Source organism: Capricornis sumatraensis, chromosome X, assembly GCF_032405125.1.
Source record: "Capricornis sumatraensis isolate serow.1 chromosome X, serow.2, whole genome shotgun sequence".
Classification (NCBI taxonomy): Eukaryota; Metazoa; Chordata; class Mammalia; order Artiodactyla; family Bovidae; genus Capricornis; species Capricornis sumatraensis.
In genome coordinates this window covers 140534738-140604264 of record NC_091092.1, presented here as the reverse complement: position 1 = coordinate 140604264, position 69527 = coordinate 140534738, and positions in this window count along the sequence as shown.

Genomic DNA, 69527 nt, shown 5'->3' with positions numbered 1-69527 from the left:
AAGATGAGCCAGTGCAGGGCAAAGAGGTTCCTCTGGAATGGACTGAGACATCTGGGGGACTCTTGGAATGGTGGTACGACCATGGAGTTCCTCTCGCCTTTCCTGTTGAGAGTGCCTTCTCTTGAGATGCGACAGGAACGCCGGGAATTCTTTTCAGTTGAAAGCAGGGAAAGGATCCCTCATCTCGAGCTACGAGGGGGAAACGGGGCTCCTCTGGATGGGGGCGGGACCATCGTGCTTCCTCTCGAGTGGAGACGGGTATGGCGGTGAACTTCTTGAGTTGCAGCCAGGGTGTGAAAGACTCTTTCGAAGTTCCAGAGGTTAGGTGTCATTAGTCTCCAGACGCCTCATCGGAAATAGGCCTCATCTCACCTGGAAGGGAGAACTTCCTGGATTTTCTCGAGTTGCGGCAGGTGTTCTCGAGTTACGACGGGGACCTCAGGGACCCGCCCTGGTGGCCTCAGGAGAGGCCAGTCCCCATGCGAGTTGCTAGGGGGCCTCTCGGGATTCCTCTCCCGTCGATACCAGGGCCAAAAACCTTGTGTGGAGTCAGGGCCGGAACCGAGGATTCCTCTCAGGGGCTGACATGGATCTTTGGGTACTTCTGGACTCTCCCCAGGGGAGTCAGGCCTCGTCTCGAGTGGGGGCATGCACGTGCGCTTTCCTTCCAGGCTGTAGCAGCAATGTCACGCTTCCCGTCGCGTGCATTAAAGGATCTGTGGTTTTCCCTCGAGGCTTTCCCTCGAGGCTTTCCCACAGGACTGTCCCACGTGCCACCGTGGTGTGAGTCGATCCTCGGCGTGAAAGATGAGCCAGTGCAGGGCAAAGAGGTTCCTCTGGAATGGACTGAGACATCTGGGGGACTCTTGGAATGGTGGTACGACCATGGAGTTCCTCTCGCCTTTCCTGTTGAGAGTGCCTTCTCTTGAGATGCGACAGGAACGCCGGGAATTCTTTTCAGTTGAAAGCAGGGAAAGGATCCCTCATCTCGAGCTACGAGGGGGAAACGGGGCTCCTCTGGATGGGGGCGGGACCATCGTGCTTCCTCTCGAGTGGAGACGGGTAAGGCGGTGAACTTCTAGAGTTGCAGCACGGGTGTGAAAGACCCTTTCGAAGTTCCAGAGCTTAGGTGTCATTAGTCTCCAGACGACTCATCGGAAATAGGCCTCATCTCGCCTGGAAGGGAGAACTTCCTGGATTTTCTCGAGTTGCGGCAGGTGTTCTCGAGTTACGACGGGGACCTCAGGGACCCGCCCTGGTGGCCTCAGGAGAGGCCAGTCCCCATGCGAGTTGCTAGGGGGCCTCTCGGGATTCCTCTCCCGTCGATACCGGGGCCAAAACCTTGTGTGGAGTCAGGGCCGGAACCGAGGATTCCTCTCAGGGGCTGACATGGATCTTTGGGTACTTCTGGAGTCTCCCCAGGGGAGTCAGGCCTCGTCTCGAGTGGGGGCATGCACGTGCGCTTTCCTTCCAGGCTGTAGCAGCAATGTCATGCTTCCCGTCGCGTGGATCAAAGGATCTGTGGTTTTCCCTCGAGGCTTTCCCTCGAGGCTTTCCCACAGGGCTGTCCCACGTGCCACCGTGGTGTGAGTCGATCCTCGGCGTGAAAGATGAGCCAGTGCAGGGCAAAGATGTTCCTCTGGAATGGACTGAGACATCTGGGGGACTCTTGGCATGGTGGTACGACCATGGAGTTCCTCTCGCCTTTCCTGTTGAGAGTGCCTCCACTTGAGATGCGACGGGAACGCCGGGAATTCTTTCCCGTTGAAAGCAGGGAAAGGATCTCTCATCCTGAGCTACGAGGGGGAAACGGGGCTCCTCTGGATGTGGGCGGGACCATCGTGCTTCCTCTCGAGTGGAGACGGGTACGGCGGTGAACTTCTTAAGTTGCAGGCAGGGTGTGAAAGACTCTTCCGACGTTCCAGAGGTTAGGTGTCATTAGTCTCCAGACGCCTCATCAGAAATAGGCCTCATCTCACCTGTAAGGGAGAACTTCCTGGATTTTCTCGAGTTGCGGCAGGTGTTCTCGAGTTACGATGGGGACCTCAGGAACCCGCCCTGGTGGCCTCAGGAGAGGCCAGTCCCCATGCGAGTTGCTAGGGGGCCTCTCGGGATTCCTCTCCCGTCGATACCGGGGCCAAAAACCTTGTGTGGAGTCAGGGTCGGAACCGAGGATTCCTCTCAGGGGCTGACATGGATCTTTGAGTACTTCTGGAGTCTCCCCAGGGGAGTCAGGCCTCGTCTCGAGTGGGGGCATGCACGTGCGCTTTCCTTCCAGGCTGTAGCAGCAATGTCACGCTTCCCGTCGCGTGGATCAAAGGATCTGTGGTTTTCCCTCGAGGGTTTCCCTCGAGGCTTTCCCACAGGGCTGTCCCACGTGCCACCGTGGTGTGAGTCGATCCTCGGCGTGAAAGATGAGCCAGTGCAGGGCAAAGAGGTTCCTCTGGAATGGACTGAGACATCTGGGGGACTCTTGGCATGGTGGTACGACCATGGAGTTCCTCTCGCCTTTCCTGTTGAGAGTGCCTCCTCTTGAGATGCGACAGGAACGCCGGGAATTCTTTCCCGTTGAAAGCAGGGAAAGGATCCCTCATTTCGAGCTACGAGGGGGAAACGGGGCTCCTCTGGATGGGGGCGGGACCATCTTGCTTCCTCTCGAGTGGAGACGGGTAAGGCGGTGAACTTCTAGAGTTGCAGCAAGGGTGTGAAAGACCCTTTCGAAGTTCCAGAGCTTAGGTGTCATTAGACTCCAGACGACTCATCGGAAATAGGCCTCATCTCGCCTGGAAGGGAGAACTTCCTGGATTTTCTCGAGTTGCGGCAGGTGTTCTCGAGTTACGACGGGGACCTCAGGGACCCGCCCTGGTGGCCTCAGGAGAGGCCAGTCCCCATGCGAGTTGCTAGGGGGCCTCTCGGGATTCGTCTCCCGTCGATACCGGGGCCAAAAACCTTGTGTGGAGTCAGGGCCGGAACCGAGGATTCCTCTCAGGGGCTGACATGGATCTTTGGGTAGTTCTGGATTCTCCCCAGGGAAGTCAGGCCTCGTCTCGAGTGGGGGCATGCACGTGCGCTTTCCTTCCAGGCTGGAGCAGCAATGTCATGCTTCCCGTCGCGTCGATCAAAGGATCTGTGGTTTTCCCTCGAGGCTTTCCCACAGGGCTGTCCCACGTGCCACCGTGGTGTGAGTCGATCCTCGGCGTGAAAGATGAGCCAGTGCAGGGCAAAGAGGTTCCTCTGGAATGGACTGAGACATATGGGGGACTCTTGGCATGGTGGTACGACCATGGAGTTCCTCTCGCCTTTCCTGTTGAGAGTGCCTCCTCTTGAGATGCGACCGGAACGCCGGGAATTCTTTCCCGTTGAAAGCAGGGAAAGGATCCCTCATCTCGAGCTACGAGGGGGAAACTGGGCTCCTCTGGATGTGGGCGGGACCATCGTGCTTCCTCTCGAGTGGAGACGGGTATGGCGGTGAACTTCTTGACTTGCAGCAAGGGTGTGAAAGACCCTTTCGAAGTTCCAGAGGTTAGGTGTCATTAGTCTCCAGACGCCTCATCGGAAATGGGCCTCATCTCGCCTGGAAGGGAGAACTTCCTGGATTTTCTCGAGTTGCGGCAGGTGTTCTCGAGTTACGACGGGGACCTCAGGGACCCGCCCTGGTGGCCTCAGGAGAGGCCAGTCCCCATGCGAGTTGCTAGGGGGCCTCTCGGGATTCCTCTCCCGTCGATACCGGGGCCAAAAACCTTGTGTGGAGTCAGGGCCGGAACCGAGGATTCCTCTCAGGGGCTGACATGGATCTTTGGGTACTTCTGGAGTCTCCCCAGGGGAGTCAGGCCTCGTCTCGAGTGGGGGCATCACGTGCGCTTTCCTTCCAGGCTGGAGCAGCAATGTCACGCTTCCCGTCGCGTGGATCAAAGGATCTGTGGTTTTCCCTCGAGGCTTTCCCTCGAGGCTTTCCCACTGGGCTGTCCCACGTGCCACCGTGGTGTGAGTCGATCCTCGGCGTGAAAGATGAGCCAGTGCAGGGCAAAGAGGTTCCTCTGGAATGGACTGAGACATCTGGGGGACTCTTGGCATGGTGGTACGACCATGGAGTTCCTCTCGCCTTTCCTGTTGAGAGTGCCTCCTCTTGAGATGCGACGGGAACGCCGGGAATTCTTTCCCGTTGAAAGCAGGGAAAGGATCCCTCATCTCGAGCTACGAGGGGGAAACGGGGCTCCTCTGGATGTGGGCGGGACCATCGTGCTTCCTCTCGAGTGGAGAAGGGTATGGCGGTGAACTTCTTGAGTTGCAGCAAGGGTTTGAAAGACCCTTTCGAAGTTCCAGAGGTTAGGTGTCATTAGTCTCCAGACGCCTCATCGGAAATAGGCCTCATCTCGCCTGGAAGGTAGAACTTCCTGGATTTTCTCGAGTTGCGGCAGGTGTTCTCGAGTTACGACGGGGACCTCAGGGACCCGCCCTGGTGGCCTCAGGAGAGGCCAGTCCCCATGCGAGTTGCTAGGGGACCTCTCGGGATTCCTCTCCCGTCGATACCGGGGCCAAAAACCTTGTGTGGAGTCAGGGCCGGAACCGAGGATTCCTCTCAGGGGCTGACATGGATCTTTGGGTACTTCTGGAGTCTCCCCAGGGGAGTCAGGCCTCGTCTCGAGTGGGGGCATCACGTGCGCTTTCCTTCCAGGCTGGAGCAGCAATGTCACGCTTCCCGTCGCGTGGATCAAAGGATCTGTGGTTTTCCCTCGAGGCTTTCCCTCGAGGCTTTCCCACTGGGCTGTCCCACGTGCCACCGTGGTGTGAGTCGATCCTCGGCGTGAAAGATGAGCCAGTGCAGGGCAAAGAGGTTCCTCTGGAATGGACTGAGACATCTGGGGGACTCTTGGCATGGTGGTACGACCATGGAGTTCCTCTCGCCTTTCCTGTTGAGAGTGCCTCCTCTTGAGATGCGACGGGAACGCCGGGAATTCTTTCCCGTTGAAAGCAGGGAAAGGATCCCTCATCTCGAGCTACGAGGGGGAAACGGGGCTCCTCTGGATGTGGGCGGGACCATCGTGCTTCCTCTCGAGTGGAGAAGGGTATGGCGGTGAACTTCTTGAGTTGCAGCAAGGGTTTGAAAGACCCTTTCGAAGTTCCAGAGGTTAGGTGTCATTAGTCTCCAGACGCCTCATCGGAAATAGGCCTCATCTCGCCTGGAAGGGAGAACTTCCTGGATTTTCTCGAGTTGCGGCAGGTGTTCTCGAGTTACGACGGGGACCTCAGGGACCCGCCCTGGTGGCCTCAGGAGAGGCCAGTCCCCATGCGAGTTGCTAGGGTGCCTCTCGGGATTCCTCTCCCGTCGATACCGGGGACAAAAACCTTGTGTGGAGTCAGGGCCGGAACCGAGGATTCCTCTCAGGGGCTGACATGGATCTTTGGGAACTTCTGGAGTCTCCCCAGGGGAGTCAGGCCTCGTCTCGAGTGGGGGCATGCACGTGCGCTTTCCTTCCAGGCTGTAGCAGCAATGTCACGCTTCCCGTCACGTGGATCAAAGGATCTGTGGTTTTCCCTCGAGGCTTTCCCTCGAGGCTTTCCCTCGAGGCTTTCCCACAGGGCTGTCCCACGTGCCACCGTGGTGTGAGTCGATCCTCGGCGTGAAAGATGAGCCAGTTCAGGGCAAAGAGGTTCCTCTGGAATGGACTGAGACATCTGGGGGACTCTTGGAATGGTGGTACGACCATGGAGTTCCTCTCGCCTTTCCTGTTGAGAGTGCCTCCTCTTGAGATGCCACGGGAACGCCGGGAATTCTTTCCCGTTGAAAGCAGGGAAACGATCCCTCATCTCGAGCTACGAGGGGGAAACGGGGCTCCTCTGGATGTGGGCGGGCCATCGTGCTTCATCTCGAGTGGAGATGGGTACGGCGGTGAACTTCTTGAGTTGCAGCCAGGGTGTGAAAGACTCTTTCGAAGTTCCAGAGGTTAGGTGTCATTAGTCTCCAGACGCCTCATCGGAAATAGGCCTCATCTCACCTGGAAGGGAGAACTGCCTGGATTTTCTCGAGTTGCGGCAGGTGTTCTCGAGTTACGACGGGGACCTCAGGGACCCGCCCTGGTGGCCTCAGGAGAGGCCAGTCCCCATGGGAGTTGCTAGGGGGCCTCTCGGGATTCCTCTCCCGTCGACACCGGGGCCAAAAACCTTGTGTGGAGTCAGGGCCGGAACCGAGGATTCCTCTCAGGGGCTGACATGGATCTTTGGGTACTTCTGGAGTCTCCCCAGGGGAGTCAGGCCTCGTCTCGAGTGGGGGCATGCACGTGCGCTTTCCTTCCAGGCTGTAGCAGCAATGTCACGCTTCCCGTCGCGTGGATCAAAGGATCTGTGGTTTTCCCTCGAGGGTTTCCCTCGAGGCTTTCCCACAGGGCTCTCCCACGTGCCACCGTGGTGTGAGTCGATCCTCGGCGTGAAAGATGAGCCAGTGCAGGGCAAAGAGGTTCCTCTGGAATGGACTGAGACATCTGGGGGACTCTTGGAATGGTGGTACGACCATGGAGTTCCTCTCGCCTTTCCTGTTGAGAGTGCCTTCTCTTGAGATGCGACAGGAACGCCGGGAATTCTTTCCCGTTGAAAGCAGGGAAAGGATCCCTCATCTCGAGCTACGAGGGGGAAACGGGGCTCCTCTGGATGGGGGCGGGACCATCGTGCTTCCTCTCAAGTGGAGACGGGTAAGGCGGTGAACTTCTAGAGTTGCAGCAAGGGTGTGAAAGACCCTTTCGAAGTTCCAGAGCTTAGGTGTCATTAGTCTCCAGACGACTCATCGGAAATAGGCCTCATCTCGCCTGGAAGGGAGAACTTCCTGGATTTTCTCGAGTTGCGGCAGGTGTTCTCGAGTTACGACGGGGACCTCAGGGACCCGCCCTGGTGGCCTCAGGAGAGGCCAGTCCCCATGCGAGTTGCTAGGGGGCCTCTCGGGATTCCTCTCCCGTCGATACCGGGGCCAAAAACCTTGTGTGGAGTCAGGGCCGGAACCGAGGATTCCTCTCAGGGGCTGACATGGATCTTTGGGTACTTCTGGAGTCTCCCCAGGGGAGTCAGGCCTCGTCTCGAGTGGGGGCATCACGTGCGCTTTCCTTCCAGGCTGGAGCAGCAATGTCACGCTTCCCGTCGCGTGGATCAAAGGATCTGTGGTTTTCCCTCGAGGCTTTCCCTCGAGGCTTTCCCACTGGGCTGTCCCACGTGCCACCGTGGTGTGAGTCGATCCTCGGCGTGAAAGATGAGCCAGTGCAGGGCAAAGAGGTTCCTCTGGAATGGACTGAGACATCTGGGGGACTCTTGGCATGGTGGTACGACCATGGAGTTCCTCTCGCCTTTCCTGTTGAGAGTGCCTCCTCTTGAGATGCGACGGGAACGCCGGGAATTCTTTCCCGTTGAAAGCAGGGAAAGGATCCCTCATCTCGAGCTACGAGGGGGAAACGGGGCTCCTCTGGATGTGGGCGGGACCATCGTGCTTCCTCTCGAGTGGAGAAGGGTATGGCGGTGAACTTCTTGAGTTGCAGCAAGGGTTTGAAAGACCCTTTCGAAGTTCCAGATGTTAGGTGTCATTAGTCTCCAGACGCCTCATCGGAAATAGGCCTCATCTCGCCTGGAAGGGAGAACTTCCTGGATTTTCTCGAGTTGCGGCAGGTGTTCTCGAGTTACGACGGGGACCTCAGGGACCCGCCCTGGTGGCCTCAGGAGAGGCCAGTCCCCATGCGAGTTGCTAGGGTGCCTCTCGGGATTCCTCTCCCGTCGATACCGGGGACAAAAACCTTGTGTGGAGTCAGGGCCGGAACCGAGGATTCCTCTCAGGGGCTGACATGGATCTTTGGGAACTTCTGGAGTCTCCCCAGGGGAGTCAGGCCTCGTCTCGAGTGGGGGCATGCACGTGCGCTTTCCTTCCAGGCTGTAGCAGCAATGTCACGCTTCCCGTCACGTGGATCAAAGGATCTGTGGTTTTCCCTCGAGGCTTTCCCTCGAGGCTTTCCCTCGAGGCTTTCCCACAGGGCTGTCCCACGTGCCACCGTGGTGTGAGTCGATCCTCGGCGTGAAAGATGAGCCAGTGCAGGGCAAAGAGGTTCCTCTGGAATGGACTGAGACATCTGGGGGACTCTTGGAATGGTGGTACGACCATGGAGTTCCTCTCGCCTTTCCTGTTGAGAGTGCCTCCTCTTGAGATGCCACGGGAACGCCGGGAATTCTTTCCCGTTGAAAGCAGGGAAACGATCCCTCATCTCGAGCTACGAGGGGGAAACGGGGCTCCTCTGGATGTGGGCGGGCCATCGTGCTTCATCTCGAGTGGAGATGGGTACGGCGGTGAACTTCTTGAGTTGCAGCCAGGGTGTGAAAGACTCTTTCGAAGTTCCAGAGGTTAGGTGTCATTAGTCTCCAGACGCCTCATCGGAAATAGGCCTCATCTCACCTGGAAGGGAGAACTGCCTGGATTTTCTCGAGTTGCGGCAGGTGTTCTCGAGTTACGACGGGGACCTCAGGGACCCGCCCTGGTGGCCTCAGGAGAGGCCAGTCCCCATGGGAGTTGCTAGGGGGCCTCTCGGGATTCCTCTCCCGTCGATACCGGGGCCAAAAACCTTGTGTGGAGTCAGGGCCGGAACCGAGGATTCCTCTCAGGGGCTGACATGGATCTTTGGGTACTTCTGGACTCTCCCCAGGGGAGTCAGGCCTCGTCTCGAGTGGGGGCATGCACGTGCGCTTTCCTTCCAGGCTGTAGCAGCAATGTCACGCTTCCCGTCGCGTGGATCAAAGGATCTGTGGTTTTCCCTCGAGGGTTTCCCTCGAGGCTTTCCCACAGGGCTCTCCCACGTGCCACCGTGGTGTGAGTCGATCCTCGGCGTGAAAGATGAGCCAGTGCAGGGCAAAGAGGTTCCTCTGGAATGGACTGAGACATCTGGGGGACTCTTGGAATGGTGGTACGACCATGGAGTTCCTCTCGCCTTTCCTGTTGAGAGTGCCTTCTCTTGAGATGCGACAGGAACGCCGGGAATTCTTTCCCGTTGAAAGCAGGGAAAGGATCCCTCATCTCGAGCTACGAGGGGGAAACGGGGCTCCTCTGGATGGGGGCGGGACCATCGTGCTTCCTCTCAAGTGGAGACGGGTAAGGCGGTGAACTTCTAGAGTTGCAGCAAGGGTGTGAAAGACCCTTTCGAAGTTCCAGAGCTTAGGTGTCATTAGTCTCCAGACGACTCATCGGAAATAGGCCTCATCTCGCCTGGAAGGGAGAACTTCCTGGATTTTGTCGAGTTTCGGCAGGTGTTCTCGAGTTACGACGGGGACCTCAGGGACCCGCCCTGGTGGCCTCAGGAGAGGCCAGTCCCCATGCGAGTTGCTAGGGGGCCTCTCGGGATTCCTCTCCCGTCGATACCGGGGCCAAAACCTTGTGTGGAGTCAGGGCCGGAACCGAGGATTCCTCTCAGGGGCTGACATGGATCTTTGGGTACTTCTGGAGTCTCCCCAGGGTAGTCAGGCCTCGTCTCGAGTGGGGGCATGCACGTGCGCTTTCCTTCCAGGCTGTAGCAGCAATGTCACGCTTCCCGTCGCGTGGATCAAAGGATCTGTGGTTTTCCCTCGAGGCTTTCCCTCGAGGCTTTCCCACAGGGCTGTCCCACGTGCCACCGTGGTGTGAGTCGATCCTCGGCGTGAAAGATGAGCCAGTGCAGGGCAAAGAGGTTCCTCTGGAATGGACTGAGACATATGGGGGACTCTTGGCATGGTGGTACGACCATGGAGTTCCTCTCGCCTTTCCTGTTGAGTGTGCCTCCTCTTGAGATGCGACCGGAACGCCGGGAATTCTTTCCCGTTGAAAGCAGGGAAAGGATCCCTCATCTCGAGCTACGAGGGGGAAACTGGGCTCCTCTGGATGTGGGCGGGACCATCGTGCTTCCTCTCGAGTGGAGACGGGTATGGCGGTGAACTTCTTGACTTGCAGCAAGGGTGTGAAAGACCCTTTCGAAGTTCCAGAGGTTAGGTGTCATTAGTCTCCAGACGCCTCATCGGACATGGGCCTCATCTCGCCTGGAAGGGAGAACTTCCTGGATTTTCTCGAGTTGCGGCAGGTGTTCTCGAGTTACGACGGGGACCTCAGGGACCCGCCCTGGTGGCCTCAGGAGAGGCCAGTCCCCATGCGAGTTGCTAGGGGGCCTCTCGGGATTCCTCTCCCGTCGATACCGGGGCCAAAAACCTTGTGTGGAGTCAGGGCCGGAACCGAGGATTCCTCTCAGGGGCTGACATGGATCTTTGGGTACTTCTGGAGTCTCCCCAGGGGAGTCAGGCCTCGTCTCGAGTGGGGGCATGCACGTGCGCTTTCCTTCCAGGCTGGAGCAGCAATGTCACGCTTCCCGTCGCGTGGATCAAAGGATCTGTGGTTTTCCCTCGAGGCTTTCCCTCGAGGCTTTCCCACTGGGCTGTCCCACGTGCCACCGTGGTGTGAGTCGATCCTCGGCGTGAAAGATGAGCCAGTGCAGGGCAAAGAGGTTCCTCTGGAATGGACTGAGACATCTGGGGGACTCTTGGCATGGTGGTACGACCATGGAGTTCCTCTCGCCTTTCCTGTTGAGAGTGCCTCCTCTTGAGATGCGACGGGAACGCCGGGAATTCTTTCCCGTTGAAAGCAGGGAAAGGATCCCTCATCTCGAGCTACGAGGGGGAAACGGGGCTCCTCTGGATGTGGGCGGGACCATCGTGCTTCCTCTCGAGTGGAGAAGGGTATGGCGGTGAACTTCTTGAGTTGCAGCAAGGGTTTGAAAGACCCTTTCGAAGTTCCAGAGGTTAGGTGTCATTAGTCTCCAGAGGCCTCATCGGAAATAGGCCTCATCTCGCCTGGAAGGTAGAACTTCCTGGATTTTCTCGAGTTGCGGCAGGTGTTCTCGAGTTACGACGGGGACCTCAGGGACCCGCCCTGGTGGCCTCAGGAGAGGCCAGTCCCCATGCGAGTTGCTAGGGGGCCTCTCGGGATTCCTCTCCCGTCGATACCGGGGCCAAAAACCTTGTGTGGAGTCAGGGCCGGAACCGAGGATTCCTCTCAGGGGCTGACATGGATCTTTGGGTACTTCTGGAGTCTCCCCAGGGGAGTCAGGCCTCGTCTCGAGTGGGGGCATCACGTGCGCTTTCCTTCCAGGCTGGAGCAGCAATGTCACGCTTCCCGTCGCGTGGATCAAAGGATCTGCGGTTTTCCCTCGAGGCTTTCCCTCGAGGCTTTCCCACTGGGCTGTCCCACGTGCCACCGTGGTGTGAGTCGATCCTCGGCGTGAAAGATGAGCCAGTGCAGGGCAAAGAGGTTCCTCTGGAATGGACTGAGACATCTGGGGGACTCTTGGCATGGTGGTACGACCATGGAGTTCCTCTCGCCTTTCCTGTTGAGAGTGCCTCCTCTTGAGATGCGACGGGAACGCCGGGAATTCTTTCCCGTTGAAAGCAGGGAAAGGATCCCTCATCTCGAGCTACGAGGGGGAAACGGGGCTCCTCTGGATGTGGGCGGGACCATCGTGCTTCCTCTCGAGTGGAGAAGGGTATGGCGGTGAACTTCTTGAGTTGCAGCAAGGGTTTGAAAGACCCTTTCGAAGTTCCAGAGGTTAGGTGTCATTAGTCTCCAGACGCCTCATCGGAAATAGGCCTCATCTCGCCTGGAAGGGAGAACTTCCTGGATTTTCTCGAGTTGCGGCAGGTGTTCTCGAGTTACGACGGGGACCTCAGGGACCCGCCCTGGTGGCCTCAGGAGAGGCCAGTCCCCATGCGAGTTGCTAGGGTGCCTCTCGGGATTCCTCTCCCGTCGATACCGGGGACAAAAACCTTGTGTGGAGTCAGGGCCGGAACCGAGGATTCCTCTCAGGGGCTGACATGGATCTTTGGGAACTTCTGGAGTCTCCCCAGGGGAGTCAGGCCTCGTCTCGAGTGGGGGCATGCACGTGCGCTTTCCTTCCAGGCTGTAGCAGCAATGTCACGCTTCCCGTCACGTGGATCAAAGGATCTGTGGTTTTCCCTCGAGGCTTTCCCTCGAGGCTTTCCCTCGAGGCTTTCCCACAGGGCTGTCCCACGTGCCACCGTGTTGTGAGTCGATCCTCGGCATGAAAGATGAGCCAGTGCAGGGCAAAGAGGTTCCTCTGGAATGGACTGAGACATCTGGGGGACTCTTGGAATGGTGGTACGACCATGGAGTTCCTCTCGCCTTTCCTGTTGAGAGTGCCTCCTCTTGAGATGCCACGGGAACGCCGGGAATTCTTTCCCGTTGAAAGCAGGGACACGATCCCTCATCTCGAGCTACGAGGGGGAAACGGGGCTCCTCTGGATGTGGGCGGGCCATCGTGCTTCATCTCGAGTGGAGATGGGTACGGCGGTGAACTTCTTGAGTTGCAGCCAGGGTGTGAAAGACTCTTTCGAAGTTCCAGAGGTTAGGTGTCATTAGTCTCCAGACGCCTCATCGGAAATAGGCCTCATCTCACCTGGAAGGGAGAACTTCCTGGATTTTCTCGAGTTGCGGCAGGTGTTCTCGAGTTACGACGGGGACCTCAGGGACCCGCCCTGGTGGCCTCAGGAGAGGCCAGTCCCCATGCGAGTTGCTAGGGGGCCTCTCGGGATTCCTCTCCCGTCGATACCGGGGCCAAAAACCTTGTGTGGAGTCAGGGCCGGAACCGAGGATTCCTCTCAGGGGCTGACATGGATCTTTGGGTACTTCTGGACTCTCCCCAGGGGAGTCAGGCCTCGTCTCGAGTGGGGGCATGCACGTGCGCTTTCCTTCCAGGCTGTAGCAGCAATGTCACGCTTCCCGTGGCGTGGATCAAAGGATCTGTGGTTTTCCCTCGAGGGTTTCCCTCGAGGCTTTCCCACAGGGCTCTCCCACGTGCCACCGTGGTGTGAGTCGATCCTCGGCGTGAAAGATGAGCCAGTGCAGGGCAAAGAGGTTCCTCTGGAATGGACTGAGACATCTGGGGGACTCTTGGCATGGTGGTACGACCATGGAGTTCCTCTCGCCTTTCCTGTTGAGAGTGCCTCCTCTTGAGATGCGACCGGAACGCCGGGAATTCTTTCCCGTTGAAAGCAGGGAAAGGATCCCTCATCTCGAGCTACGAGGGGGAAACGGGGCTCCTCTGGATGTGGGCGGGACCATCGTGCTTCCTCTCGAGTGGAGACGGGTATGGCGGTGAACTTCTTGACTTGCAGCAAGGGTGTGAAAGACCCTTTCGAAGTTCCAGAGGTTAGGTGTCATTAGTCTCCAGACGCCTCATCGGAAATGGGCCTCATCTCTCCTGGAAGGGAGAACTTCCTGGATTTTCTCGAGTTGCGGCAGGTGTTCTCGAGTTACGACGGGGACCTCAGGGACCGGCCCTGGTGGCCTCAGGAGTGGCCAGTCCCCATGCGAGTTGCTAGGGGGCCTCTCGGGATTCCTCTCCCGTCGATACCGGGGCCAAAAACCTTGTGTGGAGTCAGGGCCGGAACCGAGGATTCCTCTCAGGGGCTGACATGGATCTCTGGGTACTTCTGGAGTCTCCCCAGGGGAGTCAGGCCTCGTCTCGAGTGGGGGCATGCACGTGCGCTTTCCTTCCAGGCTGTAGCAGCAATGTCACGCTTCCCGTCGCGTGGATCAAAGGATCTGTGGTTTTCCCTCGAGGCTTTCCCTCAAGGCTTTCCCTCAGGGCTGTCGCACGTGCCACCGCGGTGTGAGTCGATCCTCGGCGTGAAAGATGAGCCAGTGCAGGGCATAGAGTTTCCTATGGAATGGACTGAGACATCTGGGGGACTCTTGGCATGGTGGTACGACCATGGAGTTCCTCTCGCCTTTCCTGTTGAGAGTGCCTCCACTTGAGATGCGACGGGAACGCCGGGAATTCTTTCCCGTTGAAAGCAGGGAAAGGATCCCTCATCTCGAGCTACGAGGGGGAAACGGGGCTCCTCTGGATGTGGGCGGGACCATCGTGCTTCCTCTCGAGTGGAGACGGGTATGGCGGTGAACTTCTTGAGTTGCAGCAAGGGTGTGAAAGACCCTTTCGAAGTTCCAGAGCTTAGGTGTCATTAGTCTCCAGACGCCTCATCGGAAATAGGCCTCATCTCGCCTGGAAGGGAGAACTTCCTGGATTTTCTCGAGTTGCGGCAGGTGTTCTCGAGTTACGACGGGGACCTCAGGGACCCGCCCTGGTGGCCTCAAGAGAGGCCAGTCCCCATGCGAGTTGCTAGGGAGCCTCTCGAGATTACTCTCCCGTCGATACCTGGGCCAAAAAACTTGTGTGGAGTCAGGGCCTGAACCGAGGTTTCCTCTCAGGGGCTGACATGGATCGTTGGGAACTTCTGGAGTCTCCCCAGGGGAGTCAGGCCTCGTCTCGAGTGGGGGCATGCACGTGCGCTTTCCTTCCAGGCTGTAGCAGCAATGTCACGCTTCCCGTCACGTGGATCAAAGGATCTGTGGTTTTCCCTCGAGGCTTTCCCTCGAGGCTTTCCCTCGAGGCTTTCCCACAGGGCTGTCCCACGTGCCACCGTGGTGTGAGTCGATCCTCGGCGTGAAAGATGAGCCAGTGCAGGGCAAAGAGGTTCCTCTGGAATGGACTGAGACATCTGGGGGACTCTTGGAATGGTGGTACGACCATGGAGTTCCTCTCGCCTTTCCTGTTGAGAGTGCCTCCTCTTGAGATGCCACGGGAACGCCGGGAATTCTTTCCCGTTGAAAGCAGGGAAACGATCCCTCATCTCGAGCTACGAGGGGGAAACGGGGCTCCTCTGGATGTCGGCGGGCCATCGTGCTTCATCTCGAGTGGAGATGGGTACGGCGGTGAACTTCTTGAGTTGCAGCCAGGGTGTGAAAGACTCTTTCGAAGTTCCAGAGGTTAGGTGTCATTAGTCTCCAGACGCCTCATCGGAAATAGGCCTCATCTCACCTGGAAGGGAGAACTGCCTGGATTTTCTCGAGTTGCGGCAGGTGTTCTCGAGTTACGACGGGGACCTCAGGGACCCGCCCTGGTGGCCTCAGGAGAGGCCAGTCCCCATGGGAGTTGCTAGGGGGCCTCTCGGGATTCCTCTCCCGTCGATACCGGGGCCAAAAACCTTGTGTGGAGTCAGGGCCGGAACCGAGGATTCCTCTCAGGGGCTGACATGGATCTTTGGGTACTTCTGGACTCTCCCCAGGGGAGTCAGGCCTCGTCTCGAGTGGGGGCATGCACGTGCGCTTTCCTTCCAGGCTGTAGCAGCAATGTCACGCTTCCCGTCGCGTGGATCAAAGGATCTGTGGTTTTCCCTCGAGGGTTTCCCTCGAGGCTTTCCCACAGGGCTCTCCCACGTGCCACCGTGGTGTGAGTCGATCCTCGGCGTGAAAGATGAGCCAGTGCAGGGCAAAGAGGTTCCTCTGGAATGGACTGAGACATCTGGGGGACTCTTGGAATGGTGGTACGACCATGGAGTTCCTCTCGCCTTTCCTGTTGAGAGTGCCTTCTCTTGAGATGCAACAGGAACGCCGGGAATTCATTCCCGTTGAAAGCAGGGAAAGGATCCCTCATCTCGAGCTACGAGGGGGAAACGGGGCTCCTCTGGATGGGGGCGGGACCATCGTGCTTCCTCTCAAGTGGAGACGGGTAAGGCGGTGAACTTCTAGAGTTGCAGCAAGGGTGTGAAAGACCCTTTCGAAGTTCCAGAGCTTAGGTGTCATTAGTCTCCAGACGACTCATCGGAAATAGGCCTCATCTCGCCTGGAAGGGAGAACTTCCTGGATTTTCTCGAGTTGCGGCAGGTGTTCTCGAGTTACGACGGGGACCTCAGGGACCCGCCCTGGTGGCCTCAGGAGAGGCCAGTCCCCATGCGAGTTGCTAGGGGGCCTCTCGGGATTCCTCTCCCGTCGATACCGGGGCCAAAAACCTTGTGTGGAGTCAGGGCCAGAACCGAGGATTCCTCTCAGGGGCTGACATGGATCTTTGGGTACTTCTGGAGTCTCCCCAGGGGAGTCAGGCCTCGTCTCGAGTGGGGGCATCACGTGCGCTTTCCTTCCAGGCTGGAGCAGCAATGTCACGCTTCCCGTCGCGTGGATCAAAGGATCTGTGGTTTTCCCTCGAGGCTTTCCCTCGAGGCTTTCCCACTGGGCTGTCCCACGTGCCACCGTGGTGTGAGTCGATCCTCGGCGTGAAAGATGAGCCAGTGCAGGGCAAAGAGGTTCCTCTGGAATGGACTGAGACATCTGGGGGACTCTTGGCATGGTGGTACGACCATGGAGTTCCTCTCGCCTTTCCTGTTGAGAGTGCCTCCTCTTGAGATGCGACGGGAACGCCGGGAATTCTTTCCCGTTGAAAGCAGGGAAAGGATCCCTCATCTCGAGCTACGAGGGGGAAACGGGGCTCCTCTGGATGTGGGCGGGACCATCGTGCTTCCTCTCGAGTGGAGAAGGGTATGGCGGTGAACTTCTTGAGTTGCAGCAAGGGTTTGAAAGACCCTTTCGAAGTTCCAGAGGTTAGGTGTCATTAGTCTCCAGACGCCTCATCGGAAATAGGCCTCATCTCGCCTGGAAGGGAGAACTTCCTGGATTTTCTCGAGTTGCGGCAGGTGTTCTCGAGTTACGACGGGGACCTCAGGGACCCGCCCTGGTGGCCTCAGGAGAGGCCAGTCCCCATGCGAGTTGCTAGGGTGCCTCTCGGGATTCCTCTCCCGTCGATACCGGGGACAAAAACCTTGTGTGGAGTCAGGGCCGGAACCGAGGATTCCTCTCAGGGGCTGACATGGATCTTTGGGAACTTCTGGAGTCTCCCCAGGGGAGTCAGGCCTCGTCTCGAGTGGGGGCATGCACGTGCGCTTTCCTTCCAGGCTGTAGCAGCAATGTCACGCTTCCCGTCACGTGGATCAAAGGATCTGTGGTTTTCCCTCGAGGCTTTCCCTCGAGGCTTTCCCTCGAGGCTTTCCCACAGGGCTGTCCCACGTGCCACCGTGGTGTGAGTCGATCCTCGGCGTGAAAGATGAGCCAGTGCAGGGCAAAGAGGTTCCTCTGGAATGGACTGAGACATATGGGGGACTCTTGGCATGGTGGTACGACCATGGAGTTCCTCTCGCCTTTCCTGTTGAGAGTGCCTCCTCTTGAGATGCGACCGGAACGCCGGGAATTCTTTCCCGTTGAAAGCAGGGAAAGGATCCCTCATCTCGAGCTACGAGGGGGAAACTGGGCTCCTCTGGATGTGGGCGGGACCATCGTGCTTCCTCTCGAGTGGAGACGGGTATGGCGGTGAACTTCTTGACTTGCAGCAAGGGTGTGAAAGACCCTTTCGAAGTTCCAGAGGTTTGGTGTCATTAGTCTCCAGACGCCTCATCGGAAATGGGCCTCATCTCGCCTGGAAGGGAGAACTTCCTGGATTTTCTCGAGTTGCGGCAGGTGTTCTCGAGTTACGACGGGGACCTCAGGGACCCGCCCTGGTGGCCTCAGGAGAGGCCAGTCCCCATGCGAGTTGCTAGGGGGCCTCTCGGGATTCCTCTCCCGTCGATACCGGGGCCAAAAACCTTGTGTGGAGTCAGGGCCGGAACCGAGGATTCCTCTCAGGGGCTGACATGGATCTTTGGGTACTTCTGGAGTCTCCCCAGGGGAGTCAGGCCTCGTCTCGAGTGGGGGCATCACGTGCGCTTTCCTTCCAGGCTGGAGCAGCAATGTCACGCTTCCCGTCGCGTGGATCAAAGGATCTGCGGTTTTCCCTCGAGGCTTTCCCTCGAGGCTTTCCCACTGGGCTGTCCCACGTGCCACCGTGGTGTGAGTCGATCCTCGGCGTGAAAGATGAGCCAGTGCAGGGCAAAGAGGTTCCTCTGGAATGGACTGAGACATCTGGGGGACTCTTGGCATGGTGGTACGACCATGGAGTTCCTCTCGCCTTTCCTGTTGAGAGTGCCTCCTCTTGAGATGCGACGGGAACGCCGGGAATTCTTTCCCGTTGAAAGCAGGGAAAGGATCCCTCATCTCGAGCTACGAGGGGGAAACGGGGCTCCTCTGGATGTGGGCGGGACCATCGTGCTTCCTCTCGAGTGGAGAAGGGTATGGCGGTGAACTTCTTGAGTTGCAGCAAGGGTTTGAAAGACCCTTTCGAAGTTCCAGAGGTTAGGTGTCATTAGTCTCCAGACGCCTCATCGGAAATAGGCCTCATCTCGCCTGGAAGGGAGAACTTCCTGGATTTTCTCGAGTTGCGGCAGGTGTTCTCGAGTTACGACGGGGACCTCAGGGACCCGCCCTGGTGGCCTCAGGAGAGGCCAGTCCCCATGCGAGTTGCTAGGGTGCCTCTCGGGATTCCTCTCCCGTCGATACCGGGGACAAAAACCTTGTGTGGAGTCAGGGCCGGAACCGAGGATTCCTCTCAGGGGCTGACATGGATCTTTGGGAACTTCTGGAGTCTCCCCAGGGGAGTCAGGCCTCGTCTCGAGTGGCGGCATGCACGTGCGCTTTCCTTCCAGGCTGTAGCAGCAATGTTACGCTTCCCGTGGCGTGGATCAAAGGATCTGTGGTTTTCCCTCGAGGGTTTCCCTCGAGGCTTTCCCACAGGGCTCTCCCACGTGCCACCGTGGTGTGAGTCGATCCTCGGCGTGAAAGATGAGCCAGTGCAGGGCAAAGAGGTTCCTCTGGAATGGACTGAGACATCTGGGGGACTCTTGGCATGGTGGTACGACCATGGAGTTCCTCTCGCCTTTCCTGTTGAGAGTGCCTCCTCTTGAGATGCGACCGGAACGCCGGGAATTCTTTCCCGTTGAAAGCAGGGAAAGGATCCCTCATCTCGAGCTACGAGGGGGAAACGGGGCTCCTCTGGATGTGGGCGGGACCATCGTGCTTCCTCTCGAGTGGAGACGGGTATGGCGGTGAACTTCTTGACTTGCAGCAAGGGTGTGAAAGACCCTTTCGAAGTTCCAGAGGTTAGGTGTCATTAGTCTCCAGACGCCTCATCGGAAATGGGCCTCATCTCTCCTGGAAGGGAGAACTTCCTGGATTTTCTCGAGTTGCGGCAGGTGTTCTCGAGTTACGACGGGGACCTCAGGGACCGGCCCTGGTGGCCTCAGGAGTGGCCAGTCCCCATGCGAGTTGCTAGGGGGCCTCTCGGGATTCCTCTCCCGTCGATACCGGGGCCAAAAACCTTGTGTGGAGTCAGGGCCGGAACCGAGGATTCCTCTCAGGGGCTGACATGGATCTCTGGGTACTTCTGGAGTCTCCCCAGGGGAGTCAGGCCTCGTCTCGAGTGGGGGCATGCACGTGCGCTTTCCTTCCAGGCTGTAGCAGCAATGTCACGCTTCCCGTCGCGTGGATCAAAGGATCTGTGGTTTTCCCTCGAGGCTTTCCCTCAAGGCTTTCCCTCAGGGCTGTCGCACGTGCCACCGCGGTGTGAGTCGATCCTCGGCGTGAAAGATGAGCCAGTGCAGGGCATAGAGTTTCCTATGGAATGGACTGAGACATCTGGGGGACTCTTGGCATGGTGGTACGACCATGGAGTTCCTCTCGCCTTTCCTGTTGAGAGTGCCTCCACTTGAGATGCGACGGGAACGCCGGGAATTCTTTCCCGTTGAAAGCAGGGAAAGGATCCCTCATCTCGAGCTACGAGGGGGAAACGGGGCTCCTCTGGATGTGGGCGGGACCATCGTGCTTCCTCTCGAGTGGAGACGGGTATGGCGGTGAACTTCTTGAGTTGCAGCAAGGGTGTGAAAGACCCTTTCGAAGTTCCAGAGCTTAGGTGTCATTAGTCTCCAGACGCCTCATCGGAAATAGGCCTCATCTCGCCTGGAAGGGAGAACTTCCTGGATTTTCTCGAGTTGCGGCAGGTGTTCTCGAGTTACGACGGGGACCTCAGGGACCCGCCCTGGTGGCCTCAAGAGAGGCCAGTCCCCATGCGAGTTGCTAGGGAGCCTCTCGAGATTACTCTCCCGTCGATACCTGGGCCAAAAAACTTGTGTGGAGTCAGGGCCTGAACCGAGGTTTCCTCTCAGGGGCTGACATGGATCGTTGGGAACTTCTGGAGTCTCCCCAGGGGAGTCAGGCCTCGTCTCGAGTGGGGGCATGCACGTGCGCTTTCCTTCCAGGCTGTAGCAGCAATGTCACGCTTCCCGTCACGTGGATCAAAGGATCTGTGGTTTTCCCTCGAGGCTTTCCCTCGAGGCTTTCCCTCGAGGCTTTCCCACAGGGCTGTCCCACGTGCCACCGTGGTGTGAGTCGATCCTCGGCGTGAAAGATGAGCCAGTGCAGGGCAAAGAGGTTCCTCTGGAATGGACTGAGACATCTGGGGGACTCTTGGAATGGTGGTACGACCATGGAGTTCCTCTCGCCTTTCCTGTTGAGAGTGCCTCCTCTTGAGATGCCACGGGAACGCCGGGAATTCTTTCCCGTTGAAAGCAGGGAAACGATCCCTCATCTCGAGCTACGAGGGGGAAACGGGGCTCCTCTGGATGTCGGCGGGCCATCGTGCTTCATCTCGAGTGGAGATGGGTACGGCGGTGAACTTCTTGAGTTGCAGCCAGGGTGTGAAAGACTCTTTCGAAGTTCCAGAGGTTAGGTGTCATTAGTCTCCAGACGCCTCATCGGAAATAGGCCTCATCTCACCTGGAAGGGAGAACTGCCTGGATTTTCTCGAGTTGCGGCAGGTGTTCTCGAGTTACGACGGGGACCTCAGGGACCCGCCCTGGTGGCCTCAGGAGAGGCCAGTCCCCATGGGAGTTGCTAGGGGGCCTCTCGGGATTCCTCTCCCGTCGATACCGGGGCCAAAAACCTTGTGTGGAGTCAGGGCCGGAACCGAGGATTCCTCTCAGGGGCTGACATGGATCTTTGGGTACTTCTGGACTCTCCCCAGGGGAGTCAGGCCTCGTCTCGAGTGGGGGCATGCACGTGCGCTTTCCTTCCAGGCTGTAGCAGCAATGTCACGCTTCCCGTCGCGTGGATCAAAGGATCTGTGGTTTTCCCTCGAGGGTTTCCCTCGAGGCTTTCCCACAGGGCTCTCCCACGTGCCACCGTGGTGTGAGTCGATCCTCGGCGTGAAAGATGAGCCAGTGCAGGGCAAAGAGGTTCCTCTGGAATGGACTGAGACATCTGGGGGACTCTTGGAATGGTGGTACGACCATGGAGTTCCTCTCGCCTTTCCTGTTGAGAGTGCCTTCTCTTGAGATGCAACAGGAACGCCGGGAATTCATTCCCGTTGAAAGCAGGGAAAGGATCCCTCATCTCGAGCTACGAGGGGGAAACGGGGCTCCTCTGGATGGGGGCGGGACCATCGTGCTTCCTCTCAAGTGGAGACGGGTAAGGCGGTGAACTTCTAGAGTTGCAGCAAGGGTGTGAAAGACCCTTTCGAAGTTCCAGAGCTTAGGTGTCATTAGTCTCCAGACGACTCATCGGAAATAGGCCTCATCTCGCCTGGAAGGGAGAACTTCCTGGATTTTCTCGAGTTGCGGCAGGTGTTCTCGAGTTACGACGGGGACCTCAGGGACCCGCCCTGGTGGCCTCAGGAGAGGCCAGTCCCCATGCGAGTTGCTAGGGGGCCTCTCGGGATTCCTCTCCCGTCGATACCGGGGCCAAAAACCTTGTGTGGAGTCAGGGCCAGAACCGAGGATTCCTCTCAGGGGCTGACATGGATCTTTGGGTACTTCTGGAGTCTCCCCAGGGGAGTCAGGCCTCGTCTCGAGTGGGGGCATCACGTGCGCTTTCCTTCCAGGCTGGAGCAGCAATGTCACGCTTCCCGTCGCGTGGATCAAAGGATCTGTGGTTTTCCCTCGAGGCTTTCCCTCGAGGCTTTCCCACTGGGCTGTCCCACGTGCCACCGTGGTGTGAGTCGATCCTCGGCGTGAAAGATGAGCCAGTGCAGGGCAAAGAGGTTCCTCTGGAATGGACTGAGACATCTGGGGGACTCTTGGCATGGTGGTACGACCATGGAGTTCCTCTCGCCTTTCCTGTTGAGAGTGCCTCCTCTTGAGATGCGACGGGAACGCCGGGAATTCTTTCCCGTTGAAAGCAGGGAAAGGATCCCTCATCTCGAGCTACGAGGGGGAAACGGGGCTCCTCTGGATGTGGGCGGGACCATCGTGCTTCCTCTCGAGTGGAGAAGGGTATGGCGGTGAACTTCTTGAGTTGCAGCAAGGGTTTGAAAGACCCTTTCGAAGTTCCAGAGGTTAGGTGTCATTAGTCTCCAGACGCCTCATCGGAAATAGGCCTCATCTCGCCTGGAAGGGAGAACTTCCTGGATTTTCTCGAGTTGCGGCAGGTGTTCTCGAGTTACGACGGGGACCTCAGGGACCCGCCCTGGTGGCCTCAGGAGAGGCCAGTCCCCATGCGAGTTGCTAGGGTGCCTCTCGGGATTCCTCTCCCGTCGATACCGGGGACAAAAACCTTGTGTGGAGTCAGGGCCGGAACCGAGGATTCCTCTCAGGGGCTGACATGGATCTTTGGGTACTTCTGGAGTCTCCCCAGGGGAGTCAGGCCTCGTCTCGAGTGGGGGCATCACGTGCGCTTTCCTTCCAGGCTGGAGCAGCAATGTCACGCTTCCCGTCGCGTGGATCAAAGGATCTGTGGTTTTCCCTCGAGGCTTTCCCTCGAGGCTTTCCCACTGGGCTGTCCCACGTGCCACCGTGGTGTGAGTCGATCCTCGGCGTGAAAGATGAGCCAGTGCAGGGCAAAGAGGTTCCTCTGGAATGGACTGAGACATCTGGGGGACTCTTGGCATGGTGGTACGACCATGGAGTTCCTCTCGCCTTTCCTGTTGAGAGTGCCTCCTCTTGAGATGCGACGGGAACGCCGGGAATTCTTTCCCGTTGAAAGCAGGGAAAGGATCCCTCATCTCGAGCTACGAGGGGGAAACGGGGCTCCTCTGGATGTGGGCGGGACCATCGTGCTTCCTCTCGAGTGGAGAAGGGTATGGCGGTGAACTTCTTGAGTTGCAGCAATGGTTTGAAAGACCCTTTCGAAGTTCCAGAGGTTAGGTGTCATTAGTCTCCAGACGCCTCATCGGAAATAGGCCTCATCTCGCCTGGAAGGGAGAACTTCCTGGATTTTCTCGAGTTGCGGCAGGTGTTCTCGAGTTACGACGGGGACCTCAGGGGCCCGCCCTGGTGGTCTCAGGAGAGGCCAGTCCCCATGCGAGTTGCTAGGGGGCCTCTCGGGATTCCTCTCCCGTCGATACCGGGGACAAAAACCTTGTGTGGAGTCAGGGCCGGAACCGAGGATTCCTCTCAGGGGCTGACATGGATCTTTGGGAACTTCTGGAGTCTCCCCAGGGGAGTCAGGCCTCGTCTCGAGTGGGGGCATGCACGTGCGCTTTCCTTCCAGGCTGTAGCAGCAATGTCACGCTTCCCGTCACGAGGATCAAAGGATCTGTGGTTTTCCCTCGAGGCTTTCCCTCGAGGCTTTCCCTCGAGGCTTTCCCACAGGGCTGTCCCACGTGCCACCGTGGTGTGAGTCGATCCTCGGCGTGAAAGATGAGCCAGTGCAGGGCAAAGAGGTTCCTCTGGAATGGACTGAGACATCTGGGGGACTCTTGGCATGGTGGTACGACCATGGAGTTCCTCTCGCCTTTCTTGTTGAGAGTGCCTCCTCTTGAGATGCGACGGGAACGCCGGGAATTCTTTCCCGTTGAAAGCAGGGAAAGGATCCCTCATCTCGAGCTACGAGGGGGAAACGGGGCTCCTCTGGATGGGGGCAGGACCATCGTGCTTCATCTCGAGTGGAGACGGGTAAGGCGGTGAACTTCTAGAGTTGCAGCAAGGGTGTGAAAGACCCTTTCGAAGTTCCAGAGCTTAGGTGTCATTAGTCTCCAGACGACTCATCGGAAATAGGCCTCATCTCGCCTGGAAGGGAGAACTTCCTGGATTTTCTCGAGTTGTGGCAGGTGTTCTCGAGTTACGACGGGGACCTCAGGGACCCGCCCTGGTGGCCTCAGGAGAGGCCAGTCCCCATGCGAGTTGCTAGGGGGCCTCTCGGGATTCCTCTCCCGTCGATACCGGGGCCAAAACCTTGTGTGGAGTCAGGGCCGGAACCGAGGATTCCTCTCAGGGGCTGACATGGATCTTTGGGTACTTCTGGAGTCTCCCCAGGGTAGTCAGGCCTCGTCTCGAGTGGGGGCATGCACGTGCGCTTTCCTTCCAGGCTGGAGCAGCAATGTCACGCTTCCCGTCGCGTCGATCAAAGGATCTGTGGTATTCCCTCGAGGCTTTCCCTCGAGGCTTTCCCACTGGGCTGTCCCACGTGCCACCGTGGTGTGAGTCGATCCTCGGCGTGAAACATGAGCCAGTGCAGGGCAAAGAGGTTCCTCTGGAATGGACTGAGACATCTGGGGGACTCTTGGCATGGTAGTACGACCATGGAGTTCCTCTCGCCTTTCCTGTTGAGAGTGCCTCCTCTTGAGATGCGACCGGAACGCCGGGAATTCTTTCCCGTTGAAAGCAGGGAAAGGATCCCTCATCTCGAGCTACGAGGGGGAAACGGGGCTCCTCTGGATGTGGGCGGGACCATCGTGCTTCCTCTCGAGTGGAGACGGGTATGGCGGTGAACTTCTTGAGTTGCAGCAAGGGTGTGAAAGACCCTTTCGAAGTTCCAGAGGTTAGGTGTCATTAGTCTCCAGACGCCTCATCGGAAATGGGCCTCATCTCGCCTGGAAGGGGGAACTTCCTGGATTTTCTCGAGTTGCGGCAGGTGTTCTCGAGTTACGACCGGGACCTCAGGGACCCGCCCTGGTGGCCTCAGGAGAGGCCAGTCCCCATGCGAGTTGCTAGGGGGCCTCTCGGGATTCCTCTCCCGTCGATACCGGGGCCAAAAACCTTGTGTGGAGTCAGGGCCGGAACCGAGGATTCCTCTCAGGGGCTGACATGGATCTTTGGGAACTTCTGGAGTCTCCCCAGGGGAGTCAGGCCTCGTCTCGAGTGGGGGCATGCACGTGCGCTTTCCTTCCAGGCTGTAGCAGCAATGTCACGCTTCCCGTCGCGTGGATCAAAGGATCTGTGGTTTTCCCTCGAGGCTTTCCCTCGAGGCTTTCCCACTGGGCTGTCCCACGTGCCACCGTGGTGTGAGTCGATCCTCGGCGTGAAAGATGAGCCAGTGCAGGGCAAAGAGGTTCCTCTGGAATGGACTGAGACATCTGGGGGACTCTTGGCATGGTGGTACGACCATGGAGTTCCTCTCGCCTTTCCTGTTGAGAGTGCCTCCTCTTGAGATGCGACGGGAACGCCGGGAATTCTTTCCCGTTGAAAGCAGGGAAAGGATCCCTCATCTCGAGCTACGAGGGGGAAACGGGGCTCCTCTGGATGTGGGCGGGACCATCGTGCTTCCTCTCGAGTGGAGAAGGGTATGGCGGTGAACTTCTTGAGTTGCAGCAAGGGTTTGAAAGACCCTTTCGAAGTTCCAGAGGTTAGGTGTCATTAGTCTCCAGACGCCTCATCGGAAATAGGCCTCATCTCGCCTGGAAGGGAGAACTTCCTGGATTTTCTCGAGTTGCGGCAGGTGTTCTCGAGTTACGACGGGGACCTCAGGGACCCGCCCTGGTGGCCTCAGGAGAGGCCAGTCCCCATGCGAGTTGCTAGGGGGCCTCTCGGGATTCCTCTCCCGTCGATACCGGGGACAAAAACCTTGTGTGGAGTCAGGGCCGGAACCGAGGATTCCTCTCAGGGGCTGACATGGATCTTTGGGAACTTCTGGAGTCTCCCCAGGGGAGTCAGGCCTCGTCTCGAGTGGGGGCATGCACGTGCGCTTTCCTTCCAGGCTGTAGCAGCAATGTCACGCTTCCCGTCACGTGGATCAAAGGATCTGTGGTTTTCCCTCGAGGCTTTCCCTCGAGGCTTTCCCTCGAGGCTTTCCCACAGGGCTGTCCCACGTGCCACCGTGGTGTGAGTCGATCCTCGGCGTGAAAGATGAGCCAGTGCAGGGCAAAGAGGTTCCTCTGGAATGGACTGAGACATCTGGGGGACTCTTGGCATGGTGGTACGACCATGGAGTTCCTCTCGCCTTTCCTGTTGAGAGTGCCTCCTCTTGAGATGCGACCGGAACGCCGGGAATTCTTTCCCGTTGAAAGCAGGGAAAGGATCCCTCATCTCGAGCTACGAGGGGGAAACTGGGCTCCTCTGGATGTGGGCGGGACCATCGTGCTTCCTCTCGAGTGGAGACGGGTATGGCGGTGAACTTCTTGACTTGCAGCAAGGGTGTGAAAGACCCTTTCGAAGTTCCAGAGGTTTGGTGTCATTAGTCTCCAGACGCCTCATCGGAAATGGGCCTCATCTCGCCTGGAAGGGAGAACTTCCTGGATTTTCTCGAGTTGCGGCAGGTGTTCTCGAGTTACGACGGGGACCTCAGGGACCCGCCCTGGTGGCCTCAGGAGAGGCCAGTCCCCATGCGAGTTGCTAGGGGGCCTCTCGGGATTCCTCTCCCGTCGATACCGGGGCCAAAAACCTTGTGTGGAGTCAGGGCCGGAACCGAGGATTCCTCTCAGGGGCTGACATGGATCTTTGGGTACTTCTGGAGTCTCCCCAGGGGAGTCAGGCCTCGTCTCGAGTGGGGGCATCACGTGCGCTTTCCTTCCAGGCTGGAGCAGCAATGTCACGCTTCCCGTCGCGTGGATCAAAGGATCTGCGGTTTTCCCTCGAGGCTTTCCCTCGAGGCTTTCCCACTGGGCTGTCCCACGCGCCACCGTGGTGTGAGTCGATCCTCGGCGTGAAAGATGAGCCAGTGCAGGGCAAAGAGGTTCCTCTGGAATGGACTGAGACATCTGGGGGACTCTTGGCATGGTGGTACGACCATGGAGTTCCTCTCGCCTTTCCTGTTGAGAGTGCCTCCTCTTGAGATGCGACGGGAACGCCGGGAATTCTTTCCCGTTGAAAGCAGGGAAAGGATCCCTCATCTCGAGCTACGAGGGGGAAACGGGGCTCCTCTGGATGTGGGCGGGACCATCGTGCTTCCTCTCGAGTGGAGAAGGGTATGGCGGTGAACTTCTTGAGTTGCAGCAAGGGTTTGAAAGACCCTTTCGAAGTTCCAGAGGTTAGGTGTCATTAGTCTCCAGACGCCTCATCAGAAATAGGCCTCATCTCGCCTGGAAGGGAGAACTTCCTGGATTTTCTCGAGTTGCGGCAGGTGTTCTCGAGTTACGACGGGGACCTCAGGGACCCGCCCTGGTGGCCTCAGGAGAGGCCAGTCCCCATGCGAGTTGCTAGGGTGCCTCTCGGGATTCCTCTCCCGTCGATACCGGGGACAAAAACCTTGTGTGGAGTCAGGGCCGGAACCGAGGATTCCTCTCAGGGGCTGACATGGATCTTTGGGAACTTCTGGAGTCTCCCCAGGGGAGTCAGGCCTCGTCTCGAGTGGGGGCATGCACGTGCGCTTTCCTTCCAGGCTGTAGCAGCAATGTTACGCTTCCCGTGGCGTGGATCAAAGGATCTGTGGTTTTCCCTCGAGGCTTTCCCTCGAGGCTTTCCCACAGGGCTCTCCCACGTGCCACCGTGGTGTGAGTCGATCCTCGGCGTGAAAGATGAGCCAGTGCAGGGCAAAGAGGTTCCTCTGGAATGGACTGAGACATCTGGGGGACTCTTGGCATGGTGGTACGACCATGGAGTTCCTCTCGCCTTTCCTGTTGAGAGTGCCTCCTCTTGAGATGCGACCGGAACGCCGGGAATTCTTTCCCGTTGAAAGCAGGGAAAGGATCCCTCATCTCGAGCTACGAGGGGGAAACGGGGCTCCTCTGGATGTGGGCGGGACCATCGTGCTTCCTCTCGAGTGGAGACGGGTATGGCGGTGAACTTCTTGACTTGCAGCAAGGGTGTGAAAGACCCTTTCGAAGTTCCAGAGGTTAGGTGTCATTAGTCTCCAGACGCCTCATCGGAAATGGGCCTCATCTCTCCTGGAAGGGAGAACTTCCTGGATTTTCTCGAGTTGCGGCAGGTGTTCTCGAGTTACGACGGGGACCTCAGGGACCGGCCCTGGTGGCCTCAGGAGAGGCCAGTCCCCATGCGAGTTGCTAGGGGGCCTCTCGGGATTCCTCTCCCGTCGATACCGGGGCCAAAAACCTTGTGTGGAGTCAGGGCCGGAACCGAGGATTCCTCTCAGGGGCTGACATGGATCTTTGGGTACTTCTGGAGTCTCCCCAGGGGAGTCAGGCCTCGTCTCGAGTGGGGGCATCACGTGCGCTTTCCTTCCAGGCTGGAGCAGCAATGTCACGCTTCCCGTCGCGTGGATCAAAGGATCTGCGGTTTTCCCTCGAGGCTTTCCCTCGAGGCTTTCCCACAGGGCTGTCCCACGTGCCACCGTGGTGTGAGTCGATCCTCGGCGTGAAAGATGAGCCAGTGCAGGGCAAAGAGGTTCCTCTGGAATGGACTGAGACATCTGGGGGACTCTTGGCATGGTGGTACGACCATGGAGTTCCTCTCGCCTTTCCTGTTGAGAGTGCCTCCTCTTGAGATGCGACGGGAACGCCGGGAATTCTTTCCCGTTGAAAGCAGGGAAAGGATCCCTCATCTCGAGCTACGAGGGGGAAACGGGGCTCCTCTGGATGTGGGCGGGACCATCGTGCTTCCTCTCGAGTGGAGAAGGGTATGGCGGTGAACTTCTTGAGTTGCAGCAAGGGTTTGAAAGACCCTTTCGAAGTTCCAGAGGTTAGGTGTCATTAGTCTCCAGACGCCTCATCGGAAATAGGCCTCATCTCGCCTGGAAGGGAGAACTTCCTGGATTTTCTCGAGTTGCGGCAGGTGTTCTCGAGTTACGACGGGGACCTCAGGGACCCGCCCTGGTGGCCTCAGGAGAGGCCAGTCCCCATGCGAGTTGCTAGGGTGCCTCTCGGGATTCCTCTCCCGTCGATACCGGGGACAAAAACCTTGTGTGGAGTCAGGGCCGTAACCGAGGATTCCTCTCAGGGGCTGACATGGATCTTTGGGAACTTCTGGAGTCTCCCCAGGGGAGTCAGGCCTCGTCTCGAGTGGCGGCATGCACGTGCGCTTTCCTTCCAGGCTGTAGCAGCAATGTTACGCTTCCCGTGGCGTGGATCAAAGGATCTGTGGTTTTCCCTCGAGGGTTTCCCTCGAGGCTTTCCCACAGGGCTCTCCCACGTGCCACCGTGGTGTGAGTCGATCCTCGGCGTGAAAGATGAGCCAGTGCAGGGCAAAGAGGTTCCTCTGGAATGGACTGAGACATCTGGGGGACTCTTGGCATGGTGGTACGACCATGGAGTTCCTCTCGCCTTTCCTGTTGAGAGTGCCTCCTCTTGAGATGCGACCGGAACGCCGGGAATTCTTTCCCGTTGAAAGCAGGGAAAGGATCCCTCATCTCGAGCTACGAGGGGGAAACGGGGCTCCTCTGGATGTGGGCGGGACCATCGTGCTTCCTCTCGAGTGGAGACGGGTATGGCGGTGAACTTCTTGACTTGCAGCAAGGGTGTGAAAGACCCTTTCGAAGTTCCAGAGGTTAGGTGTCATTAGTCTCCAGACGCCTCATCGGAAATGGGCCTCATCTCTCCTGGAAGGGAGAACTTCCTGGATTTTCTCGAGTTGCGGCAGGTGTTCTCGAGTTACGACGGGGACCTCAGGGACCGGCCCTGGTGGCCTCAGGAGAGGCCAGTCCCCATGCGAGTTGCTAGGGGGCCTCTCGGGATTCCTCTCCCGTCGATACCGGGGCCAAAAACCTTGTGTGGAGTCAGGGCCGGAACCGAGGATTCCTCTCAGGGGCTGACATGGATCTTTGGGTACTTCTGGAGTCTCCCCAGGGGAGTCAGGCCTCGTCTCGAGTGGGGGCATCACGTGCGCTTTCCTTCCAGGCTGGAGCAGCAATGTCACGCTTCCCGTCGCGTGGATCAAAGGATCTGTGGTTTTCCCTCGAGGCTTTCCCTCGAGGCTTTCCCACTGGGCTGTCCCACGTGCCACCGTGGTGTGAGTCGATCCTCGGCGTGAAAGATGAGCCAGTGCAGGGCAAAGAGGTTCCTCTGGAATGGACTGAGACATCTGGGGGACTCTTGGCATGGTGGTACGACCATGGAGTTCCTCTCGCCTTTCCTGTTGAGAGTGCCTCCTCTTGAGATGCGACGGGAACGCCGGGAATTCTTTCCCGTTGAAAGCAGGGAAAGGATCCCTCATCTCGAGCTACGAGGGGGAAACGGGGCTCCTCTGGATGTGGGCGGGACCATCGTGCTTCCTCTCGAGTGGAGAAGGGTATGGCGGTGAACTTCTTGAGTTGCAGCAATGGTTTGAAAGACCCTTTCGAAGTTCCAGAGGTTAGGTGTCATTAGTCTCCAGACGCCTCATCGGAAATAGGCCTCATCTCGCCTGGAAGGGAGAACTTCCTGGATTTTCTCGAGTTGCGGCAGGTGTTCTCGAGTTACGACGGGGACCTCAGGGGCCCGCCCTGGTGGTCTCAGGAGAGGCCAGTCCCCATGCGAGTTGCTAGGGGGCCTCTCGGGATTCCTCTCCCGTCGATACCGGGGCCAAAAACCTTGTGTGGAGTCAGGGCCGGAACCGAGGATTCCTCTCAGGGGCTGACATGGATCTTTGGGAACTTCTGGAGTCTCCCCAGGGGAGTCAGGCCTCGTCTCGAGTGGGGGCATGCACGTGCGCTTTCCTTCCAGGCTGTAGCAGCAATGTCACGCTTCCCGTCACGAGGATCAAAGGATCTGTGGTTTTCCCTCGAGGCTTTCCCTCGAGGCTTTCCCTCGAGGCTTTCCCACAGGGCTGTCCCACGTGCCACCGTGGTGTGAGTCGATCCTCGGCGTGAAAGATGAGCCAGTGCAGGGCAAAGAGGTTCCTCTGGAATGGACTGAGACATCTGGGGGACTCTTGGCATGGTGGTACGACCATGGAGTTCCTCTCGCCTTTCTTGTTGAGAGTGCCTCCTCTTGAGATGCGACGGGAACGCCGGGAATTCTTTCCCGTTGAAAGCAGGGAAAGGATCCCTCATCTCGAGCTACGAGGGGGAAACGGGGCTCCTCTGGATGGGGGCAGGACCATCGTGCTTCATCTCGAGTGGAGACGGGTAAGGCGGTGAACTTCTAGAGTTGCAGCAAGGGTGTGAAAGACCCTTTCGAAGTTCCAGAGCTTAGGTGTCATTAGTCTCCAGACGACTCATCGGAAATAGGCCTCATCTCGCCTGGAAGGGAGAACTTCCTGGATTTTCTCGAGTTGTGGCAGGTGTTCTCGAGTTACGACGGGGACCTCAGGGACCCGCCCTGGTGGCCTCAGGAGAGGCCAGTCCCCATGCGAGTTGCTAGGGGGCCTCTCGGGATTCCTCTCCCGTCGATACCGGGGCCAAAACCTTGTGTGGAGTCAGGGCCGGAACCGAGGATTCCTCTCAGGGGCTGACATGGATCTTTGGGTACTTCTGGAGTCTCCCCAGGGTAGTCAGGCCTCGTCTCGAGTGGGGGCATGCACGTGCGCTTTCCTTCCAGGCTGGAGCAGCAATGTCACGCTTCCCGTCGCGTCGATCAAAGGATCTGTGGTATTCCCTCGAGGCTTTCCCTCGAGGCTTTCCCACTGGGCTGTCCCACGTGCCACCGTGGTGTGAGTCGATCCTCGGCGTGAAAGATGAGCCAGTGCAGGGCAAAGAGGTTCCTCTGGAATGGACTGAGACATCTGGGGGACTCTTGGCATGGTGGTACGACCATGGAGTTCCTCTCGCCTTTCCTGTTGAGAGTGCCTCCTCTTGAGATGCGACGGGAACGCCGGGAATTCTTTCCCGTTGAAAGCAGGGAAAGGATCCCTCATCTCGAGCTACGAGGGGGAAACGGGGCTCCTCTGGATGTGGGCGGGACCATCGTGCTTCCTCTCGAGTGGAGAAGGGTATGGCGGTGAACTTCTTGAGTTGCAGCAAGGGTTTGAAAGACCCTTTCGAAGTTCCAGAGGTTAGGTGTCATTAGTCTCCAGACGCCTCATCGGAAATAGGCCTCATCTCGCCTGGAAGGGAGAACTTCCTGGATTTTCTCGAGTTGCGGCAGGTGTTCTCGAGTTACGACGGGGACCTCAGGGACCCGCCCTGGTGGCCTCAGGAGAGGCCAGTCCCCATGCGAGTTGCTAGGGGGCCTCTCGGGATTCCTCTCCCGTCGATACCGGGGACAAAAACCTTGTGTGGAGTCAGGGCCGGAACCGAGGATTCCTCTCAGGGGCTGACATGGATCTTTGGGAACTTCTGGAGTCTCCCCAGGGGAGTCAGGCCTCGTCTCGAGTGGGGGCATGCACGTGCGCTTTCCTTCCAGGCTGTAGCAGCAATGTCACGCTTCCCGTCACGTGGATCAAAGGATCTGTGGTTTTCCCTCGAGGCTTTCCCTCGAGGCTTTCCCTCGAGGCTTTCCCACAGGGCTGTCCCACGTGCCACCGTGGTGTGAGTCGATCCTCGGCGTGAAAGATGAGCCAGTGCAGGGCAAAGAGGTTCCTCTGGAATGGACTGAGACATCTGGGGGACTCTTGGCATGGTGGTACGACCATGGAGTTCCTCTCGCCTTTCCTGTTGAGAGTGCCTCCTCTTGAGATGCGACAGGAACGCCGGGAATTCTTTCCCGTTGAAAGCAGGGAAAGGATCCCTCATCTCGAGCTACGAGGGGGAAACGGGGCTCCTCTGGATGTGGGCGGGACCATCGTGCTTCCTCTCGAGTGGAGACGGGTATGGCGGTGAACTTCTTGAGTTGCAGCAAGGGTGTGAAAGACCCTTTCGAAGTTCCAGAGGTTAGGTGTCATTAGTCTCCAGACGCCTCATCGGAAATGGGCCTCATCTCGCCTGGAAGGGGGAACTTCCTGGATTTTCTCGAGTTGCGGCAGGTGTTCTCGAGTTACGACGGGGACCTCAGGGACCCGCCCTGGTGGCCTCAGGAGAGGCCAGTCCCCATGCGAGTTGCTAGGGGGCCTCTCGGGATTCCTCTCCCGTCGATACCGGGGCCAAAAACCTTGTGTGGAGTCAGGGCCGGAACCGAGGATTCCTCTCAGGGGCTGACATGGATCTTTGGGAACTTCTGGAGTCTCCCCAGGGGAGTCAGGCCTCGTCTCGAGTGGGGGCATGCACGTGCGCTTTCCTTCCAGGCTGTAGCAGCAATGTCACGCTTCCCGTCGCGTGGATCAAAGGATCTGTGGTTTTCCCTCGAGGCTTTCCCTCGAGGCTTTCCCACTGGGCTGTCCCACGTGCCACCGTGGTGTGAGTCGATCCTCGGCATGAAAGATGAGCCAGTGCAGGGGAAAGAGGTTCCTCTGCAATGGACTGAGACATCTGGGGGACTCTTGGCATGGTGGTACGACCATGGAGTTCCTCTCGCCTTTCCTGTTGAGAGTGCCTCCTCTTGAGATGCGACGGGAACGCCGGGAATTCTTTCCCGTTGAAAGCAGGGAAACGATCCCTCATCTCGAGCTACGAGGGGGAACCGGGTCTCCTCTGGATGGGGGCGGGACCATCGTGCTTCCTCTCGAGTGGAGACGGGTATGACGGTGAACTTCTTGAGTTGCAGCAAGGGTGGGAAAGACCCTTTCGAAGTTCCAGAGGTTAGGTGTCATTAGTCTCCAGACGCCTCATCGGAAATAGGCCTCATCTCGCCTGGAAGGGAGAACTTCCTGGATTTTCTCGAGTTGCGGCAGGTGTTCTCGAGTTACGACGGGGACCTCAGGGACCCGCCCTGGTGGCCTCAAGAGAGGCCAGTCCCCATGCGAGTTGCTAGGGAGCCTCTCGAGATTCCTCTCCCGTCGATACCTGGGCCAAAAACCTTGTGTGGAGTCAGGGCCGGAACCGAGGATTCCTCTCAGGGGCTGACATGGATCTTTGGGTACTTCTGGAGTCTCCCCAGGGGAGTCAGGCCTCGTCTCGAGTGGGGGCATGCACGTGCGCTTTCCTTCCAGGCTGTAGCAGCAATGTAACACTTCCCGTCACGTGGATCAAAGGATCTGTGGTTTTCCCTCGAGGCTTTCCCTCGAGGCTTTCCCACAGGGCTGTCCCACGTGCCACCGTGGTGTGAGTCGATCCTCGGCGTGAAAGATGAGCCAGTGCAGGGCAAAGAGGTTCCTCTGGAATGGACTGAGACATCTGGGGGACTCTTTGCATGGTGATACGACCATGGAGTTCCTCTCGCCTTTCCTGTTGAGAGTGCCTCCTCTTGAGATGTGACGGGTACGCCGGGAATTCTTTCCCGTTGAAAGCAGGGAAAGGATCCCACATCTCGAGCTACGAGGGGGAAATGGGGCTCCTCTGGATGTTGGCGGGACAATCGTGCTTCCTCTCGAGTGGAGACGGGTATGGCGGTGAACTTCTTGAGTTGCAGCAAGGGTGTGAAAGACCCTTTCGAAGTCCAGAGCTTAGGTGTCATTAGTCTCCAGACGCCTCATCGGAAATAGGCCTCATCTCGCCTGGAAGGGAGAACTTCCTGGATTTTCTCGAGTTGCGGCAGGTGTTCTCGAGTTACGACGGGGACCTCAGGGACCCGCCCTGGTGGCCTCAGGAGAGGCCAGTCCCCATGCGAGTTGCTAGGGGGCCTCTCGGGATTCCTCTCCCGTCGATACCGGGGCCAAAAACCTTGTGTGGAGTCAGGGCCGGAACCGAGGATTCCTCTCAGGGGCTCACATGGAACTTTGGGTACTTCTGGAGTCTCCCCAGGCGAGTCAGGCCTCGTCTCGAGTGGGGGCATGCACGTGCGCTTTCCTTCCAGGCTGTAGCAGCAATGTCACGCTTCCCATCGCGTGGATCAAAGGATCTGTGGTTTTCCCTCGAGGCTTTCCCTCGAGACTTTCCCACTGGGCTGTCCCACGTGCCACCGTGGTGTGAGTCTATCCTCGGCGTGAAAGATGAGCCAGTGCAGGGCAAAGAGGTTCCTCTGGAATGGACTGAGACATCTGGGGGACTCTTGGCATGGTGGTACGACCATGGAGTTCCTCTTGCCTTTCCTGTTGAGAGTGCCTCCTCTTGAGATGCGACGGGAGCGCCGGGAATTCTTTCCCGTTGAAAGCAGGGAAAGGATCCCTCATCTCGAGCTACGAGGGGGAAACGGGGCTCCTCTGGATGTGGGCGGGACCATCGTGCTTCCTCTCGAGTGGAGACGGGTATGGCGGTGAACTTCTTGAGTTGCAGCAAGGGTGTGAAAGTCCCTTTCGAAGTTCCAGAGGTTAGGTGTCATTAGTCTCCAGACGCCTCATCGGAAATAGGCCTCATCTCGCCTGGAAGGGAGAACTTCCTGGATTTTCTCGAGTTGCGGCAGGTGTTCTCGAGTTACGACGGGGACCTCAGGGACCCGCCCTGGTGGCCTCAGGAGAGGCCAGTCCCCATGCGATTTGCTAGGGGGCCTCTCGGGATTCGTCTCCCGTCGATACCGGGGCCAAAAACCTTGTGTGGAGTCAGGGCCGGAACCGAGGATTCCTCTCAGGGGCTGACATGGATGTTTGGGTAGTTCTGGAGTGTCCCCAGGGAAGTCAGGCCTCGTCTCGAGTGGGGGCATGCACGTGCGCTTTCCTTCCAGGCTGGAGCAGCAACGTCACGCTTCCAGTCGCGTCGATCAAAGGATCTGTGGTTTTCCCTCGAGGCTTTCCCACAGGGCTGTCCCACGTGCCACCGTGGTGTGAGTCGATCCTCGGCGTGAAAGATGAGCCAGTGCAGGGCAAAGAGGTTCCTCTGGAATGGACTGAGACATCTGGGGGACTCTTGGCATGGTAGTACGACCATGGAGTTCCTCTCGCCTTTCCTGTTTAGAGTGCCTCCTCTTGAGATGCGACGGGAACGCCGGGAATTCTTTCCCGTTGAAAGCAGGGAAAGGATCCCTCATCTCGAGCTACGAGGGGGAAACGGGGCTCCTCTGGATGTGGGCGGGACCATCGTGCTTCCTCTCGAGTGGAGACGGGTATGGCGGTGAACTTCTTGAGTTGCAGCAAGGGTGTGAAAGACCCTTTCGAAGTTCCAGAGGTTAGGTGTCATTAGTCTCCAGACGCCTCATCGGAAATAGGCCTCATCTCGCCTGGAAGGGAGAACTTCCTGGATTTTCTCGAGTTGCGGCAGGTGTTCTCGAGTTACGACGGGGACCTCAGGGACCCGCCCTGGTGGCCTCAGGAGAGGCCAGTCCCCATGCGAGTTGCTAGGGGGCCTCTCGGGATTCCTCTCCCGTCGATACCGGGGCCAAAAACCTTGTGTGGAGTCAGGGCCGGAACCGAGGATTCCTCTCAGGGGCTGACATGGATCTTTGGGAACTTCTGGAGTCTCCCCAGGGGAGTCAGGCCTCGTCTCGAGTGGGGGCATGCACGTGCGCTTTCCTTCCAGGCTGTAGCAGCAATGTCACGCTTCCCGTCGCGTGGATCAAAGGATCTGTGGTTTTCCCTCGAGGCTTTCCCTCGAGGCTTTCCCACTGGGCTGTCCCACGTGCCACCGTGGTGTGAGTCGATCCTCGGCATGAAAGATGAGCCAGTGCAGGGGAAAGAGGTTCCTCTGCAATGGACTGAGACATCTGGGGGACTCTTGGCATGGTGGTACGACCATGGAGTTCCTCTCGCCTTTCCTGTTGAGAGTGCCTCCTCTTGAGATGCGACGGGAACGCCGGGAATACTTTCCCGTTGAAAGCAGGGAAACGATCCCTCATCTCGAGCTACGAGGGGGAAACGTGTCTCCCATGGATGGGGGCGGGACCATCGTGCTTCCTCTCGAGTGGAGACGGGTATGACGGTGAACTTCTTGAGTTGCAGCAAGGGTGGGAAAGACCCTTTCGAAGTTCCAGAGGTTAGGTGTCATTAGTCTCCAGACGCCTCATCGGAAATAGGCCTCATCTCGCCTGGAAGGGAGAACTTCCTGGATTTTCTCGAGTTGCGGCAGGTGTTCTCGAGTTACGACGGGGACCTCAGGGACCGGCCCTGGTGGCCTCAGGAGAGGCCAGTCCCCATGCGAGTTGCTAGGGGGCCTCTCGGGATTCCTCTCCCGTCGATACCGGGGCCAAAAACCTTGTGTGGAGTCAGGGCCAGAACCGAGGATTCCTCTCAGGGGCTGACATGGATCTTTGGGTACTTCTGGAGTCTCCCCAGGGGAGTCAGGCCTCGTCTCGAGTGGGGGCATGCACGTGCGCTTTCCTTCCAGGCTGTAGCAGCAATGTCACGCTTCCCGTCACGTGGATCAAAGGATCTGTGGTTTTCCCTCGAGGCTTTCCCTCGAGGCTTTCCCACAGGGCTGTCCCACGTGCCACCGTGGTGTGAGTCGATCCTCGGCGTGAAACATGAGCCAGTGCAGGGCAAAGAGGTTCCTCTGGAATGGACTGAGACATCTGGGGGACTCTTGGCATGGTGGTACGACCATGGAGTTCCTCTCGCCTTTCCTGTTGAGAGTGCCTCCTCTTGAGATGCGACGGGAACGCCGGGAATTCTTTCCCGTTGAAAGCAGGGAAAGGATCCCTCATCTCGAGCTACGAGGGGGAAACGGGGCTCCTCTGGATGTGGGCGGGACCATCGTGCTTCCTCTCGAGTGGAGACGGGTATGGCGGTGAACTTCTTGAGTTGCAGCAAGGGTGTGAAAGACCCTTTCGAAGTTCCAGAGGTTAGGTGTCATTAGTCTCCAGACGCCTCATCGGAAATAGGCCTCATCTCGCCTGGAAGGGAGAACTTCCTGGATTTTCTCGAGTTGCGGCAGGTGTTCTCGAGTTACGACGGGGACCTCAGGGACCCGCCCTGGTGGCCTCAGGAGAGGCCAGTCCCCATGCGAGTTACTAGGGGGCCTCTCGGGATTCCTCTCCCGTCGATACCGGGGCCAAAAACCTTGTGTGGAATCAGGGCCGGAACCGAGGATTCCTCTCAGGGGCTCACATGTATCTTTGGGTACTTCTGGAGTCTCCCCAGGCGAGTCAGGCCTCGTCTCGAGTGGGGGCATGCACGTGCGCTTTCCTTCCAGTCTGAAGCAGCAATGTCACACTTCCCGTAGCGTGGATCAAAGAATCTGTGGTTTTCCCTCGAGGCTTTCCCACTGGGCTGTCTCACGTGCCACCGTGGTGTGAGTCGATCCTCGGCGTGAAACATGAGCCAGTGCAGGGCAAAGAGGTTCCTCTGGAATGGACTGAGACATCTGGGGGACTCTTGGCATGGTGGTACGACCATGGAGTTCCTCTCGCCTTTCCTGTTGAGAGTGCCTCCTCTTGAGATGCGATGGGAACGCCGGGAATTCTTTCCCGTTGAAAGCAGGGAAAGGATCCCTCATCTCGAGCTACGAGGGGGAAACGGGGCTCCTCTGGATGTGGGCGGGACCATCGTGCTTCCTCTCGAGTGGAGACGGGTATGGCGGTGAACTTCTTGAGTTGCAGCAAGGGTGTGAAAGACCCTTTCGAAGTTCCAGAGGTTAGGTGTCATTAGTCTCCAGACGCCTCATCGGAAATAGGCCTCATCTCGCCTGGAAGGGAGAACTTCCTGGATTTTCTCGAGTTGCGGCAGGTGTTCTCGAGTTACGACGGGGACCTCAGGGACCCGCCCTGGTGGCCTCAGGAGAGGCCAGTCCCCATGCGAGTTACTAGGGGGCCTCTCGGGATTCCTCTCCCGTCGATACCGGGGCCAAAAACCTTGTGTGGAATCAGGGCCGGAACCGAGGATTCCTCTCAGGGGCTCACATGTATCTTTGGGTACTTCTGGAGTCTCCCCAGGCGAGTCAGGCCTCGTCTCGAGTGGGGGCATGCACGTGCGCTTTCCTTCCAGTCTGAAGCAGCAATGTCACACTTCCCGTAGCGTGGATCAAAGAATCTGTGGTTTTCCCTCGAGGCTTTCCCACTGGGCTGTCCCACGTGCCACCGTGGTGTGAGTCGATCCTCGGCGTGAAAGATGAGCCAGTGCAGGGCAAAGAGGTTCCTCTGGAATGGACTGAGACATCTGGGGGACTCTTGGCATGGTGGTACGACCATGGAGTTCCTCTCGCCTTTCCTGTTGAGAGTGCCTCCTCTTGAGATGTGACGGGAACGCCGGGAATTCTTTCCCGTTGAAAGCAGGGAAAGGATCCCACATCTCGAGCTACGAGGGGGAAACGGGGCTCCTCTGGATGTGGGCGGGACCATCGTGCTTCCTCTCGAGTGGAGACGGGTATGACGGTGAAATTCTTGAGTTGCAGCAAGGGTGTGTAAGACCCTTTCGAAGTTCCAGAGGTTAGGTGTCATTAGTCTCCAGACGCCTCATGGGAAATAGGCCTCATCTCGCCTGGAAGGGAGAACTTCCTGGATTTTCTCGAGGTGCGGCAGGTGTTCTCGAGTTACGACGGGGACCTCAGGGACCCGCCCTGGTGGCCTCAGGAGAGGCCAGTCCCCATGCGAGTTGCTAGGGGGCCTCTCTGGATTCCTCTCCCGTTGATACCGGGGTCAAAAACCTTGTGTGGAGTCAGGGCCGGAACCGAGGATTCCTCTCGGGGCTGACATGGATCTTTGGGTACTGCTGGAGCCTCCCCAGGGGAGTCAGGCCTCGTCTCGCGTGGGAGCATGAAAGTGCGCTTTCCTTCCAGGCTGTAGCAGCAATGTCCCGCTTTCCGTCGCGTGTATCAATGGATCTGTGGTTTTCCCTCGAGGCTTTCCCTCGAAGCTTTCACACAGGGCTGTCCCACGTGCCACCGTGGTGTGAGTCGATCCTCGGCGTGAAAGATGAGCCAGTGCAGGGCAAAGAGGTTCCTCTGGAATGGACTGAGACATCTGGGGGACTCTTGGCATGGTGGTACGACCATGGAGTTCCTCTCGCCTTTCCTGTTGAGAGTGCCTCCTCTTGAGATGCGACGGGAACGCCGGGAATTCTTTCCCGTTGAAAGCAGGGAAAAGATCCCTCGTCTCGAGCTACGAGGGGGAAACGGGGCTCTTCTGGATGTGGGCGGGACCATCGTGCTTCCTCTCGAGTGGAGACGGGTATGGCGGTGAACTTCTTGAGTTGCAGCAAGGCTGTGAAAGACCCTTTCGAAGTTCCAGAGGTTAGGTGTCATTAGTCTCCAGACGCCTCATCGGAAATAGGCCTCATCTCGCCTGGAAGGGAGAACTTCCTGGATTTTCTCGAGTTGCCGCAGGTGTTCTCGAGTTAGGACGGGGACCTCAGGCACCCGCCCTGGTGGCCTCAGGAGAGGCCAGTCCCCATGCGAGTTGCTAGGGGGCCTCTCGGGATTCCTCTCCCGTCGATACCGGGGCCAAAAACCTTGTGTGGAGTCAGGGCCAAAACCGAGGATTCCTCTCAGGGGATGACATGGATCTTTGGGTACTTCTGGAGTCTCCCCAGGGGAGTCAGGCCTCGTCTCGAGTGGGGGCATACACGTGCGCTTTCCTTCCAGGCTGTTGCAGCAATGTCACGCTTCCCGTCGCGTGGATCAAAGGATCTGTGGTTTTCCCTCGAGGCTTTCCCACAGGGCTGTCCCACGTGCCACCGTGGTGTGAGTCGATCCTCGGCGTGAAAGATGAGCCAGTGCAGGGCAAAGAGGTTCCTCTGGAATGGAATGAGACATCTGGGGGACTCTTGGCATGGTGGTACGACCATGGAGTTCCTCTCGCCTTTCCTGTTGAGAGTGCCTCCTCTTGAGATGCGACGGGAATGCCGGGAATTCTTTCCCGTTGAAAGCAGGGAAAGGATCCCTCATCTCGAGCTACGAGGGGGAAACGGGGCTCCTCTGGATGTGGGCGGGACCATCGTGCTTCCTCTCGAGTGGAGACGGGTATGGCGGTGAACTTCTTGAGTTGCAGCAAGGGTGTGAAAGACCCTTTCGAAGTTCCAGAGGTTAGGTGTCATTAGTCTCCAGACGCCTCATCGGAAATAGGCCTCATCTCGCCTGGAAGGGAGAACTTCCTGGATTTTCTCGAGTTGCGGCAGGTGTTCTCGAGTTACGACGGGGACCTCAGGGACCCGCCCTGGTGGCCTCAGGAGAGGTCAGTCCCCATGCGAGTTGCTAGGGGGCCTCTCGAGATTCCTCTCCCGTCGATACCGGGGCCAAAAACCTTGTGTGGAGTCAGGGCCAAAACCGAGGATTCCTCTCAGGGGCTGACATGGATCTTTGGGTAATTCTGGAGTCTCCCCAGGCGAGTCAGGCCTCGTCTCAAGTGGGGGCATGCACGTGCGCTTTCCTTCCAGGCTGTAGCAGCAATGTCACGCTTCCCGTCGCGTGGATCAAAGGATCTGTGGTTTTCCCTCGAGGCTTTCCCTCGAGGCTTTCCCACAGGGCTGTCCCACGTGCCACCGTGGTGTGAGTCGATCCTCGGCGTGAAAGATGAGCCAGTGCAGGGCAAAGAGGTTCATCTGGAATGGACTGAGACATCTGGGGGACTCTTGGCATGGTGGTACGACCATGGAGTTCCTCTCGCCTTTCCTGTTGAGAGTGCCTCCTCTTGAGATGCGACGGGAACGCCGGGAATTCTTTCCCGTTGAAAGCAGGGAAAAGATCCCTCATCTCGAGCTACGAGGGGGAAACGGGGCTCTTCTGGATGTGGGCGGGACCATCGTGCTTCCTCTCGAGTGGAGACGGGTATGGCGGTGAACTTCTTGAGTTGCAGCAAGGGTGTGAAAGACCCTTTCGAAGTTCCAGAGGTTAGGTGTCATTAGTCTCCAGACGCCTCATCGGAAATAGGCCTCATCTCGCCTGGAAGGGAGAACTTCCTGGATTTTCTCGAGTTGCGGCAGGTGTTCTCGAGTTACGACGGGGACCTCAGGGACCCGCCCTGGTGGCCTCAGGAGAGGCCAGTCCCCATGCGAGTTGCTAGGGGGCCTTTCGGGATTCCTCTCCCGTCGATACCGGGGCCAAAAACATTGTGTGGAGTCAGGGCCAAAACCGAGGATTCCTCTCAGGGGCTGACATGGATCTTTGGGTACTTCTGGAGTCTCCCCAGGGGAGTCAGGCCTCATCTCGAGTGGGGGCATACACGTGCGCTTTCCTTCCAGGCTGTAGCAGCAATGTCCCGCTTTCCGTCGCGTGTATCAAAGGATCTGTGGTTTTCCCTCGAGGCTTTCCCTCGAGGCTTTCCCACAGGGCTGACCCACGTGCCACCGTGGTGTGAGTCGATCCTCGGCGTGAAAGATGAGCCAGTGCAGGGCAAAGAGGTTCCTCTGGAATGGACTGAAACATCTGGGGGACTCTTGGCATGGTGGTACGACCATGGAGTTCCTCTCGCCTTTCCTGTTGAGAGTGCCTCCTCTTGAGATGCGACGGGAACGCCGGAAATTCTTTCCCGTTGAAAGCAGGGAAAAGATCCCTCATCTCGAGCTACGAGGGGGAAACGGGGCTCTTCTGGATGTGGGCGGGACCATCGTGCTTCCTCTCGAGTGGAGACGGGTATGGCGGTGAACTTCTTGAGTTGCAGCAAGGGTGTGAAAGACCCTTTCGAAGTTCCAGAGGTTAGGTGTCATTAGTCTCCAGACGCCTCATCGGAAATAGGCCTCATCTCGCCTGGAAGGGAGAACTTCCTGGATTTTCTCGAGTTGCGGCAGGTGTTCTCGAGTTAGGACGGGGACCTCAGGGACCCGCCCTGGTGGCCTCAGGAGAGGCCAGTCCCCATGCGAGTTGCTAGGGGGCCTCTCGGGATTCCTCTCCCGTCGATACCGGGGCCAAAAACCTTGTGTGGAGTCAGGGCCGGAACCGAGGATTCCTCTCAGGGGCTCACATGTATCTTTGGGTACTTCTGGAGTCTCCCTAGGCGAGTCAGGCCTCGTCTCGAGTGGGGGCATGCACGTGCGCTTTCCTACCAGTCTGTAGCAGCAATGTCACACTTCCCGTCGCGTGGATCAAAGAATCTGTGGTTTTCCCTCGAGGCTTTCCCACTGGGCTGTCCAACGTGCCACCGTGGTGTGAGTCGATCCTCGGCGTGAAAGATGAGCCAGTGCAGGGCAAAGAGGTTCCTCTGGAATGGACTGAGACATCTGGGGGACTCTTGGCATGTTGGTACGACCATGGAGTTCCTCTCGCCTTTCCTGTTGAGAGTGCCTCCTCTTGAGATGCGACGGGAACGCCGGGAATTCTTTCCCGTTGAAAGCAGGGAAAGGATCCCACATCTCGAGCTACGAGGGGGAAACGGGGCTCCTCTGGATGTGGGCGGGACCATCGTGCTTCCTCTCGAGTGGAGACGGGTATGACGGTGAAATTCTTGAGTTGCAGCAAGGGTGTGTAAGACCCTTTCGAAGTTCCAGAGTTTAGGTGTCATTAGTCTCCAGACGCCTCATCGGAAATAGGCCTCATCTCGCCTGGAAGGGAGAACTTCCTGGATTTTCTCGAGTTGCGGCAGGTGTTCTCGAGTTACGACGGGGACCTCAGGGACCCGCCCTGGTGGCCTCAGGAGAGGCCAGTCCCCATGCGAGTTGCAAGGGGGCCTCTCGGGATTCCTCTCCCGTCGATACCGGGGCCAAAAACCTTGTGTGGAGTCAGGGCCGGAACCGAGGATTCCTCTCAGGGGCTCACATGGATCTTTGGGTACTTCTGGAGTCTCCCCAGGCGAATCAGGCTTCGTCTCGAGTGGGGGCATGCACGTGCGCTTTCCTTCCAGGCTGTAGCAGCAATGTCACGCTTCCCGTCGCGTGGATCAAAGAATCTGTGGTTTTCCCTCGAGGCTTTCCCTCGAGGCTTTCCCACAGGGCTGTTCCACGTGCCACCGTGGTGTGAGTCGATCCTCGGCGTGAAAGATGAGCCAGTGCAGGGCAAAGAGGTTCCTCTGGAATGGACTGAGACATCTGGGGGACTCTTGGCATGGTGGTACGACCATGGAGTTCCTCTCGCCTTTCCTGTTGAGAGTGCCTCCTCTTGAGATGCGACGGGAACGCCGGGAATTCTTTCCCGTTGAAAGCAGGGAAAGGATCCCACATCTCGAGCTACGAGGGGGAAACGGGGCTCCTCTGGATGTGGGCGGGACCATCGTGCTTCCTCTCGAGTGGAGACGGGTATGGCGGTGAACTTCTTGAGTTGCAGCAAGGGTGTGAAAGACCCTTTCGAAGTTCCAGAGGTTAGGTGTCATTAGTCTCCAGACGCCTCATCGGAAATAGGCCTCATCTCGCCTGGAAGGGAGAACTTCCTGGATTTTCTCGAGTTGCGGCAGGTGTTCTCGAGTTAGGACGGGGACCTCAGGGACCCGCCCTGGTGGCCTCAGGAGAGGCCAGTCCCCATGCGAGTTGCTAGGGGGCCTCTCGGGATTCCTCTCCCGTCGATAACGGGGCCAAAGACCTTGTGTGGAGTCAGGGCCAAAACCGAGGATTCCTCTCAGGGGCTGACATGGATCTTTGGGTAATTCTGGAGTCTCCCCCGGCGAGTCAGGCCTGGTCTCGAGTGGGGGCATGCACGTGCGCTTTCCTTCCAGGCTGTAGCAGCAATGTCACGCTTCCCGTCGCGTGGATCAAAGGATCTGTGGTTTTCCCTCGAGGCTTTCCCTCGAGGCTTTCCCTCGAGGCTTTCCCACAGGGCTGTCCCACGTGCCACCGTGGTGTGAGTCGATCCTCGGCGTGAAAGATGAGCCAGTGCAGGGCAAAGAGGTTCCTCTGGAATGGACTGAGACATCTGGGGGACTCTTGGCATGGTGGTACGACCATGGAGTTCCTCTCGCCTTTCCTGTTGAGAGTGCCTCCTCTTGAGATGCGACGGGAATGCCGGGAATTCTTTCCCGTTGAAAGCAGGGAAAGGATCCCTCATCTCGAGCTACGAGGGTTAAAAGGGGCTCCTCTGGATGTGGGCGGGACCATCGTGCTTCCTCTCGAGTGGAGACGGGTATGGCGGTGAACTTCTTGAGTTGTAGCAAGGGTGTGAAAGACCCTTTCGAAGTTCCAGAGGTTAGGTGTCATTAGTCTCCAGACGCCTCATCGGAAATAGGCCTCATCTCGCCTGGAAGGGAGAACTTCCTGGGTTTTCTCGAGTTGCGGCAGGTGTTCTCGAGTTACGACGGGGACCTCAGGGACCCGCCCTGGTGGCCTCAGGAGAGGCCAGTCCCCATGCGAGTTGCTAGGGGGCCTCTCGGGATTCCTCTCCCGTCGATACCGGGGCCAAAAACCTTTTGTGGAGTCAGGGCCAAAACCGAGAATTCCTCTCAGGGGCTGACATGGATCTTTGGGTAATTCTGGAGTCTCCCCCGGCGAGTCAGGCCTCGTCTCGAGTGGGGGCATGCACGTGCGCTTTCCTTCCAGGCTGTAGCAGCAATGTCACGCTTCCCGTCGCGTGGATCAAAGGATCTGTGGTTTTCCCTCGAGGCTTTCCCTCGAGGCTTTCCCACAGGGCTGTCCCACGTGCCACCGTGGTGTGAGTCGGTCCTCGGCGTGAAAGATGAGCCAGTGCAGGGCAAAGAGGTTCCTCTGGAATGGACTGAGACATCTGGGGGACTCTTGGCATGGTGGTACGACCATGGAGTTCCTCTCGCCTTTCCTGTTGAGAGTGCCTCCTCTTGAGATGCGACCGGAACGCCGGGAATTCTTTCCCGTTGAAAGCAGGGAAAGGATCCCACATCTCGAGCTACGAGGGGGAAACGGGGCTCTTCTGGATGTGGGCGGGACCATCGTGCTTCCTCTCGAGTGGAGACGGGTATGGCGGTGAACTTCTTGAGTTGCAGCAAGGGTGTGAAAGACCCTTTCGAAGTTCCAGAGGTTAGGTGTCATTAGTCTCCAGACGCCTCATCGGAAATAGGCCTCATCTCGCCTGGAAGGGAGAACTTCCTGGATTTTCTCGAGTTGCGGCAGGTGTTCTCGAGTTACGACGGGGACCTCAGGGACCCGCCCTGGTGGCCTCAGGAGAGGCCAGTCCCCATGCGAGTTGCTAGGGGGCCTCTCGGGATTCCTCTCCCGTCGATACCGGGGCCAAAAACCTTGTGTGGAGTCAGGGCCAAAACCGAGGATTCCTCTCAGGGGCTGACATGGATCTTTGGGTACTTCTGGAGTCTCCCCAGGGGAGTCAGGCCTCATCTCGAGTGGGGGCATACACGTGCGCTTTCCTTCCAGGCTGTAGCAGCAATGTCACGCTTCCCGTCGCGTGCATCAAAGGATCTGTGGTTTTCCCTCGAGGCTTTCCCTCGAGGCTTTCCCACAGGGCTGTCCCACGTGCCACCGTGGTGTGAGTCGATCCTCGGCGTGAAAGATGAGCCAGTGCAGGGCAAAGAGGTTCCTCTGGAATGGACTGAGACATCTGGGGGACTCTTGGCATGGTGGTACGACCATGGAGTTCCTCTCGCCTTTCCTGTTGAGAGTGCCTCCTCTTGAGATGCGACGGGAATGCCGGGAATTCTTTCCCGTTGAAAGCAGGGAAAGGATCCCTCATCTCGAGCTACGAGGGGGAAACGGGGCTCCTCTGGATGTGGGCGGGACCATCGTGCTTCCTCTCGAGTGGAGACGGGTATGGCGGTGAACTTCTTGAGTTGCAGCAAGGGTGTGAAAGACCCTTTCGAAGTTCCAGAGGTTAGGTGTCATTAGTCTCCAGACGCCTCATCGGAAATAGGCCTCATCTCGCCTGGAAGGGAGAACTTCCTGGATTTTCTCGAGTTGCGGCAGGTGTTCTCCAGTTAGGACGGGGACCTCAGGGACCCGCCCTGGTGGCCTCAGGAGAGGCCAGTCCCCATGCGAGTTGCTAGGGGGCCTCTCGGGATTCCTCTCCCGTCGATACCGGGGCCAAAAACCTTGTGTGGAGTCAGGGCCAAAACCGAGGATTCCTCTCAGGGGCTGACATGGATCTTTGGGTAATTCTGGAGTCTCCCCCGGCGAGTCAGGCCTGGTCTCGAGTGGGGGCATGCACGTGCGCTTTCCTTCCAGGCTGTAGCAGCAATGTCACGCTTCCCGTCGCGTGGATCAAAGGATCTGTGGTTTTCCCTCGAGGCTTTCCCTCGAGGCTTTCCCTCGAGGCTTTCCCACAGGGCTGTCCCACGTGCCACCGTGGTGTGAGTCGATCCTCGGCGTGAAAGATGAGGCAGTGCAGGGCAAAGAGGTTCCTCTGGAATGGACTGAGACATCTGGGGGACTCTTGGCATGGTGGTACGACCATGGAGTTCCTCTCGCCTTTCCTGTTGAGAGTGCCTCCTCTTGATATGCGACCGGAACGCCGGGAATTCTTTCCCGTTGAAAGCAGGGAAAGGATCCCACATCTCGAGCTACGAGGGGGAAACGGGGCTCCTCTGGATGTGGGCGGGACCATCGTGCTTCCTCTCGAGTGGAGACGGGTATGACGGTGAAATTCTTGAGTTGCAGCAAGGGTGTGTAAGACCCTTTCAAAGTTCCAGAGGTTAGGTGTCATTAGTCTCCAGACGCCTCATCGGAAATAGGCCTCATCTCGCCTGGAAGGGAGAACTTCCTGGATTTTCTCGAGTTGCGGCAGGTGTTCTCGAGTTACGACGGGGACCTCAGGGACCCGCCCTGGTGGCCTCAGGAGAGGCCAGTCCCCATGCGAGTTGCTAGGGGGCCTCTCTGGATTCCTCTCCCGTTAATACCGGGGCCAAAAACCTTGTGTGGAGTCAGGGCCGGAACCGAGGATTCCTCTCAGGGGCTGACATGGATCTTTGGGTACTGCTGGAGTCTCCCCAGGGGAGTCAGGCCTCGTCTCGCGTGGGGGCATGAAAGTGCGCTTTCCTTCCAGGCTGTAGCAGCAATGTCCCGCTTTCCGTCGCGTGTATCAAAGGATCTGTGGTTTTCCCTCGAGGCTTTCCCTCGAGGCTTTCCCACAGGGCTGACCCACGTGCCACCGTGGTGTGAGTCGATCCTCGGCGTGAAAGATGAGCCAGTGCAGGGCAAAGAGGTTCCTCTGGAATGGACTGAAACATCTGGGGGACTCTTGGCATGGTGGTACGACCATGGAGTTCCTCTCGCCTTTCCTGTTGAGAGTGCCTCCTCTTGAGATGCGACGGGAACGCCGGGAATTCTTTCCCGTTGAAAGCAGGGAAAAGATCCCTCATCTCGAGCTACGAGGGGGAAACGGGGCTCTTCTGGATGTGGGCGGGACCATCGTGCTTCCTCTCGAGTGGAGACGGGTATGGCGGTGAACTTCTTGAGTTGCAGCAAGGGTGTGAAAGACCCTTTCGAAGTTCCAGAGGTTAGGTGTCATTAGTCTCCAGACGCCTCATCGGAAATAGGCCTCATCTCGCCTGGAAGGGAGAACTTCCTGGATTTTCTCGAGTTGCGGCAGGTGTTCTCGAGTTAGGACGGGGACCTCAGGGACCCGCCCTGGTGGCCTCAGGAGAGGCCAGTCCCCATGCGAGTTGCTAGGGGGCCTCTCGGGATTCCTCTCCCGTCGATACCGGGGCCAAAAACCTTGTGTGGAGTCAGGGCCGGAACCGAGGATTCCTCTCAGGGGCTCACATGTATCTTTGGGTACTTCTGGAGTCTCCCCAGGCGAGTCAGGCCTCGTCTCGAGTGGGGGCATGCACGTGCGCTTTCCTACCAGTCTGTAGCAGCAATGTCACACTTCCCGTCGCGTGGATCAAAGAATCTGTGGTTTTCCCTCGAGGCTTTCCCACTGGGCTGTCCAACGTGCCACCGTGGTGTGAGTCGATCCTCGGCGTGAAAGATGAGCCAGTGCAGGGCAAAGAGGTTCCTCTGGAATGGACTGAGACATCTGGGGGACTCTTGGCATGTTGGTACGACCATGGAGTTCCTCTCGCCTTTCCTGTTGAGAGTGCCTCCTCTTGAGATGCGACGGGAACGCCGGGAATTCTTTCCCGTTGAAAGCAGGGAAAGGATCCCACATCTCGAGCTACGAGGGGGAAACGGGGCTCCTCTGGATGTGGGCGGGACCATCGTGCTTCCTCTCGAGTGGAGACGGGTATGACGGTGAAATTCTTGAGTTGCAGCAAGGGTGTGTAAGACCCTTTCGAAGTTCCAGAGTTTAGGTGTCATTAGTCTCCAGACGCCTCATCGGAAATAGGCCTCATCTCGCCTGGAAGGGAGAACTTCCTGGATTTTCTCGAGTTGCGGCAGGTGTTCTCGAGTTACGACGGGGACCTCAGGGACCCGCCCTGGTGGCCTCAGGAGAGGCCAGTCCCCATGCGAGTTGCAAGGGGGCCTCTCGGGATTCCTCTCCCGTCGATACCGGGGCCAAAAACCTTGTGTGGAGTCAGGGCCGGAACCGAGGATTCCTCTCAGGGGCTCACATGGATCTTTGGGTACTTCTGGAGTCTCCCCAGGCGAATCAGGCTTCGTCTCGAGTGGGGGCATGCACGTGCGCTTTCCTTCCAGGCTGTAGCAGCAATGTCACGCTTCCCGTCGCGTGGATCAAAGAATCTGTGGTTTTCCCTCGAGGCTTTCCCTCGAGGCTTTCCCACAGGGCTGTTCCACGTGCCACCGTGGTGTGAGTCGATCCTCGGCGTGAAAGATGAGCCAGTGCAGGGCAAAGAGGTTCCTCTGGAATGGACTGAGACATCTGGGGGACTCTTGGCATGGTGGTACGACCATGGAGTTCCTCTCGCCTTTCCTGTTGAGAGTGCCTCCTCTTGAGATGCGACGGGAACGCCGGGAATTCTTTCCCGTTGAAAGCAGGGAAAGGATCCCACATCTCGAGCTACGAGGGGGAAACGGGGCTCCTCTGGATGTGGGCGGGACCATCGTGCTTCCTCTCGAGTGGAGACGGGTATGGCGGTGAACTTCTTGAGTTGCAGCAAGGGTGTGAAAGACCCTTTCGAAGTTCCAGAGGTTAGGTGTCATTAGTCTCCAGACGCCTCATCGGAAATAGGCCTCATCTCGCCTGGAAGGGAGAACTTCCTGGATTTTCTCGAGTTGCGGCAGGTGTTCTCGAGTTAGGACGGGGACCTCAGGGACCCGCCCTGGTGGCCTCAGGAGAGGCCAGTCCCCATGCGAGTTGCTAGGGGGCCTCTCGGGATTCCTCTCCCGTCGATAACGGGGCCAAAAACCTTGTGTGGAGTCAGGGCCAAAACCGAGGATTCCTCTCAGGGGCTGACATGGATCTTTGGGTAATTCTGGAGTCTCCCCCGGCGAGTCAGGCCTGGTCTCGAGTGGGGGCAAGCACGTGCGCTTTCCTTCCAGGCTGTAGCAGCAATGTCACGCTTCCCGTCGCGTGGATCAAAGGATCTGTGGTTTTCCCTCGAGGCTTTCCCTCGAGGCTTTCCCTCGAGGCTTTCCCACAGGGCTGTCCCACGTGCCACCGTGGTGTGAGTCGATCCTCGGCGTGAAAGATGAGCCAGTGCAGGGCAAAGAGGTTCCTCTGGAATGGACTGAGACATCTGGGGGACTCTTGGCATGGTGGTACGACCATGGAGTTCCTCTCGCCTTTCCTGTTGAGAGTGCCTCCTCTTGAGATGCGACGGGAATGCCGGGAATTCTTTCCCGTTGAAAGCAGGGAAAGGATCCCTCATCTCGAGCTACGAGGGTTAAAAGGGGCTCCTCTGGATGTGGGCGGGACCATCGTGCTTCCTCTCGAGTGGAGACGGGTATGGCGGTGAAATTCTTGAGTTGTAGCAAGGGTGTGAAAGACCCTTTCGAAGTTCCAGAGGTTAGGTGTCATTAGTCTCCAGACGCCTCATCGGAAATAGGCCTCATCTCGCCTGGAAGGGAGAACTTCCTGGATTTTCTCGAGTTGCGGCAGGTGTTCTCGAGTTACGACGGGGACCTCAGGGACCCGCCCTGGTGGCCTCAGGAGAGGCCAGTCCCCATGCGAGTTGCTAGGGGGCCTCTCGGGATTCCTCTCCCGTCGATACCGGGGCCAAAAACCTTTTGTGGAGTCAGGGCCAAAACCGAGAATTCCTCTCAGGGGCTGACATGGATCTTTGGGTAATTCTGGAGTCTCCCCCGGCGAGTCAGGCCTCGTCTCGAGTGGGGGCATGCACGTGCGCTTTCCTTCCAGGCTGTAGCAGCAATGTCACGCTTCCCGTCGCGTGGATCAAAGGATCTGTGGTTTTCCCTCGAGGCTTTCCCTCGAGGCTTTCCCACAGGGCTATCCCACGTGCCACCGTGGTGTGAGTCGATCCTCGGCGTGAAAGATGAGCCAGTGCAGGGCAAAGAGGTTCCTCTGGAATGGACTGAGACATCTGGGGGACTCTTGGCATGGTGGTACGACCATGGAGTTCCTCTCGCCTTTCCTGTTGAGAGTGCCTCCTCTTGAGATGCGACGGGAACGCCGGGAATTCTTTCCCGTTGAAAGCAGGGAAAGGATCCCACATCTCGAGCTACGAGGGGGAAACGGGGCTCCTCTGGATGTGGGCGGGACCATCGTGCTTCCTCTCGAGTGGAGACGGGTATGGCGGTGAACTTCTTGAGTTGCAGCAAGGGTGTGAAAGACCCTTTCGAAGTTCCAGAGGTTAGGTGTCATTAGTCTCCAGACGCCTCATCGGAAATAGGCCTCATCTCGCCTGGAAGGGAGAACTTCCTGGATTTTCTCGAGTTGCGGCAGGTGTTCTCGAGTTACGACGGGGACCTCAGGGACCCGCCCTGGTGGCCTCAGGAGAGGCCAGTCCCCATGCGAGTTGCTAGGGGGCCTCTCGGGATTCCTCTCCCGTCGATACCGGGGCCAAAAACCTTGTGTGGAGTCAGGGCCAAAACCGAGGATTCCTCTCAGGGGCTGACATGGATCTTTGGGTACTTCTGGAGTCTCCCCAGGGGAGTCAGGCCTCATCTCGAGTGGGGGCATACACGTGCGCTTTCCTTCCAGGCTGTAGCAGCAATGTCACGCTTCCCGTCGCGTGGATCAAAGGATCTGTGGTTTTCCCTCGAGGCTTTCCCTCGAGGCTTTCCCACAGGGCTGTCCCACGTGCCACCGTGGTGTGAGTCGATCCTCGGCGTGAAAGATGAGCCAGTGCAGGGCAAAGAGGTTCCTCTGGAATGGACTGAGACATCTGGGGGACTCTTGGCATGGTGGTACGACCATGGAGTTCCTCTCGCCTTTCCTGTTGAGAGTGCCTCCTCTTGAGATGCGACGGGAATGCCGGGAATTCTTTCCCGTTGAAAGCAGGGAAAGGATCCCTCATCTCGAGCTACGAGGGGGAAACGGGGCTCCTCTGGATGTGGGCGGGACCATCGTGCTTCCTCTCGAGTGGAGACGGGTATGGCGGTGAACTTCTTGAGTTGCAGCAAGGGTGTGAAAGACCCTTTCGAAGTTCCAGAGGTTAGGTGTCATTAGTCTCCAGACGCCTCATCGGAAATAGGCCTCATCTCGCCTGGAAGGGAGAACTTCCTGGATTTTCTCGAGTTGCGGCAGGTGTTCTCCAGTTAGGACGGGGACCTCAGGGACCCGCCCTGGTGGCCTCAGGAGAGGCCAGTCCCCATGCGAGTTGCTAGGGGGCCTCTCGGGATTCCTCTCCCGTCGATACCGGGGCCAAAAACCTTGTGTGGAGTCAGGGCCGGAACCGAGGATTCCTCTCAGGGGCTGACATGGATCTTTGGGTACTTCTGGAGTCTCCCCAGGGGAGTCAGGCCTCGTCTCGAGTGGGGGCATGCACGTGCGCTTTCCTTCCAGGCTGTAGCAGCAATGTCACGCTTCCCGTCGCGTGGATCAAAGGATCTGTGGTTTTCCCTCGAGGCTTTCCCTCGAGGCTTTCCCACAGGGCTGTCCCACGTGCCACCGTGGAGTGAGTCGATCCTCGGCGTGAAAGATGAGCCAGTGCAGGGCAAAGAGGTTCCTCTGGAATGGACTGAGACATCTGGGGACTCTTGGCATGGTGGTACGACCATGGAGTTCCTCTCGCCTTTCCTGTTGAGAGTGCCTCCTCTTGAGATGCGACGGGAACGCCGGGAATTCTTTCCCGTTGAAAGCAGGGAAAGGATCCCTCATCTCGAGCTACGAGGGGGAAACGGCGATCCTCTGGATGTGGGAGGGACCATCGTGCTTCCTCTCGAGTGGAGACGGGTATGGCGGTGAACTTCTTGAGTTGCAGCAAGGGTGTGAAAGACCCTTTCGAATTTCCAGATCTTAGGTGTCATTAGTCTCCAGACGCCTCATCGGAAATAGGCCTCATCTCGCCTGGAAGGGAGAACTTCCTGGATTTTCTCGAGTTGCGGCAGGTGTTCTCGAGTTACGACGGGAACCTCAGGGACCCGCCCTTGTGGCCTCAGGAGAGGCCAGTCCCCATACGAGTTGCTAGGGGGCCTCTCGGGATACCTATCCCTTCGATACCGGGGCCAAAAACCTTGTGTGGGGTCAGGGCCGGAAACCGAGGATTCCTCTCAGGGGCTGACATGGATCTTTGGGTACTTCTGGAGTCTCCCCAGGGGAGTCAGGCCTCGTCTCGAGTGGGGGCATGCACGTGCGCTTTCCTTCCAGGCTGTAGCAGCAATGTCACGCTTCCCGTCGCGTGGATCAAAGGATCTGTGGTTTTCCCTCGAGGCTTTCCCTCGAGGCTTTCCCACAGGGCTGTCCCACGTGCCACCGTGGTGTGAGTCGATCCTCGGCGTGAAAGATGAGCCAGTGCAGGGCAAAGAGGTTCCTCTGGAATGGACTGAGACATCTGGGGGACTCTTGGCATGGTGGTACGACCATGGAGTTCCTCTCGCCTTTCCTGTTGAGAGTGCCTCCTCTTGAGATGCGACGGGAATGCCGGGAATTCTTTCCCGTTGAAAGCAGGGAAAGGATCCCTCATCTCGAGCTACGAGGGGGAAACGGGGCTCCTCTGGATGTGGGCGGGACCATCGTGCTTCCTCTCGAGTGGAGACGGGTATGGCGGTGAACTTCTTGAGTTGCAGCAAGGGTGTGAAAGACCCTTTCGAAGTTCCAGAGGTTAGGTGTCATTAGTCTCCAGACGCCTCATCGGAAATAGGCCTCATCTCGCCTGGAAGGGAGAACTTCCTGGATTTTCTCGAGTTGCGGCAGGTGTTCTCCAGTTAGGACGGGGACCTCAGGGACCCGCCCTGGTGGCCTCAGGAGAGGCCAGTCCCCATGCGAGTTGCTAGGGGGCCTCTCGGGATTCCTCTCCCGTCGATACCGGGGCCAAAAACCTTGTGTGGAGTCAGGGCCGGAACCGAGGATTCCTCTCAGGGGCTGACATGGATCTTTGGGTACTTCTGGAGTCTCCCCAGGGGAGTCAGGCCTCGTCTCGAGTGGGGGCATGCACGTGCGCTTTCCTTCCAGGCTGTAGCAGCAATGTCACGCTTCCCGTCGCGTGGATCAAAGGATCTGTGGTTTTCCCTCGAGGCTTTCCCTCGAGGCTTTCCCACAGGGCTGTCCCACGTGCCACCGTGGAGTGAGTCGATCCTCGGCGTGAAAGATGAGCCAGTGCAGGGCAAAGAGGTTCCTCTGGAATGGACTGAGACATCTGGGGACTCTTGGCATGGTGGTACGACCATGGAGTTCCTCTCGCCTTTCCTGTTGAGAGTGCCTCCTCTTGAGATGCGACGGGAACGCCGGGAATTCTTTCCCGTTGAAAGCAGGGAAAGGATCCCTCATCTCGAGCTACGAGGGGGAAACGGCGATCCTCTGGATGTGGGAGGGACCATCGTGCTTCCTCTCGAGTGGAGACGGGTATGGCGGTGAACTTCTTGAGTTGCAGCAAGGGTGTGAAAGACCCTTTCGAATTTCCAGATCTTAGGTGTCATTAGTCTCCAGACGCCTCATCGGAAATAGGCCTCATCTCGCCTGGAAGGGAGAACTTCCTGGATTTTCTCGAGTTGCGGCAGGTGTTCTCGAGTTACGACGGGAACCTCAGGGACCCGCCCTTGTGGCCTCAGGAGAGGCCAGTCCCCATACGAGTTGCTAGGGGGCCTCTCGGGATACCTATCCCTTCGATACCGGGGCCAAAAACCTTGTGTGGGGTCAGGGCCGGAAACCGAGGATTCCTCTCAGGGGCTGACATGGATCTTTGGGTACTTCTGGAGTCTCCCCAGGGGAGTCAGGCCTCGTCTCGAGTGGGGGCATGCACGTGCGCTTTCCTTCCAGGCTGTAGCAGCAATGTCACGCTTCCCGTCGCGTGGATCAAAGGATCTGTGGTTTTCCCTCGAGGCTTTCCCTCGAGGCTTTCCCACAGGGCTGTCCCACGTGCCACCGTGGTGTGAGTCGATCCTCGGCGTGAAAGATGAGCCAGTGCAGGGCAAAGAGGTTCCTCTGGAATGGACTGAGACATCTGGGGGACTCTTGGCATGGTGGTACGACCATGGAGTTCCTCTCGCCTTTCCTGTTGAGAGTGCCTCCTCTTGAGATGCGACGGGAACGCCGGGAATTCTTTCCCGTTGAAAGCAGGGAAAGGATCCCACATCTCGAGCTACGAGGGGGAAACGGGGCTCCTCTGGATGTGGGCGGGACCATCGTGCTTCCTCTCGAGTGGAGACGGGTATGGCGGTGAACTTCTTGAGTTGCAGCAAGGGTGTGAAAGACCCTTTCGAAGTTCCAGAGGTTAGGTGTCATTAGTCTCCAGACGCCTCATCGGAAATAGGCCTCAACTCGCCTGGAAAGGAGAACTTCCTGGATTTTCTCGAGTTGCGGCAGGTGTTCTCGAGTTAGGACGGGGACCTCAGGGACCCGCCCTGGTGGCCTCAGGAGAGGCCAGTCCCCATGCGAGTTGCTAGGGGGCCTCTCGGGATTCCTCTCCCGTCGATAACGGGGCCAAAAACCTTGTGTGGAGTCAGGGCCAAAACCGAGGATTCCTCTCAGGGGCTGACATGGATCTTTGGGTAATTCTGGAGTCTCCCCCGGCGAGTCAGGCCTCGTCTCGAGTGGGGGCATGCACGTGCGCTTTCCTTCCAGGCTGTAGCAGCAATGTCACGCTTCCCGTCGCGTGGATCAAAGGATCTGTGGTTTTCCCTCGAGGCTTTCCCTCGAGGCTTTCCCTCGAGGCTTTCCCACAGGGCTGTCCCACGTGCCACCGTGGTGTGAGTCGATCCTCGGCGTGAAAGATGAGCCAGTGCAGGGCAAAGAGGTTCCTCTGGAATGGACTGAGACATCTGGGGGACTCTTGGCATGGTGGTACGACCATGGAGTTCCTCTCGCCTTTCCTGTTGAGAGTGCCTCCTCTTGAGATGCGACGGGAATGCCGGGAATTCTTTCCCGTTGAAAGCAGGGAAAGGATCCCTCATCTCGAGCTACGAGGGGGAAACGGGGCTCCTCTGGATGTGGGCGGGACCATCGTGCTTCCTCTCGAGTGGAGACGGGTATGGCGGTGAACTTCTTGAGTTGCAGCAAGGGTGTGAAAGACCCTTTCGAAGTTCCAGAGGTTAGGTGTCATTAGTCTCCAGACGCCTCATCGGAAATAGGCCTCATCTCGCCTGGAAGGGAGAACTTCCTGGATTTTCTCGAGTTGCGGCAGGTGTTCTCCAGTTAGGACGGGGACCTCAGGGACCCGCCCTGGTGGCCTCAGGAGAGGCCAGTCCCCATGCGAGTTGCTAGGGGGCCTCTCGGGATTCCTCTCCCGTCGATACCGGGGCCAAAAACCTTGTGTGGAGTCAGGGCCGGAACCGAGGATTCCTCTCAGGGGCTGACATGGATCTTTGGGTACTTCTGGAGTCTCCCCAGGGGAGTCAGGCCTCGTCTCGAGTGGGGGCATGCACGTGCGCTTTCCTTCCAGGCTGTAGCAGCAATGTCACGCTTCCCGTCGCGTGGATCAAAGGATCTGTGGTTTTCCCTCGAGGCTTTCCCTCGAGGCTTTCCCACAGGGCTGTCCCACGTGCCACCGTGGAGTGAGTCGATCCTCGGCGTGAAAGATGAGCCAGTGCAGGGCAAAGAGGTTCCTCTGGAATGGACTGAGACATCTGGGGACTCTTGGCATGGTGGTACGACCATGGAGTTCCTCTCGCCTTTCCTGTTGAGAGTGCCTCCTCTTGAGATGCGACGGGAACGCCGGGAATTCTTTCCCGTTGAAAGCAGGGAAAGGATCCCTCATCTCGAGCTACGAGGGGGAAACGGCGATCCTCTGGATGTGGGAGGGACCATCGTGCTTCCTCTCGAGTGGAGACGGGTATGGCGGTGAACTTCTTGAGTTGCAGCAAGGGTGTGAAAGACCCTTTCGAAGTTCCAGATCTTAGGTGTCATTAGTCTCCAGACGCCTCATCGGAAATAGGCCTCATCTCGCCTGGAAGGGAGAACTTCCTGGATTTTCTCGAGTTGCGGCAGGTGTTCTCGAGTTACGACGGGGACCTCAGGGACCCGCCCTTGTGGCCTCAGGAGAGGCCAGTCCCCATACGAGTTGCTAGGGGGCCTCTCGGGATACCTATCCCTTCGATACCGGGGCCAAAAACCTTGTGTGGAGTCAGGGCCGGAAACCGAGGATTCCTCTCAGGGGCTGACATGGATCTTTGGGTACTTCTGGAGTCTCCCCAGGGGAGTCAGGCCTCGTCTCGAGTGGGGGCATGCACGTGCGCTTTCCTTCCAGGCTGTAGCAGCAATGTCACGCTTCCCGTCGCGTGGATCAAAGGATCTGTGGTTTTCCCTCGAGGCTTTCCCTCGAGGCTTTCCCACAGGGCTGTCCCACGTGCCACCGTGGTGTGAGTCGATCCTCGGCGTGAAAGATGAGCCAGTGCAGGGCAAAGAGGTTCCTCTGGAATGGACTGAGACATCTGGGGGACTCTTGGCATGGTGGTACGACCATGGAGTTCCTCTCGCCTTTCCTGTTGAGAGTGCCTCCTCTTGAGATGCGACGGGTAAGCCGGGAATTCTTTCCCGTTGAAAGCAGGGAAAGGATCCCTCATCTCGAGCTCCGAGGGGGATACGGGGCTCCTCTGGATGTGGGCGGGACCATCGTGCTTACTCTCGAGTGGAGACGGGTATGACGGTGAACTTCTTGAGTTGCAGCAAGGGTGTGAAAGACCCTTTCGAAGTTCCAGAGGTTAGGTGTCATTAGTCTCCAGACGCCTCAGTGGAAATAGGCCTCATCTCGCCTGGAAGGGAGAACTTCCTGGATTTTCTCGAGTTAGGGCAGGTGTTCTCGAGATACGACGGGGACCTCAGGGACCCGCCCTGGTGGCCTCAGGAGAGGCCAGTCCCCATGCGAGTTGCTAGGGGGCCTCTCGGGATTCCTCTTCTGTCCATACCGGGGCCAAAAACCTTGTGTGGAGTCAGGGCCGGAACCGAGGATTCCTCTCAGGGGCTGACATGGATCTTTGGGTACTTCTGGAGTCTCCCCAGGGGAGTCAGGCCTCGTCTCGAGTGGGGGCATGCACGTGCGCTTTCCTTCCAGGCTGTAGCAGCAATGTCACGCTTCCCGTCGCGTGGATCAAAGGATCTGTGGTTTTCCCTCGAGGCTTTCCCTCGAGGCTTTCCCACAGGGCTGTCCCACGTGCCACCGTGGTGTGAGTCGATCCTCGGCGTGAAAGATGAGCCAGTGCAGGGCAAAGAGGTTCCTCTGGAATGGACTGAGACATCTGGGGGACTCTTGGCATGGTGGTACGACCATGGAGTTCCTCTCGCCTTTCCTGTTGAGAGTGCCTCCTCTTGAGATGCGACGGGAACGCCGGGAATTCTTTCCCGTTGAAAGCAGGGAAAGGATCCCACATCTCGAGCTACGAGGGGGAAACGGGGCTCCTCTGGATGTGGGCGGGACCATCGTGCTTCCTCTCGAGTGGAGACGGGTATGGCGGTGAACTTCTTGAGTTGCAGCAAGGGTGTGAAAGACCCTTTCGAAGTTCCAGAGGTTAGGTGTCATTAGTCTCCAGACGCCTCATCGGAAATAGGCCTCAACTCGCCTGGAAAGGAGAACTTCCTGGATTTTCTCGAGTTGCGGCAGGTGTTCTCGAGTTAGGACGGGGACCTCAGGGACCCGCCCTGGTGGCCTCAGGAGAGGCCAGTCCCCATGCGAGTTGCTAGGGGGCCTCTCGGGATTCCTCTCCCGTCGATAACGGGGCCAAAAACCTTGTGTGGAGTCAGGGCCAAAACCGAGGATTCCTCTCAGGGGCTGACATGGATCTTTGGGTAATTCTGGAGTCTCCCCCGGCGAGTCAGGCCTCGTCTCGAGTGGGGGCATGCACGTGCGCTTTCCTTCCAGGCTGTAGCAGCAATGTCACGCTTCCCGTCGCGTGGATCAAAGGATCTGTGGTTTTCCCTCGAGGCTTTCCCTCGAGGCTTTCCCTCGAGGCTTTCCCACAGGGCTGTCCCACGTGCCACCGTGGTGTGAGTCGATCCTCGGCGTGAAAGATGAGCCAGTGCAGGGCAAAGAGGTTCCTCTGGAATGGACTGAGACATCTGGGGGACTCTTGGCATGGTGGTACGACCATGGAGTTCCTCTCGCCTTTCCTGTTGAGAGTGCCTCCTCTTGAGATGCGACGGGAATGCCGGGAATTCTTTCCCGTTGAAAGCAGGGAAAGGATCCCTCATCTCGAGCTACGAGGGGGAAACGGGGCTCCTCTGGATGTGGGCGGGACCATCGTGCTTCCTCTCGAGTGGAGACGGGTATGGCGGTGAACTTCTTGAGTTGCAGCAAGGGTGTGAAAGACCCTTTCGAAGTTCCAGAGGTTAGGTGTCATTAGTCTCCAGACGCCTCATCGGAAATAGGCCTCATCTCGCCTGGAAGGGAGAACTTCCTGGATTTTCTCGAGTTGCGGCAGGTGTTCTCCAGTTAGGACGGGGACCTCAGGGACCCGCCCTGGTGGCCTCAGGAGAGGCCAGTCCCCATGCGAGTTGCTAGGGGGCCTCTCGGGATTCCTCTCCCGTCGATACCGGGGCCAAAAACCTTGTGTGGAGTCAGGGCCGGAACCGAGGATTCCTCTCAGGGGCTGACATGGATCTTTGGGTACTTCTGGAGTCTCCCCAGGGGAGTCAGGCCTCGTCTCGAGTGGGGGCATGCACGTGCGCTTTCCTTCCAGGCTGTAGCAGCAATGTCACGCTTCCCGTCGCGTGGATCAAAGGATCTGTGGTTTTCCCTCGAGGCTTTCCCTCGAGGCTTTCCCACAGGGCTGTCCCACGTGCCACCGTGGTGTGAGTCGATCCTCGGCGTGAAAGATGAGCCAGTGCAGGGCAAAGAGGTTCCTCTGGAATGGACTGAGACATCTGGGGGACTCTTGGCATGGTGGTACGACCATGGAGTTCCTCTCGCCTTTCCTGTTGAGAGTGCCTCCTCTTGAGATGCGACGGGTACGCCGGGAATTCTTTCCCGTTGAAAGCAGGGAAAGGATCCCTCATCTCGAGCTCCGAGGGGGATACGGGGCTCCTCTGGATGTGGGCGGGACCATCGTGCTTCCTCTCGAGTGGAGACGGGTATGACGGTGAACTTCTTGAGTTGCAGCAAGGGTGTGAAAGACCCTTTCGAAGTTCCAGAGGTTAGGTGTCATTAGTCTCCAGACGCCTCAGTGGAAATAGGCCTCATCTCGCCTGGAAGGGAGAACTTCCTGGATTTTCTCGAGTTAGGGCAGGTGTTCTCGAGATACGACGGGGACCTCAGGGACCCGCCCTGGTGGCCTCAGGAGAGGCCAGTCCCCATGCGAGTTGCTAGGGGGCCTCTCGGGATTCCTCTTCTGTCCATACCGGGGCCAAAAACCTTGTGTGGAGTCAGGGCCGGAACCAAGGATTCCTCTCAGGGGCTGACATGGATCTTTGGGTACTTCTGGAGTCTCCCCAGGGGAGTCAGGCCTCGTCTCGAGTGGGGGCATGCACGTGCGCTTTCCTTCCAGGCTGTAGCAGCAATGTCACGCTTCCCGTCGCGTGGATCAAAGGATCTGTGGTTTTCCCTCGAGGCTTTCCCTCGAGGCTTTCCCACAGGGCTGTCCCACGTGCCACCGTGGTGTGAGTCGATCCTCGGCGTGAAAGATGAGCCAGTGCAGGGCAAAGAGGTTCCTCTGGAATGGACTGAGACATCTGGGGGACTCTTGGCATGGTGGTACGACCATGGAGTTCCTCTCGCCTTTCCTGTTGAGAGTGCCTCCTCTTGAGATGCGACGGGAACGCCGGGAATTCTTTCCCGTTGAAAGCAGGGAAAGGATCCCACATCTCGAGCTACGAGGGGGAAACGGGGCTCCTCTGGATGTGGGCGGGACCATCGTGTTTCCTCTCGAGTGGAGACGGGTATGGCGGTGAACTTCTTGAGTTGCAGCAAGGGTGTGAAAGACCCTTTCGAAGTTCCAGAGGTTAGGTGTCATTAGTCTCCAGACGCCTCATCGGAAATAGGCCTCATCTCGCCTGGAAGGGAGAACTTCCTGGATTTTCTCGAGTTGCGGCAGGTGTTCTCCAGTTAGGACGGGGACCTCAGGGACCCGCCCTGGTGGCCTCAGGAGAGGCCAGTCCCCATGCGAGTTGCTAGGGGGCCTCTCGGGATTCCTCTCCCGTCGATACCGGGGCCAAAAACCTTGTGTGGAGTCAGGGCCGGAACCGAGGATTCCTCTCAGGGGCTGACATGGATCTTTGGGTACTTCTGGAGTCTCCCCAGGGGAGTCAGGCCTCGTCTCGAGTGGGGGCATGCACGTGCGCTTTCCTTCCAGGCTGTAGCAGCAATGTCACGCTTCCCGTCGCGTGGATCAAAGGATCTGTGGTTTTCCCTCGAGGCTTTCCCTCGAGGCTTTCCCACAGGGCTGTCCCACGTGCCACCGTGGTGTGAGTCGATCCTCGGCGTGAAAGATGAGCCAGTGCAGGGCAAAGAGGTTCCTCTGGAATGGACTGAGACATCTGGGGGACTCTTGGCATGGTGGTACGACCATGGAATTCCTCTCGCCTTTCCTGTTGAGAGTGCCTCCTCTTGAGATGCGACGGGAACGCCGGGAATTCTTTCCCGTTGAAAGCAGGGAAAGGATCCCACATCTCGAGGTACGAGGGGGAAACGGGGCTCCTCTGGATGTGGGCGGGACCATCGTGCTTCCTCTCGAGTGGAGACGGGTATGGCGGTGAACTTCTTGAGTTGCAGCAAGGGTGTGAAAGACCCTTTCCAAGTTCCAGAGCTTAGGTGTCATTAGTCTCCAGACGCCTCATCGGAAATAGGCCTCATCTCGCCTGGAAGGGAGAACTTCCTGGATTTTCTCGAGTCACGGCAGGTGTTCTCGAGTTACGATGGGGATTTCAGGGACCGGCCCTGGTGGCCTCAGGAGAGGCCAGTCCCCATGCGAGTTGCTTGGGGGCCTCTCGGGATTACTCTCCCGTCGATACCGGGGCCAAAAACCTTGTGTGGATTCAGGGCCAGAACCGAGGATTCCTCTCAGGGGCTGACATGGATCTTTGGGTACTTCTGGAGTCTCCCCAGGGGAGTCATGCCTCGTCTCGAGTGCGGGCATGCACGTGCGCTTTCCTTCCAGGCTGCAGCAGCAATGTCACGCTTCCCGTCGCGTGGATCAAAGGATCTGTGGTTTTCCCTCGAGGCTTTCCCTCGAGGCTTTCCCACAGGGCTGTCCCACGTGCCACCGTGGTGTGAGTCGATCCTCGGCGTGAAAGATGAGCCAGTGCAGGGCAAAGAGGTTCCTCTGGAATGGAATGAGACTTCTGGGGGACTCTTGGCATGGTGGTACGACTATGGAGTCCCTCTCGCCTTTCCTGTTGAGAGTGCCTCCTCTTGAGATGCAACGGGAACGCCGGGAATTCTTTCCCGTTGAAAGCAGGGAAAGGATCCCTCATCTCGAGCTACGAGGGGGAAACGGGGCTCCTCTGGATGTTGGCGGGACCATCGTGCTTCCTCTCGAGTGGAGACGGGTATGGCGGTGAACTTCTTGAGTTGCAGCAAGGGTGTGAAAGACCCTTTCGAAGTCCAGAGCTTAGGTGTCATTAGTCTCCAGACGCCTCATCGGAAATAGGCCTCATCTCGCCTGGAAGGGAGAACTTCCTGGATTTTCTCGAGTTGCGGCAGGTGTTCTCGAGTTACGACGGGGACTTCAGGGACCCGCCCTGGTGGCCTCAGGAGAGGCCAGTCCCCATGCGAGTTGCTAGGGGGCCTCTCGGGATTCCTCTCCCGTCGATACCGGGGCCAAAAACCTTGTGTGGAATCAGGACCGGAACCGAGGATTCCTCTCAGGGGCTCACATGGATCTTTGGGTACTTCTGGAGTCTCCCCAGGCGAGTCAGGCCTCGTCTCGAGTGGGGGCATGCACGTGCGCTTTCCTTCAAGGCTGTAGCAGCAATGTCACGCTTCCCGTCGCGTGGATCAAACGATCTGTGGTTTTCCCTCGAGGCTTTCCCTCGAGGCTTTCCCTCAGGGCTGTCCCACGTGCCACCGCGGTGTGAGTCGATCCTCGACGTGAAAGATGAGCCAGTGCAGGGCATAGAGTTTCCTATGGAATGGACTGAGACATCTGGGGGACTCTTGGCATGGTGGTACGACCATGGAGTTCCTCTCGCCTTTCCTGTTGAGAGTGCCTCCTCTTGAGATGCGACGGGAACGCCGGGAATTCTTTCCCGTTGAAAGCAGGGAAAGGATCCCTCATCTCGAGCTACGAGGGGGAAATGGGGCTCCTCTGGATGTGGGCGGGACCATCGTGCTTCCTCTCGAGTTTAGACGGGTATGGCGGTGAACTTCTTGAGTTGCAGCAAGGGTGTGAAAGACCCTTTCGAAGTTCCAGAGGTTAGGTGTCATTAGTCTCCAGACGCCTCATCGGAAATAGGCCTCATCTCGCCTGGAAGGGAGAACTTCCTGGATTTTCTCGAGTTGCGGCAGGTGTTCTCCAGTTAGGACGGGGACCTCAGGGACCCGCCCTGGTGGCCTCAGGAGAGGCCAGTCCCCATGCGAGTTGCTAGGGGGCCTCTCGGGATTCCTCTCCCGTCGATACCGGGGCCAAAAACCTTGTGTGGAGTCAGGGCCGGAACCGAGGATTCCTCTCAGGGGCTGACATGGATCTTTGGGTACTTCTGGAGTCTCCCCAGGGGAGTCAGGCCTCGTCTCGAGTGGGGGCATGCACGTGCGCTTTCCTTCCAGGCTGTAGCAGCAATGTCACGCTTCCCGTCGCGTGGATCAAAGGATCTGTGGTTTTCCCTCGAGGCTTTCCCTCGAGGCTTTCCCACAGGGCTGTCCCACGTGCCACCGTGGAGTGAGTCGATCCTCGGCGTGAAAGATGAGCCAGTGCAGGGCAAAGAGGTTCCTCTGGAATGGACTGAGACATCTGGGGACTCTTGGCATGGTGGTACGACCATGGAGTTCCTCTCGCCTTTCCTGTTGAGAGTGCCTCCTCTTGAGATGCGACGGGAACGCCGGGAATTCTTTCCCGTTGAAAGCAGGGAAAGGATCCCTCATCTCGAGCTACGAGGGGGAAACGGCGATCCTCTGGATGTGGGAGGGACCATCGTGCTTCCTCTCGAGTGGAGACGGGTATGGCGGTGAACTTCTTGAGTTGCAGCAAGGGTGTGAAAGACCCTTTCGAAGTTCCAGATCTTAGGTGTCATTAGTCTCCAGACGCCTCATCGGAAATAGGCCTCATCTCGCCTGGAAGGGAGAACTTCCTGGATTTTCTCGAGTTGCGGCAGGTGTTCTCGAGTTACGACGGGGACCTCAGGGACCCGCCCTTGTGGCCTCAGGAGAGGCCAGTCCCCATACGAGTTGCTAGGGGGCCTCTCGGGATACCTATCCCTTCGATACCGGGGCCAAAAACCTTGTGTGGAGTCAGGGCCGGAAACCGAGGATTCCTCTCAGGGGCTGACATGGATCTTTGGGTACTTCTGGAGTCTCCCCAGGGGAGTCAGGCCTCGTCTCGAGTGGGGGCATGCACGTGCGCTTTCCTTCCAGGCTGTAGCAGCAATGTCACGCTTCCCGTCGCGTGGATCAAAGGATCTGTGGTTTTCCCTCGAGGCTTTCCCTCGAGGCTTTCCCACAGGGCTGTCCCACGTGCCACCGTGGTGTGAGTCGATCCTCGGCGTGAAAGATGAGCCAGTGCAGGGCAAAGAGGTTCCTCTGGAATGGACTGAGACATCTGGGGGACTCTTGGCATGGTGGTACGACCATGGAGTTCCTCTCGCCTTTCCTGTTGAGAGTGCCTCCTCTTGAGATGCGACGGGTACGCCGGGAATTCTTTCCCGTTGAAAGCAGGGAAAGGATCCCTCATCTCGAGCTCCGAGGGGGATACGGGGCTCCTCTGGATGTGGGCGGGACCATCGTGCTTCCTCTCGAGTGGAGACGGGTATGACGGTGAACTTCTTGAGTTGCAGCAAGGGTGTGAAAGACCCTTTCGAAGTTCCAGAGGTTAGGTGTCATTAGTCTCCAGACGCCTCAGTGGAAATAGGCCTCATCTCGCCTGGAAGGGAGAACTTCCTGGATTTTCTCGAGTTAGGGCAGGTGTTCTCGAGATACGACGGGGACCTCAGGGACCCGCCCTGGTGGCCTCAGGAGAGGCCAGTCCCCATGCGAGTTGCTAGGGGGCCTCTCGGGATTCCTCTTCTGTCCATACCGGGGCCAAAAACCTTGTGTGGAGTCAGGGCCGGAACCGAGGATTCCTCTCAGGGGCTGACATGGATCTTTGGGTACTTCTGGAGTCTCCCCAGGGGAGTCAGGCCTCGTCTCGAGTGGGGGCATGCACGTGCGCTTTCCTTCCAGGCTGTAGCAGCAATGTCACGCTTCCCGTCGCGTGGATCAAAGGATCTGTGGTTTTCCCTCGAGGCTTTCCCTCGAGGCTTTCCCACAGGGCTGTCCCACGTGCCACCGTGGTGTGAGTCGATCCTCGGCGTGAAAGATGAGCCAGTGCAGGGCAAAGAGGTTCCTCTGGAATGGACTGAGACATCTGGGGGACTCTTGGCATGGTGGTACGACCATGGAGTTCCTCTCGCCTTTCCTGTTGAGAGTGCCTCCTCTTGAGATGCGACGGGAACGCCGGGAATTCTTTCCCGTTGAAAGCAGGGAAAGGATCCCACATCTCGAGCTACGAGGGGGAAACGGGGCTCCTCTGGATGTGGGCGGGACCATCGTGCTTCCTCTCGAGTGGAGACGGGTATGGCGGTGAACTTCTTGAGTTGCAGCAAGGGTGTGAAAGACCCTTTCGAAGTTCCAGAGGTTAGGTGTCATTAGTCTCCAGACGCCTCATCGGAAATAGGCCTCATCTCGCCTGGAAGGGAGAACTTCCTGGATTTTCTCGAGTTGCGGCAGGTGTTCTCGAGTTACGACGGGGACCTCAGGGACCCGCCCTGGTGGCCTCAGGAGAGGCCAGTCCCCATGCGAGTTGCTAGGGGGCCTCTCGGGATTCCTCTCCCGTCGATACCGGGGCCAAAAACCTTGTGTGGAGTCAGGGCCGGAACCGAGGATTCCTCTCAGGGGCTGACATGGATCTTTGGGTACTTCTGGAGTCTCCCCAGGGGAGTCAGGCCTCGTCTCGAGTGGGGGCATGCACGTGCGCTTTCCTTCCAGGCTGTAGCAGCAATGTCACGCTTCCCGTCGCGTGGATCAAAGGATCTGTGGTTTTCCCTCGAGGCTTTCCCTCGAGGCTTTCCCACAGGGCTGTCCCACGTGCCACCGTGGTGTGAGTCGATCCTCGGCGTGAAAGATGAGCCAGTGCAGGGCAAAGAGGTTCCTCTGGAATGGACTGAGACATCTGGGGGACTCTTGGCATGGTGGTACGACCATGGAGTTCCTCTCGCCTTTCCTGTTGAGAGTGCCTCCTCTTGAGATGCGACGGGAACGCCGGGAATTCTTTCCCGTTGAAAGCAGGGAAAGGATCCCACATCTCGAGGTACGAGGGGGAAACGGGGCTCCTCTGGATGTGGGCGGGACCATCGTGCTTCCTCTCGAGTGGAGACGGGTATGGCGGTGAACTTCTTGAGTTGCAGCAAGGGTGTGAAAGACCCTTTCCAAGTTCCAGAGCTTAGGTGTCATTAGTCTCCAGACGCCTCATCGGAAATAGGCCTCATCTCGCCTGGAAGGGAGAACTTCCTGGATTTTCTCGAGTCACGGCAGGTGTTCTCGAGTTACGATGGGGATTTCAGGGACCGGCCCTGGTGGCCTCAGGAGAGGCCAGTCCCCATGCGAGTTGCTTGGGGGCCTCTCGGGATTACTCTCCCGTCGATACCGGGGCCAAAAACCTTGTGTGGATTCAGGGCCAGAACCGAGGATTCCTCTCAGGGGCTGACATGGATCTTTGGGTACTTCTGGAGTCTCCCCAGGGGAGTCAGGCCTCGTCTCGAGTGCGGGCATGCACGTGCGCTTTCCTTCCAGGCTGCAGCAGCAATGTCACGCTTCCCGTCGCGTGGATCAAAGGATCTGTGGTTTTCCCTCGAGGCTTTCCCTCGAGGCTTTCCCACAGGGCTGTCCCACGTGCCACCGTGGTGTGAGTCGATCCTCGGCGTGAAAGATGAGCCAGTGCAGGGCAAAGAGGTTCCTCTGGAATGGAATGAGACTTCTGGGGGACTCTTGGCATGGTGGTACGACTATGGAGTCCCTCTCGCCTTTCCTGTTGAGAGTGCCTCCTCTTGAGATGCAACGGGAACGCCGGGAATTCTTTCCCGTTGAAAGCAGGGAAAGGATCCCTCATCTCGAGCTACGAGGGGGAAACGGGGCTCCTCTGGATGTTGGCGGGACCATCGTGCTTCCTCTCGAGTGGAGACGGGTATGGCGGTGAACTTCTTGAGTTGCAGCAAGGGTGTGAAAGACCCTTTCGAAGTCCAGAGCTTAGGTGTCATTAGTCTCCAGACGCCTCATCGGAAATAGGCCTCATCTCGCCTGGAAGGGAGAACTTCCTGGATTTTCTCGAGTTGCGGCAGGTGTTCTCGAGTTACGACGGGGACTTCAGGGACCCGCCCTGGTGGCCTCAGGAGAGGCCAGTCCCCATGCGAGTTGCTAGGGGGCCTCTCGGGATTCCTCTCCCGTCGATACCGGGGCCAAAAACCTTGTGTGGAATCAGGACCGGAACCGAGGATTCCTCTCAGGGGCTCACATGGATCTTTGGGTACTTCTGGAGTCTCCCCAGGCGAGTCAGGCCTCGTCTCGAGTGGGGGCATGCACGTGCGCTTTCCTTCAAGGCTGTAGCAGCAATGTCACGCTTCCCGTCGCGTGGATCAAACGATCTGTGGTTTTCCCTCGAGGCTTTCCCTCGAGGCTTTCCCTCAGGGCTGTCCCACGTGCCACCGCGGTGTGAGTCGATCCTCGACGTGAAAGATGAGCCAGTGCAGGGCATAGAGTTTCCTATGGAATGGACTGAGACATCTGGGGGACTCTTGGCATGGTGGTACGACCATGGAGTTCCTCTCGCCTTTCCTGTTGAGAGTGCCTCCTCTTGAGATGCGACGGGAACGCCGGGAATTCTTTCCCGTTGAAAGCAGGGAAAGGATCCCTCATCTCGAGCTACGAGGGGGAAATGGGGCTCCTCTGGATGTGGGCGGGACCATCGTGCTTCCTCTCGAGTTTAGACGGGTATGGCGGTGAACTTCTTGAGTTGCAGCAAGGGTGTGAAAGACCCTTTCGAAGTTCCAGAGCTTAGGTGTCATTAGTCTCCAGACGCCTCATCGGAAATAGGCCTCATCTCGCCTGGAAGGGAGAACTTCCTGGATTTTCTCGAGTTGCGGCAGGTGTACTCGAGTTACGACGGGGACCACAGGGACCCGCCCTTGTGGCCTCAGGAGAGGCCAGTCCCCATGCGAGTTGCTAGGGGGCCTCTCGGGATTCCTCTCCCGTCGATACCGGGGCCAAAAACCTTGTGTGGAGTCAGGGCCGGAACCGAGGATTCCTCTCAGGGGCTGACATGGACCTTTGGGTACTTCTGGAGTCTCCCCAGGGGAGTCAGGCCTCGTCTCGAGTGGGGGCATGCACGTGCGCTTTCCTTCCAGGCTGTAGCAGCAATGTCACGCTTCCCGTCGCGTGGATCAAAGGATCTGTGGTTTTCCCTCGAGGCTTTCCCTCGAGGCTTTCCCACAGGGCTGTCCCACGTGCCACCGTGGTGTGAGTCGATCCTCGGCGTGAAAGATGAGCCAGTGCAGGGCAAAGAGGTTCCTCTGGAATGGACTGAGACATCTGGGGGACTCTTGGCATGGTGGTACGACCATGGAGTTCCTCTCGCCTTTCCTGTTGAGAGTGCCTCCTCTTGAGATGCGACGGGAACGCCGGGAATTCTTTCCCGTTGAAAGCAGGGAAAGGATCCCACATCTCGAGGTACGAGGGGGAAACGGGGCTCCTCTGGATGTGGGCGGGACCATCGTGCTTCCTCTCGAGTGGAGACGGGTATGGCGGTGAACTTCTTGAGTTGCAGCAAGGGTGTGAAAGACCCTTTCGAAGTCCAGAGCTTAGGTGTCATTAGTCTCCAGACGCCTCATCGGAAATAGGCCTCATCTCGCCTGGAAGGGAGAACTTCCTGGATTTTCTCGAGTTGCGGCAGGTGTTCTCGAGTTACGACGGGGACTTCAGGGACCCGCCCTGGTGGCCTCAGGAGAGGCCAGTCCCCATGCGAGTTGCTAGGGGGCCTCTCGGGATTCCTCTCCCGTCGATACCGGGGCCAAAAACCTTGTGTGGAATCAGGACCGGAACCGAGGATTCCTCTCAGGGGCTCACATGGATCTTTGGGTACTTCTGGAGTCTCCCCAGGCGAGTCAGGCCTCGTCTCGAGTGGGGGCATGCACGTGCGCTTTCCTTCAAGGCTGTAGCAGCAATGTCACGCTTCCCGTCGCGTGGATCAAACGATCTGTGGTTTTCCCTCGAGGCTTTCCCTCGAGGCTTTCCCTCAGGGCTGTCCCACGTGCCACCGCGGTGTGAGTCGATCCTCGACGTGAAAGATGAGCCAGTGCAGGGCATAGAGTTTCCTATGGAATGGACTGAGACATCTGGGGGACTCTTGGCATGGTGGTACGACCATGGAGTTCCTCTCGCCTTTCCTGTTGAGAGTGCCTCCTCTTGAGATGCGACGGGAACGCCGGGAATTCTTTCCCGTTGAAAGCAGGGAAAGGATCCCTCATCTCGAGCTACGAGGGGGAAATGGGGCTCCTCTGGATGTGGGCGGGACCATCGTGCTTCCTCTCGAGTTTAGACGGGTATGGCGGTGAACTTCTTGAGTTGCAGCAAGGGTGTGAAAGACCC